The following is a 70,800-nucleotide window of genomic DNA, read 5'->3' as shown; positions in this document are numbered from 1 at the left end:
ACCCTTTCACCGGGGTCGCCTAATTCATCACGGTAGCAACATGACAGTGATGAAGTAGCAATGAAAATAATGTTATGGTTGGGGGTCACCACCCCATGAGGAACTGGATGAAAGGGTCGTGGCATGAGGAAGGTGGAGAACCACTGCCCTGGAGGACAGGGCAGAACTGCCCTGTGGGTCCCCGAGACTTGTCACGTTTCATGGGAGCACAAAACCTTGCCATTCTCCCTCGAAGAGGCTGGTGGTTTCGAACTGCCGACCTTTCGGCTTGCAGCCCAATTCGTCACCCACGACACCACCTCGACATCCTCATCAGGACTTTTCTGGATCCTGTGTCACGTGACCCCAAAAATTTCCTCAACCCCATTTCATGTTCCTTCTACTCATTGTCCTTTCCCTCTCACCCCCACCTCCCACCCACCCCCTCCCACCCCTCACCCAGCCATGGTCCCACCCCTGCGCCTGCAAAGTTCTTTCTGGGATCCAATGCCTTCCAAGTTGTTGTTGTTAATCTGTACCTCACTTGGAGATATTTATTTTATATCACGATTCAGCACACTCAGGTAGGTACATGTGAATCTGCTGCACAAGACGGTGCGGCTGGCCGGAGGGAGGGTTTTGCCAGTCGCTGCACATGCATGCGAAAGTCGGGCACTGAATAAGGAAGACCAATGAAGAGTCGATCCATTGGGATGACGGTGCAGGCGCCGAGAATGGAGAACCACGGACTGCACAAAGAATCCCCCCCTTTGGGAAGAAGTAAGGCCAGAATGCTCCACCTTCCTCACGCCGCGACCCTTTCATGCAGTTCCTCATGGGGTGACCCCAACGATAAAATGATTTTCGTGGCTACTTCATCGCTGTCATTTTGCTACTGTGATGAATTGTCATGTAACTACCTGATAGGATGTATTTAAAAAATTTTTTAGGATGTATTTTCATGGTTACAAATGAACATTCTTAAAGCATCGTGATGAATCACAAAACAATGTCATGATCGATTGTGAAAGATTTCTTTCTAATGACAGATCAATGACATTGTATCTTGAAGCACAGTGTAGCATGGGTCAGTCTTCAAGCTGGGGGACTCATAGGTGGGCGTATCTGCATGGGGGCGGATCCGCCTGGAGACAGCTGGAGGAGCAGTGTCCTGGTTCCTAAGACCATTGGAAAGATTTGTTTTCTGACGGTCTTAGGCTCAAAGGGGTCGAGACCCACTGGTTGAGAACTGCTGCCTTAGAGGCAAGGACAGTGAGACTTCATCTCGATCCTTTGGAACCGTTGTCAGGAGAGACCAGTCCCTGTGGCAGTGACACCACCTTCTTGGGAAAGTACAGGGGCAGCCAGAAAGCGCAAGGCCCTTGATAAGATGGACGGACGCTGTCTGCAACCATGGCCTCAGAGGTAACCCTTGTGAGGATGGGCCGGGCTGGGTGGTGTTTCGTTCTGCTGTGCAGAGATGGGGCCGCTATGACTCCCAACGCACAGGGCAGCCGCAATGTGCATGCATGTGCTCGGCCGCTTGCCCCGCAGTTGGCAGGCAGTTCAAGCCCATCCAGGGGCAGCTGGGAAGATGGGTCCTTGTCTGAAACCCAAGCGGGAGCTGGTTCTAGCCTGCACACTCTCTATTCCTCCCGGCTCCCCAAACGGAAACAAAAGATTCACAACATGATAACGGTAGCAACAATGTTGTTCAACTCGGTGCCGGGGAGTCTCCAACGGTTTGGCAACTTTTTGTAAAGGATTGAATGAAATGTTACCTGATCCTGTTACAGCCGGCTGTCTTCCCACCCCTGTTTACAACCTTCACCTGCCTCTCTCTCCCTCTCCCATTCCAGGCCCACCTGTAATCCCGGGGAAGGGTGTGCCTGGGGTGGGGGTAGGGACCTGGGGTGGGCTCTCATCAGCTAGGCTGGCAGCAGGTAATCTAGGAAAGATTGAACATTTTTGTGGCTTTGTGTGAAGATCCTGTTCCGTTTCTCAACCTTTCATACAGTTCCTCCTGTCGTAGTGACCCCCAACCATCAATTTATCTTCGTTGTAAAAAATCATATCATTGTGAATGAGGGTGGAGTAGGGAGCCAAAGCCCATCTGTAGGCCACTGGGCGCCCCCTTACAGAAGGGTCTCAGGGAGGAGATGAGCCCGTCAGGGTGCAGTGGAGCAACCATGAAACATACAACTTTCCTCTAGTTCCTAAATGCTTCCTCCTCCCCACTATCATGATCCCGGTTCTACCTGACAAATCTGGCTAGACCAGAGGAGGTACACTGGTACAGATAGGAACTGGAAACACAGGGAATCCAGGACAGATGACCCCCTCCCTGGAGGGGGGGATGGACAACAGAAAAGTGAGTCGGACAGGGTAAGATATGACAAAATAATAATAATCTATAAATTATCAAGGGTTTGTGAGGAAGGGAGGGAGGGGGCTAAATGAGGAGCTGATACCAAGGGCCCAAGTGGAAAGCAAATGTTTTGAGAAGGATGATGGCAACCAATGTACAACTGTGCTTGGCACAATGGATGGATGGATTGTGGAGTCATACGAGGCCCCAATAAAAATGATTTAAAAATATCATTGCTGCTACTTCCTCACTGTCCTTTTGCCACTGTGATGAATCGGGTGACCCCTCTGAAAGGGTCCTTCTACCCCCAAGGGGATCGCGACCCCCAAGTTGAGCACCGCTGCTATAAAACCTCACACTGGCCAAGCTTCTTGTTCCAGGGGAATGGCTGTTCTCCCTGGGGATGCAGACCTTCTCCTGCGAGGGCTGCTGGGTGGGCGGGGGGGGGGGGGGGGGGGGGAGTGCAGGGGGAGGGGAAGACAGACTAACAGATACAAGAAAAGAGAAGACACTCGAGTGTCAGCCGGAAGCAGACAATTTGTCAATTGCTGTGGCCGCGTGTCGTGTCTAGCTCGAACTGTGTGTGGCTGGGGAAATGAATTTAGCTGCTGTTAAATGCTAGGGAAACACTAAGACAGGGATACAGGTTGAAAGGGACCCCGGGGTGGGGTGGAAGTTAGGGTTCTTTTTTTTAAACAGACTATTCAGGGAAGACCCCTATCATGAGGGGCGTCTTGAGTCAGAGAGAAGGGCCTGGTGGGGTAGCAGGTCTTGTGCTGCGCTGCTAACAACAAGATCGGCAGTTCGAATCCACCAGGCCACCCAGCTCTCTGCTCCTGGAAATAGTGACCGTGTCGGAAGCCCACAGGGGCCTTTCTGCCCCATCCTGTGGGTCCCTGCGAGCCAGCATCATCCCAGTGGCCGTGGAGTTTGCTTTTCTCAGTGAAGGAGCCCGTCTGGTGGGGTGGGTTAGGAGGCTGTCAGCTCCCATTAAGACTCACCGCCTCAGAAGTTCCACTCTGTCCTACAGGGTCACCGCACATCGGCAGGAACGGCGAGTCTGACTCCACCGAGTTGGAGAGAGGTCGTTCCTGGGTAGCTCACACGTGAGCAGGCTCATCTACTATGAGCTGAGAGGTCGGAGGTTGGAGTCTACCCCGAGGTACCTCAGAAGAAAGGCCTGGTGCTCTCCCGTTGTAAGGAATTTTGGGGCGCGAAACAGAACCAAAGATCCAATCGGCAAAATTTAGAAGCAGGCTTTATTGGGAGGCTTGCGGCCGGATTCAGCAACTCAGGGGATTGAGCCTTTGAAACCGCACTTTGGGAAATTTAGGCTGCGTCTTTATACCCCTGCTGGCAGGCACAGCTGGGTAGGGTCCGGGAGGATCTGTGCACACAGGTGCTTCAGAAGGGAGAAGGTCTTTGACCTTATCTATATGCCAAGGACGGGTAGAGTGTACTTATCTTCAGAAAACATTCTGGCTCCAGGACTAGCCGGTTTCAGGACTTTGAAGGTTGAGCAGGGGAGGGGGAGATCAGTGAGAGGGAGGTCAGTGAAAGGGAGGTCTATAAGAGGTGAATTTTGAGAGGTGAGTCCCTTTTGCCAAGACCAGGCATACCCAACTCTGCCTTATAGTGAAAAGGGGCGGAGTCAGTCTCTTCTGTAACTTCTTCCCGCGGACACACGGAAGAGGAACTCATACCAGGGAGGGGATTTTAGGCAGAGTACTGGAATGCCTGGCCTGGCATAGGGTGGAGAGGCTGGTATTGCTGCAGCATCATCTGGTGGACTGCTATATGGGTGATCTCGCGGAGCCGGTTTTGCAGGAGCTGGATGAGACAAGGGGTAATTAAGAGCAAAATTATAACTAAAATTATGGGTCCTAGTATGGGGGCTAGGAAGGAGTACAGAGAAGAGTTCCACCAGGAAGAGGATCTGTCTGTTCTGAATCTGGTGTTTAGCTTACAGTTTAGCTTGTTGAGGGTCTGGACTCTAGTTTCCACACCCGTTGGAAAACCAGCCACGGCAGTCTCCTGTGGAACACAGCTTCCATCCGCTCGGGGTCACCAGGAGCCAGAATTGACTGGGAGCCGACGACTGAGGAAGAAGAGGAAGAGCAAATGTGGGGGCTTCTCAGAGGCAGGGCGAGACTGGGGGTGATGAGGAGCTAAGGCAGGGGTCCTCAACCTTCCTCACACCACGACCCTTTCATACAGCTCCTCATGTGGTGGTGACCCCCAACCATCACATGATTTTTGTTGCTGCTTCATCACTGTCATTCTGCTACTGTGATGAATCGGGCGACCCCTGTGAAAGGGTCTTTCGACCCCCCAAAGGGGTCGCGACCCACAGGTTGAGAACCACTGAACTAGAGGGATGGAGGGCTGGGCAGTGGTGTGTGGGGGAGAGAATGAGGCCGGGCCTGGGTTCTGGTGAAGTCAGCTGGAGTCTACTCTCTTGCGGGGAGAGAGGCCTTGTCCATCATGGTGGCGAGTGAAGATTTTATATGGAAGTTACAGGGGGTGGAGCTTAGAAGCAGGGAGTGACGAAGCCCACTGGGAAGCGTTGAGCTGACAACTCCAAAGGCAGCAGTTCAAAGCCACCGGCAGCTCCACAGGAGAGAGATGAGGTTTGCTACATCCTGAAAGATTTTACAGCTTCTCAACAAAGCCCACACAGAAGAAGCACAGTTGATGGGATCAGGTATCAGGCAGGAACGAAACAGAACCAAAAATTATATCCATGTGACTGAGGGAGGAGGGTGGAGTGGAGACCCAAAGCCCATATGTAGACAATTGGACATCCCCTTACAGAAGGGTCACAAGGAAGAGACGAGTCAGTCAGGGTGCAGTATAGCACCGATAAAACATACAATTTTCCTCTAGTTCTTTATTGCCCCCCCATGACCCCAATTCTACCTTACAAATACTGCTAGACCAGAACATGTACACAGGTACAGATAAGAGCTCACAACACAGGGAACCCAGGACAGATCAACCCCTCAGGACCAATAATGAGAGTAGTGATACCAGGAGGGGAAGGGGAAGGTGGGGGGAGAAAGGGGGAACCGATCATAATGATTACATATAACCCCCTCCCTGGGGGTGGGTTCAGAGAGACAGCCGGTCAGTATAAGACATAAAAAAAACCCTATAAGTTATCAAGGATTCATGAGGGAGGGGGAAATAAACTGATCCCAAGGGCTCAAGTAGAAAGCAAATGTTTAAATGATGATATACAACAAATGTACAAAGGTGCTTGACACAATGGATGGATGGATGGATTGTGATAAGAGCTGTAAGAGCCCCCAATAAAATGATCTTAAAATTTGTTTTAACATAATAATATATGAATGATGAAGGGTTCACGATGTAGGGGGGAGTGGGGAGGGAGGGGGAAAATGAGCAGCAGATATCAAGGGCTCAAGTAGAAAGCAAATGTTTTGAGAATGATGATGGCAACAAATGTACAAATGTGCTTGACACAATGGATGTATGTATGGATTGTGATAAGAATTGTACGAGCCCCCCCCCCAAATGATTAAAAATTTTTGTTTTACAGCTTCAGAAGCCTTGTGGAACAATGCCGGCCTGTCCTACAGGGGCTTGTGAGTCAGCATCCGCTCCATAGCAGGTTTTGTTTTATAGGCTTTGCTTTTGTTTGTCCCCCAGTAGCGATCTATAGCTCTCTCTTGCTCTCTTGCTCTCTCTCCACTTCACCTCTGTGCAGATGCGTCCTGTTAACACACACAGTGTGTGTGCTATTTCAAAGCGTTCACCAGACACATTTCAGACTGGCTGGTGCAGACAGGTAAACTGAGACTCTCATCAGAACCCACAGGGGAGGGGCTGCAGTGGCCCCAAATAAAAAACTCACTGCCATTGATTCTGACTCATACACAGTGGCTCTTTGGGACAGGATAGAACTGCCCCTGTGGGTTTTCAAGACAGTAACTTTAAAAAAAATCATTTTATTGGGAGCTTGTACATCTCTTCTCACAACCCATACATACAGCAATTGTATCAAGCACGTTTGTACATTTGTTGTCATCATCCTTCTCAAAACATTTTCTTTCTACTTGAGCCCTTAGTATCAGCTCATTTCCCCCCTCCCTCACTGCCCCCCTCCTCATGAACCCTTGATAATTTATAAATTATTATTCTATTTTTCAAGTCTTACACTGACTGATGTCTCCCTTCACCCACTTTTCTGTTATCCACCCTCCTGGGAGGGGTTATATGTAGATCCTTGTGATCGGTGGCCCCTCTCTACTCCCACCTTACCCCTTCCCCTCCTGGTATGGCGACTCTCCAAATGGAAGATGGTAACTCTTTACGGAAGTAGAAAGCCTTGTCTTTCTCCCGAGGAGCGGCTGGTGGTTTTGAACTGCTGACCTTGGATTGAGCAGGAGCAACCACATCGGGGCTCCTTTCTGTGTGTCGCTGGGCTGTTGGACACGTGTCAAGCAAGTTTCTAGACTAAGACCTGGCTGTCTATTGCTGAAAATCAGCCAACCCACCGAAAGCTCTACGGGATTCCAGAGGAGGGAGGCTGAGAGAACTGGGCAAAGAGTCTCAGCATGGGGCCAGGCATTGTGAGAGATGGCATATGCCAGGTGTCAGCCTCCTGATAAATCAAACCTAACCTAAAAACCCAAGCCTGTTGCCTCTGAGTGACCTCTAAGAAGACAGAGTCCAACTGCCTGCCCCACAGGTAGGTTCAAACCACCGACTTTCTGGTTAGCAGCCTGGCACGTAACCACCGCAGCCTGTCACCCGGGCTCCCCAGGTCCAGGTCTGCCGGCAATGAAGTTGGTTTTTTTCATCCCCCAATTGGGGAGGGACCCAGGTTCAAACCCACCAGTCACTGGGCTGTTGACTTCCATAAAGGCTCCCCCCAACCCCAATCCGAACCCACTGTCCCGGAATCGAATTTTGACTCGCAGCGATCTGTCCTGTAGGACAGAGCAGAATTGCCCCTGTGGGCTTCCCAGATTGTAACTGTTTACAGGACTAGAGAGCCTCGTGTGGCTGCCGTGGTCAGGTTAGGTTTTTCGGGGTGGAAATACCTCGCTCCTCGGCAAGTTCACAAGGAAGCCTGGCCTGTGATCCAAGTGAGTTTTTATAAAGGATAGAAGGAGTTTCAGGGTTTCCACAGGCCCCTTCAGGACACTCCACATCCACACGTGGAAACCTGAGGTCAGAGAAAACGCAGCACAGTGGGTGGGTGGAGGGAAGCTTGAAAGAGAGCGTTGGAAAAAGAGGGCGGTGGGCTCCAGAATCAGGCTTTTCAGAGCCCTCCACTGAGAGGCGTGGTCGAAGGTACTGGTTGTCCCCATTGGCTGAATTAAGCTCACCTGGACCAGATTGTGGCCCACCCAGGTGCACTGGCTTCCTGTCTCAAAGACCTTATGAATGTGAACATGCCCTCTTGCCTTAAGTAGCTTCCAGCTTCTTGTAAGGTGGGGGGGGGGTGAAGTGGGGGGAGGCCTTGGCATATAGAGAGACAGCCCCTCATTCTGCCTCTAGCTCCCTAACAGAGAGACTGGTGGTTTTGAACTGTCGACCTTCCAGTGAGTAACCCAACTCAGAACCTACTGAGCCACCAGTTGGTCGCTTCCTCCTCTGTATCTCCACACATCAGAATCCCCATCAAGGTCCAGCCCTGTCACTTGCTGTGGCGGTTACACAATCTCCTGTCAACTTGTGAAGCGGTGGACAGGTGTCCATCAGGCCGCAGCATGATGACCTCCTTTGGAGGCACAGAGGAGATGAATAGCTCACTGGAGGCCAGGCACACCCTCTCTGCCGCTCTCTGTCCCTGCGAGACACTCCTGTTGACAAACCACATGGAGCTACACTGATGGAGCCAGAGTCTGGAGCTGCAGGAGCCACGTGGAGACCCCTGCCAGCACTGAGATGCTTCCACTGCCACTGGATCCACAAGACTTCCCACCCACTGGCCTGTGATCTTCCTGCATTCGGCATCATTGCATGTGCTGCATGAGTCTGAAGAGGAATTTACAGACTGGTATGGGACCTATGGGCTAATATCGGACTTAGACTTGATCTGGACTGGGCTGGGATGTTTTCTTAATGTACAGTTGATCTTTGATATACGGCTCTTTCTTATACCCATATGAGGGTCTATGAATTTGTTTCTCTAGTCCACCCAGACTAACATACTTGTCCACCAAGTCTAGTGACCTCTTCCGCTCTGCACCCTGTCCCTTCAGCACGCAGGCCTCGTGCAGTCACTAGAGCGAGGTGTCCTTCCTGGAAACTTGGCTTAGGAGGGGGGAGGGGGGTTCTCACAGTTCTGAGATAGAGATAACTCCAATATACATTCTCCAGACTGAAATCATCCCCACCATAGTCCCCCAGCCCCCTTAAAGGCGCTACTATTTAAAAAAAATGCCCCTTGTTTGTGTCTGGCTGCTCACTGTGAGCCTGGAGGCAATCTGTCTTTTAAAAGTCATCAGGTTCTGTTGTCCTGTCCGTCCCACCCAAGGTGCGGCCAACTCCCTTCTGATACTGATCCTGGATTGTTACCCTAAAGAGCACTCAGGGGCGTCCAAGGTTAAGTCAAGGACTTAACTCTCATACCTGCCCACCCTGTTACAGCTGTGGCTGCTGGAGGCTTTCGAGCTTCCCACGACTATATAAACCTGCTGGAAAATCACCTTCGCTCTCTTGATCCTGATCCTGGAGAAAAGGGGAGCCCTTGCTCTTTCTGTCTCTATTTCCTATGTTAGTACCACCGGTCCTTTGGACCCATTCAGTTGTGGGGCCGGACCCCACAGTTTTTGACACCCCTCCAGGATCTATTTTTGGTTCTTTTTTTCTGTTCAGTCCAGGAAACCTGTGGCGGAGTGGGTTGGGTTACTAACCACAAGGTCAGCGGTTCAAAACCACCAGCCTATCCTCGGGAGGAAGAGGGGGTGTTCTACTCCCTTATCCTGTAGGGTCACTAGGAGAATAGGAATGGAGTTGATTGCTTTGAGTTTCTCTGTCCCCACACTCTGGGTCCCGGTAGGCCTCTGTCTGAGTCTTGGTCCTCTTTTTATGAATGGACTCTATTTCTAGTGCTTTAATATGTGTTGGTTGGGTTGCTACCTGTAAGGTCCTCAGTTTGAAACAAAGAAAAACTGAACTTTCTGCTGCTGGAAAGAGGGACAGTTTTGGAAACCTGCAGGGGGGCAGTTCTACCCTGTCCTCTGGGGTCACTATGAGTCAGAACCAAAGGTAATGATTTTGGGTTTTAGTGGTAATGTGTTGAGCTGCTAACCTCAACGTCAGCAGTTCAACCTCATAAGCTGCTCCTAGAGAGGGAAATGAGGTTTTATGCATCGGTACAGACCCACAGCTTCTGAAACAGAAAGAGACAGCTCTACTCTTAAGATGACCAGACGTCCTGCTTTTGGTGGGGCAGTCCCGATTTGTAGCAATTTTTCCGTGTCCCATGGGCGCTTTAAAAAAAAGTGCTGATTGTTGGAAAGCATGCACGACGAGCTAGGGCATATAGTTTTCGGCTGCCATGTGGCTATTTCGCCAGGATATGAGTTTTATCAATGGTGTCCCGCTTTAGCAATGTGAAAATCTGGCCACCGTACTCTACTCTGACCTTTAGAGTCACCTAGGAATCAGAATCTCTTGGCTGTTGGGTCTCTGCGCACCACCACCCCCTTCCTGCCCTCAAACTCTCTTGGTGTGTTTGCCTGAATCTCTGTGGGGCTCTGGCTCCTCTGTCCCATTCCCTCTGGGGGGTTTTGTCTTCCCTCTTCTTGGTTCTTCTTCGGTCCCTGCGTCTGGTCCTCCTGGTCTCTGTCCCTCTCTCCCTGTATCTCTATTCCTCCTCCCTCTGGGTCACTGTCTCCTTCTTTCACGAGCTCTCTGTCCCTCGGCTCTCTGAGCCAGCCTGTCTCCCTGAGTTTTCCTTTCCTGTCTTCTTCTCTGAGTGCCCCGCCCCCTGATTTTTTCTGGGCTCCAGTCATCTCTCTCCCATTCAGGGTTTCCCTGCTCTCAATGGCCTCGCCGGACTTCGGGCCACGCCCCATCCCCAGCCCTCCAATCCCAGGCCAAATGGCCTCAAGGCCACACCCCTCTCCTGCCGCCAATCACTCCTTCCTCCCGCCCACCTCTGAATCACAGTCCCGGGCGTCCTGAATGGAAGCCTGCCAAGCATCGTGGTTACATGTTAAATCGCAATCCGAAAGGTCTGCAGTTTGAAACCAGGAAGACTTTCTGATTTCCTAAGGCGTTCCAGTCCCGGAAACTCCCTGCTCGAGAGGGTCACGATTTGTGGGCATCGACTGGATGGCAGGGAGTTTTTTTGGTTTGGTGGCGGGGTTCGGGGGGTGGGTGGGATTTTGCACACTGAGCTGAGCAGTGCCAGGTCCTGCGGGGGAAGGCAGTTAGAACAGAGTCCCCTGGGAAGCCTGCAGCTAGCTCCCGTTGGACAGGGGCTGCATGAGCGCCTGTGGGATTGATTTCAGGACTGGTTTGTTACTGCCACGAATGTTACCTGACACCATCCCAAGCTACATTTCCACCCAGAAAAGCTGGTCATCCCCCCCTAACGGCCTAACCCCGTGTCCCTCTTCAAGCTGCATGGTGGTGATTGCTGGGTGCTGCGGAGGTGGTGCTGGATCGGAGCGACCCCAGGTGAGGGAGTAGAACTGCCCCACGGATATTTCTCCCTCAAAGCGTCTGGGTGGGTTCGAACTGCCAACGTTTCCGTTAGCACCAGAGTGCTTAACTTCTGCGCCACCAGGACTCCTTTTCACCCCTCGTTACCCAAACAGCAAACTCACTGCCTTCGAGCAGGTTATGACTCATAGCGACCCTAGAGGGCAGGGAAGACGTGCTTCCGCAAGAGTTTATGAGGTTGTGAATCTTCGCGGAGAGGAGTTGTCTGGTGGGTTTGAACTGCTGACCTTGCAGTTCATCAACCTACTCGGCCACCAAGGCTCCTTCACGGACCCTCTAGTATCTACTGAGCACCGTCATCGGCTTTATTTTATTATTTTTAAACTAGCGTGTGCATTACAGAATTTAAGTCACGGAGGTGGTGGGTGGTGGGGTCAAGGGGCGTTGATGTCCAGGAGTTCAGGAAGGAAGAAAATGTTTTGAAAGTGACTGTAGTAGCAGTTGTATACAGTTGCTTGTTGTGATTGAACTATGGAAAGGTGTAGCTATAACAGTTTCCCTAAAACATGTTTTTGGTTTTTTTTTAAATCGAAGTCTGTTTCCGTTTTAATTTTCCTCTTTCTATAACCACTCAGACCAGTGTTTAGAGCTGATGGATAAGGAATGTGAGGGCTCTAATCGATAAATCGATAGTGTTTTTTTTGGGGGGGGATGTCTGTTTCCTGCAGTAGAGTATAAGGTCCCCAAGATAGAAACACTTGTCTCGTTTGCTCTTTTTGCATCTCCAGGGTGTCTAGAGCAGTCCCTGGCTATGGATGGGGGGCCTGGCCAGACTGCCTCCTCCGGTGCCACGCCCACGGTGGGTTACAGGCTGGACTTTGGGGTGATCCTGAGGGGTTTCATTGGCTGATCTTCAGAAGCAGAAGATCTCCAGGCCTTGCTGCCGACTCCACCGCCATCTGGAAGCTCCATCGAAACTTGCTCAGAATCAGAGCAGCACCCGAGCCTGCACGGAGAACGGGTGGTGGCTGCGGGAGAAGTGGATGGCCCAGGAATCGAACTCGGGTCTCCGGCATGAAAGGAGAGGATGCTCCTACTGAGCCACCCCTGCTCCCACTGATGTAATTGTGTGCTGTCGAGTGGATTGTGACTCAGAGCGAGCCCTACAGGACAGACACGGAGCACCCCATGGGGTTTCCCCGGACTGCAATCCTGACAGAAGCCACCGTTCTCCGAGGAGTGGGGGGTGGGTTCCAACAGCCAACCGTTCAGTTAACAGCCGAGTGCTTTAGCCTTCGCACGACCAGTGAACCCATCATATCGAGTTGATTCCGACTCTGATTCGATATAGGGCTTCGGAGGCTTTAAGGGGCTTGAACTTCCAGCCTCGCGGTTTGCAGCTTAGTACCTCACCTACAGCGCCACCAGGGTTGGCAGATGCTTTGTTGGGTGACCATATGGTCCCTGATGAGTATGTGCTGAGAGGGACAGACCTGCAGTCTTAAGATCACTGGATAGCAGGTAGAAAACTTCAGGGGGGTGGGGGTGGGGGTGGGGGAGGTAGCTGCAACTTCCAGGTGGGAGGAACCAGTTACATCAGGCTGATTGATGACCCCATCCACAGATAATAAAATTCATCCCTGTAGATATTCCAGCTTATTGGCTCAGCCGAGGGACTCCTAGCCTCTGGGGGTTCCTGTCCTGCTTTCCGGGCGGGATTCCCTCTAAAAGTTGTCAGCCGCTTAGAAGCACGCATACACGGGCCTTCTCTGTGTTGAATGAGCAGCCGGAAGTGCCCTAGCGCCTTGTCGCTCCTCTGTCCTCTCCCTGAGGACTGTGGGTCTCCGGTGGAGCTAAAATGGGGTGGGGTACCATAAGGAGACCCTCCTCAGTGCTGGAGCTGGGGCCGGGGGTGCGGACGAGGTACGGAGTCTGTGGGAATTGGCACTGGTGCATTGGTGACGAAGAAGAGAGGGCCACGGAAATGCAAAAGCTGAGACACAGCCGTAAGAGTGAAAAAGAGGCAGAAAACTCCCAAATCTCGGTGCTGTCGAGTCGATTCCGACTCCTGGCAGCCCTGTGGGCTGCTGGGCGCGGTAAGGTTTCCTGGGCTGTGATCTCCACGGAAGCAGACCGCCAAGCCTTTCTTCCGCAGCGCCCGCCTCCGGTGGATTGGACCTGTTAGCCTCTGGGTGACTAGTTGAGCACAAATTGCACCGCCCAGGGACTCACCAAAGAGAGGGAAAAGAGAAAGGCGAGGACTAGGAATGAATGAATGTAGAGTGATTCAGGGGCAGATGGTGGGAAAAGACTACATTTCCCAGAATGCCCCGTGGGCCGGCTCTGTCTGGAGATCCGCCAATCCGATGCCGCCACGGTTTCACCAATTAGGTGCCTATGCGGCAAGCTTGAAATTCTCACCTAGGCAAGCCCAGGAGAGAGGCAGTGTCGCCAGATCTCCGCTTTGCAGGTGTCAGTTCCAGGGAGGTGGGGTGGTCTTGGGGGCCGGTGGCCAGCTATCTGACCGCACGAGGGGAGCCCTGTTCCTGAGCGGCCCTTTCTGGAGATGTCCACGAGAAGGTCCTTCCACCCAACCTCCCTCTGCCTTTCCTTTATATCTGAGTTAGGGTTCCAGATGGTGGACGCAGATGACCTCTTTGACCACCCTGGCTTTAGCCCTTCCGTTAAGACTTCTCTCGATGCCCCCCTCCTGGGGTCGCCAGGTAAAATACAGGGCACCCAGTTCCACAGGGACTTCCAATAAACGACAAATATTCGTTAGCATCCTCGGAGCCCCGATACTGCACAGGGACACTGAGTCCAAAGCAAACTCACTGCCATCCAACCGCTCACTCCCCACTCAGAGCGACCCCCTAGGGAAGGATAGGTCGGCCCCTGTGGGGTTCGGAGATGGTAACTCTACAGGAGTGGAAAGCTCCGTCTTCCTCCCACACCCCCGCTCCAGGGGGTACACATGTACTGAAAAGACATCAGCGGGTGTGCTCCTCTGTCAATGTCAGTGGGCAGGGGACTCCACCTGACAACCTACCTCCATCTCAACTGTTCCTGCCTCCTTTTCCTTTTCCATCCACCTTCTGCTCTCTTGCCTCAAGGATCCACCCAAGCCTTCCTCCCCCTTAGCTCCCCTCCCATCTCAGCCCTGTTTCTAGACCATCCTCTCTCTTCAGCTCTCTTCTCATTGAGACACCCCTCCCCATCGCCCCCGCTCCAGAAACTCTCCCCTTCCCCAGGGGAGAAGGTTTGGGCAATTGTTCGGAGAGAATTAGGAGTTCCACATTATTGACCTCATCCCCGACCTCATCTCAGGGGCCAGGGAAGTCAGCCGCCTTTCCCCAAGTTACACAGCCAATCAGAGACCAAATTCCACCCTCTCCCAGTTCTCACATCTCTGCTGGAATTCGATTTTACTCCTCTTGCCAAAGGACCTGGCTTGGCGATGTTTGGGGATGGTGGACAAGCTTCAGGCTCAGAAGTGTCTGCAACTCCAGGGATGGTAGCGTGTTGAAGACCTACTACGTGCTGAGTTGGAGGTAAGACTTGTGGGTTGTACACCTGAGGAGAGAGACTTAGCACACTCCTCATGGCATCCCCAGGTTGGAGGACATCATCAACCAAACTCAACCCCACTGCTGTGGGGTCACTTCCTTCTCATGACATCCACCACCCCTGCCCCACCCCAGGGCTTTCTTGGCTGGTGGTGCAGTGGGCTTCAAACAGCCAGCTTGGTGGTCTAAACCCACCAGCTGCTCCCTGGGAGAGGAAGAAGCTGTCTGCTAACTTAAAGATGCCGTTCTCAGAAACCCTTGGACCAGTTCTACTCCATCAGAAAGGGTTGCTGTGGGCTGCTCTGAGTCTTTATGGGAGTGGGCTGCCAGGCTTTTTGGTGGCACTTCTGGGTGGGTTCAAACTCAAGCTAGCAGCTTAGTGCCAGCTGTCTGTACCACCCAGAGGCCTTCTAGACAGAACAGGGGGTCAATGGATGTCTGTGGAGTGAGTGAATGAATGAGTACATGAATGAATGGACACATCCCATCAGTTGAGGATGCTTTCCCACACCTGCTCTTTATCTCTTCGACCCCATTGCTATCTTTCTTTCCCTGTCCAAACCTCAGCTCCATTTGCCCTCCGTCCGCCCTTCTCTAAGGACCACATTATTGGGATTTTCCAGCCGAAGGGGTCTCTCCAAGCACTCTCATGACCACTGTAGGTTGGGCGCTTCCTCTGTGTCAGTGATCTGCTTGTGGGATGCTTCCGGAAGGTTCCAGAAGGCAAGTAAGTAGTGGAAGGTTCCAGGAGGGAAGTACGGCTTGGATGGGTGTTTTCCAAAAGTGGAGATGGAGCGGTGATGTGGCGAGAGGTGGTGAGGTGTCTTGGGCCCCACCAGAACCAGTGTCTCTCCCTCCTCTGTCCGCCCTCCCCACCTGCCCTGTGCTTCAGCTCACCTTTGTCTCTGCATCTCTGAGCTCATCTTCCCTCCAGTTAGAAGCACCGACACCTGCCCAGGTGCACCTGTGAGTGACTCCCCTGCATGTGAAGGATCCTAGTAGCCAGTGCTTCCTTGGGGGTGCCAGTTGCAAACCCTACTGCATCCAGGGGTCAGTGGAGACGGGAGCTGTGCAGATGTCCGCCCTATGTGATGGCCCTTAGTGACAGGTGACAATGGCACCTAGGGATGTTGGAGTGCTTAAAAGGGGCTTGGAAACCGCCATTATCAGGAAAAATCTAATGTTACACACACACGCACGCACGCACAGTTGTCATGTAGTCGCTTCTGATCCACAGCGCCCCCATCCGTGTCAGAGTGGAACTGCACTCTATGGGGTTTTTCCAGGTGGGGTTCTTTGGAAAGATATTACCTGGAAAGAAGAGTGCCTCTGGGTGGTTTTAAAGCACCGACCTTTTAACAAGGGACCGCTTAAACGTTTGCGCCACTCCGGGACTCCAAACGGCTGCCATGGAGTCGGTCCCCAGTCACGGTGACCTTGTGCTCATCAGAGTAGAATGGCTTTGGCGCCACAGGTCTTAGAAGGCTGGGTGACTTTCCAGGAGCAGATCGCCAGGGCTTCCTTCTGAGGCGCCTCGGGGTGCTCTGGAAGTGCTTAGACGTTTGCACCACTCAAGGGCTCCCGTGTGAAAATGCTTGGCATCACATTCGTACTATATGCTGTCTGCCCGCGGACCCGCGGTTTCCAACCCTGTGCTAAGAACGAACTTCTACATGCCGCCGGAATGTCTGTTCGCTCCATGAAGACAGGGAGAAGTGGGTCCGGTTTTCTGTGCGGGGCTTCTCCAGTGCGTGACCCTTGTTGGCTCGTGGGTTATGGCTGAGACCTTGGCCACTGCACTGTCCGGCCTCCTAGGAAGATAGGTGCTTAATCATAAAATTTAAATGTGCATGGTGCTGTTGTCTCATGAGTCATTTAAAAAAACAAACAAAACAAACCCCATTTTACAGTGTGGTCCTTCAGTTCACCTGACCTGTTCATCTGCTGGTGAATGACTGATTGGTGGTGGCCCTACGCGTGCCAGGTGGATGGCTGCTTTGTCCTGAAGACCCCAGCCTTTTCTTCCTAGACCCTGGGTAGATTTGAACCTCTGGCCTTGCAGTTCATGGCTCAACCATCCCGACACCTGGGGAGCCCTTCCAGGCTGTACCCGTGGGCTATCTCGGCCCTTGTGAGGGTCGTGGATTTGCAGCACGGCGTGTGTGTGGGGGTCGTTTGTGGGATTGTGGTTTCCACGTAGCTGTGCAGTAATGGTGGTGGTGGGGGGAGGGGAGGGAGTCCCAATTCTCTTATTTGGATGATTGGGGTCATCGGAGCTAGACTGGGAATGCGTGCGCCCCCCTGATACGCTTCTTGCTATGGAGATTCACCCAGGACAAGGAGAAAGATCCCCCCCTTCCCCCTTCCCCACCCCACCTCCCCTAAGTGGCCCCAGCCCAGGATGAGGGTGAAGGTTCCAGGAGGAGGGGGGAGAGGGGAGGGGAGGGGTTAAGGAGTGTGATGTCAAGCAAAAAAGACAACATTAGACACAGATGCTGAGATGGCGTTTATCGTGGCAAAAAAAGGTGAAGTCGCCGAGGGTGGGGGGAGGGGTGTGGTGGGGGGCCGGGGAGGGGCCATGGAAGCTAATACATGGTGCACTAGGTCACAGACGGACACTGGGGGTGGGAGGGTGGGGTGGGCGTGGCCCAGGCATGGCAATGGGTGGAGGGAGGGAGGAGAGGGCAGTAGGCCCCAGCCAGGAGCTGCAGGTGGTGGCAGGGAGGTGGGCGGGCGGCGTCCCTGGTCGCAGAGGATGGAAGGAATCCATTAGAGGTGGTTGAATGGCGGTCCTGGAGACATGGCCACATGGCGGGGAGTCTGGGCCCAGGAAGGCAATGGGCACGGGCGCCCGCTTGGGGCTTCACCTTCTTAACCTAAGGGCTGAGGCGCCCCAAGGGACCTTTGAGGAACCTCCTCCCCCCTGGCACTGGAGTCAGCCCATTCTGACTGACTCCTAGCGCCCTCAAGGCCAGAGTAGAACTGTGCCATTGGGTGTCCGAGACCGACCTGGACAGTCACCTGTTTCTCTTGTGACCCCTGCTGGCCTCTCAGCGAGCAGGTGAGGGCACCGCTGGGCCTTCTAGGAAGGTCGAGGTAAACCTGGGAGGACGCCAGCTCAAGGTCCTATCAAGGATTTGGCTTTGCACGCCCTCTGCACTGGTCCCTTGGCTCCCTACCTAGTCAGGGCCACCTCCCGGACTCCGCCCTGGTCTAACGGGGGTCTCCCAAGGGAACGTGGGGACGGAGCCCATTCCGCAGATGGGGGAAACAAAGTCATCCTCCCAGACTAAGCCTTTCCACGCCTCCCCACCAGGGGGAGATCTACGCTAATACTGAGCTCCTGAAGTCCTTCACATTGGAGAGCAGGTGGTGGCGAGCCCACCTTGAGATTCTCTCAAATCAAACCAGGATGTGGGCCATGCCTCCAGGGCTCGGGGATGCCAATGCCAACACAAAGAAATAAAACATGACTCCCGACGTGCCCTGGCTCAAACCCTGTACAAAAAGTGACTATTTACAATGAAGGGGTGAGGGGAGTGAGGAGGGCCAGCAGGGAAGTGTGGGGAGACACCCCCTCCATCCCCTCCCCAGTGACCACACCACTTGAGAGGCCACGCCCCTGGCCCCGCCTTTTAAAGGGACAAAGCCAAACAGCAGAGATCCTTAGAGAGGACCTGGATTCCCCGGCTCCCAGAAGGGGGAGGGCGAACCCTAAGGGCGGAGGAGTGGGGCATGGGATGGGGTGCGGCTGGGGAGGCATGGGCGGTGGGAGGAGATGGAGGAAAGGTAGCCACAGCCCCTCGCCTCCCCCCTCCCCCCGCTGGACACACAGTTTTCCGTGGGATGAACACAGAAAGGGTTAATCAAAAGTTCGATGAGCGAGTCTGACGGTCGAGTGGGGCGGGCTGGAGCAATGAGGCCGAAGGTCCCGGTGGCCGGTGGTGATGGAGTCACTCAGAAGATGAGAGGTTGGTGGTTTTTGGCGGGTGGGGTGGGGGGGGAGGAAGGAGGAGGTGGGGGAGGGGGGCTAGGCAGTTCCCCCCAATTATCTCTGGGAGACAAGAATGTCCTGGACTGGCTTAGGTGGCGCTACAAACCAGCGGCCTTCCTCTCCCACCCCACCTCCTCAGAGACTTCTCCCATCTCCCTCTCTGCCACCAACACTCTCTGGGGACAACCGCAGCGACGCCAAGGACTGGAAACCCTCTCCAGACCTGGGTCAGACAGCGGACTGCAGTGGAGAAGGGATCGCGGTGGCAGGGCGGCGTGTCGCGACTTCAAGCAGAGCGTACAACCCCACGCCAGTCCCAGAACCACCGCGGTGAAACTCGGCGATCCCCTTCTCCCTCTGGATGTCCAGTTCAGGTTTTTGCAGCAGCCTGCCCACGCAGGTGCAGCGCCTGCCCAGGCTGTCGCAATAGTGCGTGCTCATCAGCACCCAGACTGGCTCAGTCCAACACCACCTCAAATCTCAGGCTGGGAATCAGCAAAACATCTGTGCAGGAGTGGGGGAGACTTCCTCACATTTGCAAAGTTAGCCACCATGCAGAAACAAAATCGAGGAGGAGTAGGCAGGAGAAATAAAACATGAGGGATACTGAGAGGTTTTTGGGGGGGTGGTGGAGAGGGTGTCAAGAAGGAAATCAGTACCACTCAAGAGAAGAGTGGTACCGTATTGTTCCGAGGATAAGTTCCCGACTAGCTGTCAGTCGATTCTTATCAAGGGCCGCGCGAGATACCCATAGTTCCCACCGCCAAGTCCAGGCCATAGAAAGATGGCACAATTGTCACCGGATCCCCGCCTCCTACTAATTATTGCAAGGAAGCTTCTTTGCCCGTGGAGAGGTGGCTGGGAGAGGGCGGAAGAAGGTGGTTGGGGCAGGTTGGCTCAGAGCCCCCTAAGGTGGGGGATGAAGGTGAATTTGGCACATTGAACCCCTTCTTCTCATAAGTGCTTTGAGAGCCTTCTGTCAGTCCAGCTGGCACTGGCCCCTAGAGCCAGCAGAGGCGGGGTCTGATATGATATCTCCCCACGCCCACAATTTCTACAGATTTGCCCCCGAGGAGGCAAATGGGGTTCTCCCCGGCTGGTGGAATTTGGGGGATCCAAGAGGAAGGTAGAAGGGTTAGTTGAAGAGGGAGAAAATTTTTTTTCTGTCGTTTTTTTTTTTTCTTACAAAGAGTCTAAGAAAAACTCGGGGTGGGAGGGATGAGGAAGGGGGGGAGACCCAGTCTAGCTAAGTGTTCACAGACTTTTTTTTTTTAATGCCTCTTGAGAGCCTTCTGCAAGAGAGATGGCGGATTGCCTTTCCTCTCTCTGAGGTCCTCTCCCTCCAGAGCGGCTCAGTTCCTAGCAAGTTTGGCACTTTCTTTCTTGTTTAAATCAATGGGGAAATGAGGTGGGGGAGGGGAAGGGTGCGCAGTGGTAGGGGGTGAGTTGAGGCAGGGAGGAAGACAGAGAGACAGGACAGACAATGGGAGACAGACACGGAGCCGAAATAGAAAGTTCATATAGGAAGCCAGAGAAAGGAAGTGGGCGATGCTGGGGTGAGATGTGAGGGGCTGAAGGACCAATGGACAGGGACAGGGAAACAGTTCAATGCAGCAAACACTTATTAAGCACCTACTGGGTGCTGAGGAGGAGGGTGCAGGGAGGCCATTAGGCTCTTGTCATCCTCATCCCTGACGCCATGTCAGTGTCCCTTCTGGACAAACCGCAGCACAAAAGTTTGAGGTCACATGGCAGAAGGGCTCTCATGGGATGGGGAAGACCGCAGAGCACGTTCCCAGGGTGAAATGGGGGGAGGGGGGAAGGTGTGTGGCTCCTCACTCATGTACATGGTGAGGGAAATAACTCACGGAGCTACCTGGCTACCTGTGATAGCTGTGGTTGGAGGGGAGAGGGTCCCCGAGAAATGAGAATGAGGAAGTGGTCCCACAGACATCCCGGGGAAACACTGTTCAGGAGGCCCAGCCTCCAGAGAGAGAGAGAGAGAGAGAGAGAGAGAGAAAGAAAGAGAGCGAGCAAGCCAGCAGTGTGAGGGAGGAGAGAACCTGATTGACTGACTGGGATCCTGCCTCCCCTGAATGGGTCTACAGGAAGCAGCATTGGTCAAGTCCAGGGTAGCTGAGGATGCAAATGAGATGCAAATGAGCGTTCAGATTCCCCACCCCAACTCCACTCCCCGGCACTCAACTTTCTCTCTCCTTGGTTCCTTCCCCTACTCATGAGGATTTTTCTTGGGGGGGGGGGGGAGGGTGGGCGGGGAACTGTGAGAGGTTATCTTAAGCTAGGTACTCCACCCAAGCGTGGGTGGAGACAGTGGGAAATACTCTTAAGGTCTTTTTGAGGAGTGGAGGGGAACGGTGGCCCACAGAGCCACCCTGCCTCCGAGAGCCCCCCTCCCCTGCCCCAACTGCAGAAGATATGTACATCAAGTTACATCAAGAATTGTTTTGGCACAAAGATCTCCATTCTGGGTCAGTCTGGAGATTAGGGGGTGGGAGGGGGAGGGTGGGGAGGGGGAGAGTGGGGGTGGGGGGAAATGGGGCCTAGCCCTCCGCCACGGAGATGCACAGAAAAGAATCACCTCTGTGTCCCAGGAACAGCCTCCCCCAGGCTGGAAGGGCTGGGCGGAGAGTCAGTGCAAGGTACCCCAAGGGCTATTGCTTTCTAGGGATTTTCACATTTTGATTTCAGGATGGTCCTCTGGCGAGGAGAAAGAGGGTGTGTCTGTATCTCTCTCCTGGCTTTGGGGGGTGGTGGGGATGGTCTCTGTGGCTTTTCTTCCCTCCTTTATTTATTGGAGAGAGAAAGAAGGATGAGGAGGCCTGGCCCCCAAAGCCATAGAGAAGAGAAGGGTATGGTATGGAAGACCTGGGGTGGGGGTGGAGGGCAAATAGAGGAGAACGTGGGCATGGGGTGCCCCTCCCCCAGAAATGCTGATGATGAAACTAGGGCTCCAGAGGCCCTGCTTTGGGTTGGTGAAGGGAACAAGGGGACGTCGATGGGGGTGAAGGTGGGTCTCAGCTATCCTAAACCCTAAAATTCCAGCACAGCAATAGGTACCCAGGGCAGAGCCCAGACACTCTTGCCCTCCCTCTCAGGGCTGCCTGGCCTGTTGGATGTCTGCTCAACATCCCAGCTCCTCAGAGCCCACGGTGAGCCATACCCAAACGTCCTGACCCTTCAGACACCAGCTCACCAGAAAGCCACCAGAAAGCTCCCCCACCGGATCCCACAAAGCATCCCGGACCAGAGCTCTACCCAAGCTCACCGGACCCTACGACTGAGCCACGGGGCCCTGACAGAGTCGCCACACACACCGGGCTCATCAGACTCCATGGAACAAAGCCACGCAGACACAAGCATGCATACAAAAGGTAGGGATGGGGAAGGGGGGAGGGTCTTGAACAGTTTTCCACTAATCTCCATCTTCCACCCACCCTGCTAGGGTGAGTTCAGAGATTTGGGGCGTTTGAATGGAGACGCCGGACCCTAACGGGATTATTGGGTCTTTAGAGTCTTCCAGATGGGATTCGAGTCATCCTTATACTCTTCCTGGGAAGACCTCCCAGGCCATCAATTATGCCACCAAAGCGGGGTATGGATGGATAAAGAGTCAGCGATCTGCCATGGGCCCATCTGGGAGGTGAATGCTTCATCCCAGTGACATCACAGGAAGTGATGCAACAGGAAGTACGTGCCTCCATGATCTCCCCGAAATGACCTTTGGGAAAGGGCTCAGTTGGTTACAACACCACGGGGGACACCTGCCCCTCTTTCCAGCACAGCAAGTCGCCTTTGGTGAACTGCCTCCTGTGACGTCATCATCAAGTGCCAGCAGCACTGGGCGGTTAGGCTCTTAGTGACATCACAAGCAAGGAGCCTCGGTCCCATTGCTTAAAAAAAAAAAAGCCAGAAGTCGATGCCACCTGAAGTTGCTCCAGCCTCTCACAAGAGTCTTGCCCACAGGGCTGGCCCCCCCAAAGCTGGCTCGGTCCCAGCAGCCACCCACACCCCCGCAACAAAGAAAATGCCCACCTAGAAGGGGCGACTCTGGAGAGGGTGGGTAGGGGGAGAGTAGCTGGGACAACTCCACTACCTCTCCTCCCTTCACCTGTCATTTCCCTCGGGAAAAGAAGGCAGGAGAGGCCGGTGGCGTGTGGGCTTTGGGGACGGCCCCTCCATTCAAGCGGACCCAGAGGTTCCCTCCCCTCCTCCCACGCGGAAACCAAACCAAACAAAGAAACCCTAAAAAAACCGTGGGAGGTGGTGGTGGGGGCAGAGGGGGAGAGGAGAACCAAAACCAAACAAAAAGAAAATCCTCACTGAGAGCAAAGAAGGGGGGAGAGAGGGGCAAAGGGGAAAAAATAAAGGAGGGAAAGAAAGAGAAAATAACGCTTTGTTTTCTATTAAAATCAACAAAATGCAATATATACAGATATCACACAGACCTGGGCCCTGGGAGGGGAGGGTCAGGCCCAGCCAAGCACAAGGGGGGGAGGGAGAGAAGGAGGGTGGGTGGGGGGGGGTCAGTTCACGGCTGGGGAGGGGGCTTCTGGGCCCCGGCTCCCGCCAGTACTCAATCCTGCCTACTTCTACCAGAAAGGGGGGGGCTGTGGTCAGGCCTACCCCGGCCCCATCCCGCGCCCCCGCGGGCCGACACCAAGCTGAGGTCAGGAGCGGGTGGGGGAGGAGCGGGTGGGGGGAGGGGAGGAGGAGGGGCGGACGCACATCCCCCCGAGGCGGCCTCATCCCACTTTCTGGGGGTTTGAGGCCCTCACCCCCTGCTCGTAGGTGACCCGCTGGCTGATGAGGTATTGGGCGGCTTGCGTGGCCGCGGGGCTGCCCGTGATGGTGACCCGCCGGTTCCGCGTGCCGGGCAGGAACTCCCCTTTCTTGGAGATCTGGATGCGGGCGCCCGTGAGCTCCTGGTACTCCACCAACGTCTTGCCCCCCTTGCCCAGGATGGCTCCCACCAGGTTCTCGGGCACCGCGATCTCCACCAGCTCCTTGGCGCTCTCGGCCGCCAGCTTCTCGGCCGTCAGGAAGCCCCCGGCCGCGCCCGCCGCCGCCGCCGCCGCCACCAGCGGGCCCCCTCCGCCGCCCGCGCCGCCGCCCGCGCCCGCGCCCAGGTAGCCGTTGGCGGCCGCGGCCAAGGCGAAGGACCCCAGGGCGCCCGGCGGCGGCGGCGGCGGCGGCGCGGCCCCGCCGGCCGGCCCGGCGCCGGCCTCGCCCGCGTAGGAGGCCAGCAGGTTGGCGGCGGCGGCGGCGGCGGGGTTGGCGCCCGCGGCCACGGCGGCCAGGACGCCCGAGGCCGCGGCCGAGTTGAGGCCCAGGCCGAGCGAGTTGGTGTTGTAGCCGTAGCTGGCCAGCGTGTTGAGCGCCGTGCTGATGGCCAGCAGGTCGGTGCCGGAGAAGGCGGGCAGGGCGGCGGGGAAGGCCCCCACGCCCGCCAGGCCGGCGGGGCCCAGCAGGCCCGAGGCGGCGGCGGCCGAGGCGGCGGCGGCGGCGGGGAGCACGTCGGCGGGGCTGGCGTACGGGGAGCCCGTGGGGTTGGAGTTGGCCACGGGGCCGGCCACGTTGGCGTAGCTGATGTTGAGGCAGCTGCTGCTCTGCGGGTCCTCCTGGACCTTCTGCACGATGGCGCTCACGGCCTTGTGCACCTGCTCGGGCTCGCCGCTGACCGTCACCACGCGCTCCTGCAGGTTGATGCCCTCGGGCTTCTGGGACAGCTGCACCCAGGCCCCCGACTGCTCCATCACCGCTTTGACGGTCGCGCCCCCTTTGCCGATGATCAGGCCGGCCGTGCTGTTGGGGACGATCAGCTTGGCCTGTGTGGGGAGCAAGGGGGTGGGGGGAACCTTTTTAGTTGATCACTGGGGAACCGACCTACAACCCGGGCTCCGAGACGCTGCTTCCCCAGGCACTCGGGGCCCACGAAGCCAAACTGGAATGCACTCCCAAGTTGCGCCTGGTGGGTGAACCCGGGGCAGACACCCTAAGGAGTAAAATGACATGCTGACGCTCGGAAAGAGACTCCTGCCCCCCTGGTAGAAAACAGTGGTCATGCGTCTGGCTGTTCATGGTTCGCAACCCTCAGCCCTTCCCAGAGAGGAAGATGAAGCTTTCCACTCCCGAAAGGGGTTCTCGATTTGGAATCTCACAGGGGTAGTTCTGGGAACAGAGTCAGAGCCACCTTGTATACGGTTTCTGAGGCTGTAAATCTTGATGGCAGCAGACCACCTCCCCAGCTGTCTTCCGTGGAGGGGCTGGTGGGTTTGAGCCCCTGACCTAGCGGGTAGCACCAACACTTACCTGACAGGGCCATCAAGACATGGAACATGAGCTGTCTACCACCAACACCTTGTAAGATGGCCCAAAAAGACAAGCCCCCAAACCAAACCCATTGCCTTTGGATTGATTGACTCGTGGCAGTCCTGCAGGACAGGGCATAATGATTTCCATACAGTTCCCCAGGCTGCAAAGCCCTGTGGGAATAGATTGCCACTTCTTTATCCCACAGAGCAACTGGTAGGTTCGAACCCCTGGCGTTTTGGTTAGCAGCCGAGCGGTTAACCATCATCCCTTCAACATGCCATTTGTTGTTGACATACCGCCAGGTTGGCCAATATAGGAAAAGCTACTATGGTGAATTCCTCAGTATCCTCTTGGTCACTCATTCCATGTTCCCGAAGCCCATAGTTCTCTTCCTGGTCATCCAGCTCCCAACGGCTTGATGCCTGGTCTACTGGGGGCTTCCAGAATCCCGCACCAGGCATGCATTGGTGGCCCCGCCTCCTTCTGCATTGTTAAAAATTTTGATGCCCAGTTTGGGATTAAGGCATCGTTAGAACTCACTGCCCTGGGGTCAATTCCAGCTCGTGGCCAGCCTCCAGGGTGGGGTAGAGCTGCCCCTGTGGGCTTCCGGGGCTGTAAATCTTTACAGGAACAGAAAGCCTCATCGTTCTCCCTGGGAGTGGCTGCTGGTCCGAAACTGCTGGTTTTGCAGTTAGCAGCCCACTGTGTAACTACCACATCACCAGGGCATCTTAAGGCCTCGTTAGTCTCACTTCAGAGATGAGGCATTTGAGGTACAATGGATAAAGAGGCGTGTCCCAAAGCCACCCAGGTATGGATGGACTGAAATACAGTCTCTTGGATTCAGGGTTCTGGTGGTTACATAATCTGGTGTCAGTTTGGAACTTGAGAGGATTAAGAGTGAAGGGGTGAAGTCTAGTCTATCAATCGGGTCACAGCCAGTGAGACCTCTGTGTGGGCACGGCCTCCCCTGGAGGATTCCGGGAATTCTTATATTTCCTTTTTGGAGGTGGGAGACAGATCCTCTCTGCTCACTCCCTGAGATGTTCTACTGACAAGACACATGGCACTATGCAGATAGACCCTGTGCCCTGTGAACTGGAGGAGCCCCGTCAGTGCTGATATGCTTCTATTGCCACTGGATCCACAAGTTTGCACCCACTGGCTGTGATTTTCCTGCATTCAGCATCATTGCATGTGTTTCTGAGTCTGAAGAGGGCATTATAGATCGGACATATTGGCTAATATTGGACTTGATCTGGACTAGGCTGGGATGTTTTCTCAATATTCAATTGCTCTTGTATATAAAATTCTATCTTATACACATACGAGTGTTCATGAATTTGTTTCTCTGGTCTACCCGGACTAACACAATGGTCCATTGGACTTCCCTCCCTATGACGTGGCCTTTTCACCTAAGTCCTTTGTTGTCTTATCAGTAAAACACAGGTTATATAAAACCTTGGGTCTGAGAAGGTCACTCAAAGATCCTCTTAACTACTCAAAACTCAAAACAAACAAGTAAATACACGACAAACCTGGTGGTGTAGTGGCTATGCGTTGGGCTACGATCCTTCAGGCCAGCAGTTTGAGACCATCAGCTGGTCCTTGAGAGAAAGACAGGGCTTTCTACTCCCATTAACAGTTACAGTCTAGGGAATTTTTAAGTCCTAAGCACGGGGCCACTTAAAGATGGTGACTCCACCATCTCAGACACAGAGCAACAGCCCGTCCTTCAACCACAAACGGGGTCAATCTGGTTCGAGTGCAGATTTCAGAACTAGCACCGCGGAGAGCGTTTCTGTCCAGCAATTCCTGGATCCTCTCAGACCTGTGAATCCTTTCCCTTCATTCCTAAATACACCCTGGGGCATCTGGGTGTGCGGACAGCGCCGCCATGTATGGGCGGGGCCAGGGATGCCTGCCCTGCACCAGTGGAAAGCCAGACCCTTGCCCTGAAGAACTGTCCAGGGTCCTGCAGAACCTTGTCAGCCTCACAACAGGGCTTTCATCCAACTCCAAACCAAACTCCCTCCCTTCCAGCCACCCTGTGTAGGGCAGGGTAGAAACTACCCCTGTGAGTTTCTGAGAACCCAGGTCTCCTGCATGGAAAGTGAGAATTGTACTACTGAATAATCACCGCCCTAGACAACGTAATAACAGGACGACCTAGGAGACCGTCCTTGTTTTTAGGAGATAAGTGCCAGTGTATTGGATGGTGAAGGGTCATGAGGTCTAAACCTTATTTTTGTGGATCTGCCAATGAGTGCCAAGGTGTATAGGTGTAAAAAACCCAAGCCAACTCACTGCCATCGAGTCGATTCCAACTCATAGTGACCCTCTAGGACAGACTCTGTGGTAGTCCTCCAATGTGGTGTCAATTTAAAGATTAAGAGTGTAGGGGTGGAGTCTAGGCTGTCAATCTGGAGATAGCCAATGAGACATCTGTGAGGGCCTGGCCTTCTCCTGAGGATTCTGGGAAACCTGGGACCTCCTCCTTGAGGTGGAAGACACTTCTCTCTGCCACTCCCTGGGAGACATTGCAGAAGACAAGCCACATGGATGCAACCAGACCTCGGAAGCCGGAGAAGCCACAGAGAGACCTCTGCCAGTGCTGAGATGCTTACAACACCACTGGACCCAAAGACTTTCTACCCACTGGCTTGTGATCGTCCTGCATTTGGCTTCATGGCATGTGTTTTGTGAGTCTGAAGAGGGCTTTATAGATTGGTATCAGACATATGGGCTAATATCAGACTTTGGACTGGACTGGGTTGGGATGTTTTCTCAATGTTCAATTCCTCTTGAATGTAAATTTCTTTCTTATACACATGTGTGTCCATGGACTTGTATCTCTAGTCTACGCAGACTGACACAGAGTCAAACTGCTCCTTGTGGGTTTCCGGGACTCAATCGGTACAGGGCTAGATGCCTCATCTTTATCCTATGGTGAGGTGAGTAATTTCACACTTCAGACCTTGTGGTAGTGGTCCATGCAACGCTCGATGCCACAGGGGCCCTTGTGGATATGTAAATGAAGATGTTAAAAACTGGCAAATCTAAGTGCAGTGAAGAGACGCGCTGTGGTGGGTTACACATTGGACTGCTTAATGCAATGACAGCAGTTCGAAGCCACCACCTGCTCCTGGGCAGAAAGACGAGGCTTCCTGCTCTCAAGAAGAGTTAGTCTCAGAAACCCAAGGGGGCAGTTCTGTTCTGTTCTGTCCTGTAGGGTGGACATGTCTTTGAATTGGCTTGATGGCAGTCGGGTTTTTATATTTAATTTTTTTTAGTTTAATTGAAATGGGCAGTGATTTCACTGTACTATTTTAAAACACTCTCAAAATAAGAAAGTTATAAAAACCTACACGCATGTTCCAACTCTGCCTTTCCCTTTCCTTTTATATATGGTTTATTTCCCGTTTCCCCTGGAGAGCACTTAACACCCACAAGGGTGGGGATGTCTGTCTGTTTTGTTACCTACGAGGGTCCTTAGGGTGTGGCGCTGTGTTCATCACGAAGAACGGGCACATTTGAATGACGGGGCTTGGCCAAGATGATGGGAGGCACTACGGACTGCCCAAGGCACAAACGCATCTGTCTTGCAAGAAGTCCGGCCAGCATATTCCTTGGAAGCAAAGCGAGGTGAGACTTTGTCTCACACACTTTGGATGTGTTGTGAAGAGAGACCCGTGGCCGCAGAGGGCCCTCATGCTGAGTCAAGTCAAGGGGCATAGAAGAGGTGGGAGCTCTCCATGAGATCAACCTGTGTTTATGGGTTCATACCCTTGTGAGGGGGGCCCAGGTAGGGACAGTGTTTTCTTCTGCTGTGCCTGGGTCGCTATGAGTTGGGACCGACTCGGTGGCACCTAAAGGTGCTCAGCAAAGCCCGTCTGGGGGAGTGAAGGGATGGAAGAATGAGTGATGACAAAGGGAGGGAGGCAGAAGCCAAATGAAGTAGATGTGAAAAAGACAATAAATCAGCGGTTCTCAACCTTCCAAAGGCTTAGACCCTTTCCTACAGTTCCTCATGGGGTGGTGATCCCCCCAATTATAAAGTTATTTTCGTTGCTACTTCAGTCATTTTGCGACTGTGATGAATCAGGCGACCCCTGTGAAAGGGTTGCTTGACCCCCAAAGGGGTCTCGACCCACAATTTGAGAAGCGCTATAATAAAACAAGAGCATGGTAGATGACGTAACTACAGGATCAAGCTACAGCAGGATTGGTGGCGCAGCTGCGTGGAACCCGCCTGGTGGTCGTGGTGTGTGTGGGTATGGGTGCTGTACCTTTGGACTGCCAATCTCGGCTCAGGATGGTCAGTTCTGCTCACTCTAGATCAGTGGCTCTCAAGCTACCTAATGCCGTGACCCTTTCCTACAGTGCCTCATGTGGTGTTGAACGCCCCCCCCCCCCAGCCATAAAATTATTTTCATTGCTACTTCATCACTGTCATTTTGCTACTGTGACGAATCGTCATGTAAATACCCGATGGGCAGGATGTATGTTCATCGTTACCAATGGAACGTCATGAAAGCATCGTGCTGCATCACAAAACAGTATGTCATTATAAACTGTGAAAGATTTATTTCTAATGACAAATCAGTGAAATGGTCTTGAAGCCTGGTGTAGCACAGGTATGCATAGGTGGGCGTATCTGCACGTGGGCGGACCCGCCTGCAGATGGCTAGAGGAGCGGTGTCTTGGTTCCTAAGACCATGGGAAAGATGTGTTTTCCAACGGTCTTAGGCGACCCCTGTGAAAGGGTCGTTTCACCCCCTAAAGGGGCCGCAAACCCACAGGTTGAGAACTGCGGATCTAGATGCAGCTGGGGACACTCTGATTTATAAAATGTCAATCCCGGGTTTTAATCTCGAATTTCCGGAACCACGGTGTGAACAATCTAATGTGCTGGCCAGGCCCCAACCCCAGTTTGCAGTCTGTGCCTGTAGATCCCAGCAAAGCAGACTCAGACACTCCCATCCCCGGATCAGGTTCAAACCCTTGGCTCGCTCTACCACTGATGCCAGGCAAGGGACAGAGCCTTCTTGGGGCCCAGTTTTCTCGTCTGTGAAATGGGCGTGGGGACAACTTCTTTAGGGTTTGTTTAAATGAAAATCTCCCTGAGGTCATCTGATAAGCTGTGTGTTACGTGTCAACCTTGTGGTCAGCAGTTCGAACCACCAAGGGAGAAAGCCGGGGCTCTCTGGTCCCCATAGAGAGTTACAGTCTTGGAAACCCACAGGGGCAGTTCTACTCTGTCTTACATGGTTAAGAGGAGCGGGAACAGTCTCGATTGGCTGCGAGTTTTAGTTTCAGAAGTTGGATTGGAATCATGGCCGTAATTAGCCAGAAGGGGGCGGAGCTGTCCTTCAGCTACCCCGCAGCCCCCACCACTGCCAGGTGAGTCCCATCTGCTGCTTCTAAGTCGTGTGTGTCATTAGCTTGGCCCCTGTGGGCACTTCATCATTCGTTCACCCAATCGTCTACCGGTCACCAAGCACAGGGTGTCCCGGGAGGAAGCTAGTCAATGTGTCTGGTGTAGCCGCTCAACACATGGTTTGCAGTCATGGGCAGACCTGCATTTGACGTCCCACACCTGTGGTTCAGGCACTTTGTGGGAATCAATTTGGCAGTTCCTAAATAAATAAATAAATAAAAAGCTAACTCTAGAGCTACCAGGTTGGGGTGGCTGTTCACCGTTGAGTCAATTCTGACTCATAGCAACCCCGTGTGAAAGGATCAAAGTTCAGAGTTTCCATAAAATTAAAAAAGAAACAAACACACCCAACACTCTGCCTCTTGGACATTGAAGAGGGACGACGCAAGAAGAATGGGTGCTTTTGAATTATGGTGCCGACAATGGGTATTGGACGTCCCATGGGCTGCCAAAAGAACAAGTCGATCCTAAAGTATAGCCAGAGTGCTCCCGAGCCACAAACCAAACTCACTGCCATCAAGTCGATGCCGACTCACAGAGAGCCTAGAGGACAGGGCAGGACGTCACCTTTGGGCTTGAGACTGTAATTCTTTACGGGAGTAGCAAGCCCAGCGGAGCAGGTGGTGGTTTGCAACTGCCGACCTTGCAGTGAGCAGACCGAGGCGTAGCCTCTGTACCACCAGGGCTCCGTAGGGTAAAGAACAGTAAGAGTCCCGTGGACTGACCGAAAAACAAACAAGACTATCTTAGAAGCGTGGCCGGGGTGCTCCTTTGAAGCGAGGATGGTGAGACTCCCAGCTCACATCCTTTTAGACATGTCCTCAAAGACAGAGACTGACACACAGGTGCCAACAATGAGCTTAAACATACATTATTGAGAAGATGGTGCACGACGGGGCAGTATTTCCTTGTGTGGCACCCGGGCCGCCACAAGTTGAAGTAGAAGACACCTAACAACGGTTACAACTGCCGCTGAGTCGACTGCAATTCACAGCAAGCACCTGCAGGCTTTCTAAGACTGCGGGGATATATGGAAGCAGACAGCCTCACCTTTCTCCCATACCGTGGCGGCTGGGTTTGAACTACTGACCTTGCGGTCAGCAGCCCAAAGCCTGACCCATAAGGCCACCGGGGCTCCTTGAGTGTCCATATCCCCTAAAATTCGATGCAAAGTAACTGAAAACTGACTACACACCCAAAACAAAAAACGCACGGCCATTGAGGTGGTGCCGACTCACGGCAGCCCTATAGGGCTGAGGCGAATTGCCACCATGAGTTTCTGGGGCCGTAACTCTTTTTGGGAGTAGAAAGCCCCGTCTTTTTTCCTAAAACAAATGGGCACATGGATGTTGGTAGCAGCCCGCAAAGCACAAGCAAGTCAAAGGCCCATCAACCAATCCGTGGATCGCCATCAGGTGTTCGATCCAAACAATGGATGATGAGCTCACCGCAGATGTGACAACGGAGTGGATCTTTAAAATCCCGTGCTGAGAGGCACCAGGCACCAAGGTCTGTGTGTTCATTTAAATGACATGCCCAGAACCGGGGCTCGCCCACTCTCTGGCTGCCACCGAGTTGGTTCTGACCCGGAGCAACCCCAGACACGGGGCAGAACTGCCCCTGGGGCAGTTTCAGAGACTGTCACTCGTTACCTGATGTGGTGGTTGCATTTCGTGGCACCTTGATAAATAGAGTGTGGGGGTAGAGTCTAGCCTGTCAATCAGGTCACAGCTTGATGGTGCCTCCTGGTGGGCGTGGCCTTCTCATAAGGAAGATCCTGGGAACCTTCTCTCTCTCTCTGCCCTCACCTTCCTGTTACCACGTGGAGACCTGTGTGAGCCCTGGAGAGGCTGCTACCACTGCCACTGGATCCACAAGACTTTGCACCCGCCAGCCGGTGATCTCTATCATCGTATGTGGCTGCGTGAGTCTGAAGAGGGATTTATGGACTAGTATCGGACCGATGGACTTCAGTTGGACTGGGCTGGGATGTTTTCCTGATATACAATTACTTCTTGATATACAGTGGTCTCTTAAACATATATGAGTGTCTTTGGATTTTTCTCTCTAGTCAAGTGGGTCCAGCGCACCGGAGTAGAAAGCCTCTTCTTTCTCTATTGGAGCTGCTGGTGGTGTAGCCCTGCTCACCTAGCGGTTTGCAGCCCAAGGCGTAACCACTACCAAATGCAGATGAGTGAGTGTTTGCCAGGGGCTGGTGGGATTGAGGAGTGGCTACTGAATGGTATGGGCTTTATTTGCGGGGGGGGGGGGGGGGAGTGATGAGAATGTTCTCAAACTAGATCATGGTGAACCCTGCGCAACTTTGTGAAAACACTGAACAAAAATGAAACAGAATTGTATACTTAACGATGGTGAGCTACATAGTGTGTGAATGATGTCTCAACAAACTCACTGCCACCCAGTCAATTCCAACTTCTAATGACCCTACAGGGCAGCAGTTCTCAACCTTCCTCAGGCCGCGACCCTTTCATACAGTTCCTCATGTGGTGGTGACCCCCAACCATACAATTATTTTCGTTGCTACTTCATCACTGTCATTTTGCTACTGTGATGAACCAGGCAACCCCTGTGAAAGGGTCATTCAGCCTCCAAAGGGGTCGTGACCCACAGGTTGAGAACTGCTGACTTCAAGTGAAGACCCTTAGACTCCTGGGAGACCCGGGGTGGCAGAAGAGTTGGATCTGCGCATCATCTATGCCTGCTGCTATTGCTGCAGAGTGCTGGCGACTTGGTCAGCAGTTCAAACCCACCGGCTCCTCTGCAGGAGCAAGATGAGGCCTTCTGATCTTTCGTGAGTGCCGGTCTCAGGAACCCACGGGGGCAGTTCTACTCTGTCCTGTCGGGCCGCTGTGAGTCGGGATGGACTCAGTGGCAGGGAGTTAGGTTTGGGCTATTGTCAGTTGCCGGGGAGCTGGCTCCCACTTGTGGCAACCCCGTGTGTACCACGTGGAACAGCCCAGAAGGTTTTCAAAAGCAGGCTGCCAGGCCTTTCTTCCGAGGTGCCTCCGGGTGGGTTTGAACCCCCAACCTTTTCACCAAGTGAAGTCCAGCAGCGCTTCTCTGTTTTCTCCGTCCAGGGACTCTCCACACGCAGGTCTCCCCGGCCTTTCGAAAGGAGAAAGCTCCTCTCAAACCTCTCTCAAGCCCAAGTGGCCCAGGCAGTCGCCAGTGGTTGTTTATATTATATGGGGAATTTTGAGTGTTTCCAGACTCAAGAAGCACCTACAGAGCCACGGCAAGCAGCACAGGAGACCCAGCACAACACTAACACAGAGTCTCCCAGGCACATCTCACAAGGGTGGGAGCTCGAGGCCAGGACATGGCGTGCAATTCCGGGGGGAGGGGAACAGCATCTCTACTCTCACTGCCTGCGGTGCATGAGCAGCCTCTATTTTGCTTCTTTTTTTTTTTTTTAAAATAGAAGCAAAATAGGGTTTCTTTTGACTGTTTTTTTTGTCCTCCCCACAAAAGCCCAGATCCTCCCTGGCTTTCTCTCAGTGTGCAAAAGCAGGTCTGAATGCAGGCCTTTTATAAGTGCCACTGTGGCAGAGGGCACACGTTGGAAAAGCCGAGACCGGCTGTACGCCAGAGCCACAGGTGTTGCAGAGGCCGGGAAACCACTGATGCTCTAGAGCAGGCCTGTGGAGATGCTCGGCGTTCACAGCAGCCGCCGCCTTCACATCTAACACTGCCCTCATCCCTCGCCGCTGGGCATGTTCCAAAACACTGCCGTGTAGTAACTTATTTCATCTCTACACCGAGTCGGTAAGGTATGGGGTCCTGGAGGCTTGGTGGTTACAAGGTGGGCGGCTTACCACCAGGGCAGCAGTTCAAACCCACCAGCGTCTCTGAGGGAGAAAGGGCTTTCTACTCCCCTAAATATTTATGGTCTTACAAAGCCACAGGGGGCGTTCTACCCTGCCCCAGAGGGTCGCTGTGAGTTGGCATCGACACAGTGGCAGTGAGAGTTATGGTCATGGTTTACAGTTTGGGAAATGGAGGCTCCGAGAGGCAAAGCAACTTGCTCAAAGGCAACCGAGGACTGAGGATGTGCTCCCGGGGTGTGGGGGCGGGGAGTCCAGATGCAGGACCCCAGCCTTTATCCTCAGAAATCCTGATTTCTGGGCTCTGGGCTGAGGTCCTACTCCACAGAATGGCGGTACCCCAGTGGGGTAGTGCTTATGGGTTTGGCTGCTAACCACAACGTCAGCAGTTCTAAACCACCAGCCGTTCTTCAGAAGTAACACAGAGCTTTCTGTCCCCCGTGGAAACCCACAGGGGCAGATCAACCCTGCTCTACAGGGTCACTGTGAGTAGGAATCAACTTGATGGTAGTGAATCTGTGTGTCTTCTCTTTTTCTTTTTTTTTTTGGGGGGGGAGGTTTGAGAGCCAGGAAGCAGTGTTTTACACCCTGCCCATGACTCACATGAACATGTCCTCAGGGCAGACCCATCCCTGGGAGAAGAACATCATGCTGGAGAGGTAGCAGGTCAGCGACAAAGAGGAAGACTCTCAAAAGTATGGGTCAACACAGTGGCTGCCACAGTGGGCTCCCACCTGACCACTGTGATGGTGTAGGCCCGGCTGGTATCTCATCATTCTGTGGTCCATGAGCTGCTGCCAGTGGGAACCGGCCTGAGGTCCTCTAACAACCACAAATGACCCACAGCAGCCAGAGCTAAGAACCAATAGTCTACCCCAGGGGTGACCAACCCGTGCACCCTCTGGCCACAGCGACAGCTGGCCAACAGCCAAGGTTTCTTTGGCTCACGCGTAAAACTCTGTGCCAATGAGTTGACTGTGATTCACAGCAACCCCATAGAGCAGTGGGCTATCCCTTGTTGACCTGTCAGGGCTATAAAGTTGGACGGGGAACAGACAGCCTCATCAGTCTCCCTCGGAGCAGCTGGTGGGATCCAACTGCTGGCCTCGTGGTTAGCAGCCCAGCATGTGACCCACTATGCACCCGGGCCTTCTCTTGGGCCACTCACAGCCACCGAGTCGATTCTGACTCATAGCGACCTGGCAGGACAGGGTAGAACTGCCCTTGTGAGTTTCCACGACTGTTGTACCTCTTTATGGGAATAGAAAGCTCCCGCTAGTTCCTGTCGGACCAGAGTGTTATAAAAACTCATCCTAAAAAAAAAAACACCAAAAATCCACTCATCCTTGCCTTTAAAAATTGGTTTCTTTTTTCAAAGTGCCAGGTTTATTTTGAAGAATTCTACAAGAGAGGCAGTTGTCCATTTTAGGGACTGACTGTTCCCTGGAGGATGTTGGTCTCCAGCCTGTATGTTCCCTCCCTGGATCCTGCAGGCATTCCCCTGTATATTCCCTGGGTTGCCTCAGTGGACACACCCTAAGGGAAAAGTGAGGCCCAGAGAAGAGAAAGAGGCCCAGAGCGACACAGACTCTAAAGCGTAGAAGTATCTCCTGACCTCCGAATCCGATCATCAACAATGACAGCAGCTAACATGTTTTGGGGAACTTTCTCTGCACCAGACAAGGCTTCGAAGTACTTTTCAAGCACCCAAGAGCAATTAACCATCCTCAAGTAGAGATCTGAATGAATCACATTTAGCAGGGGAGAAGCACAGGGCAGTGAGAAGTCAAGTGGCTTGTCTTAGTTCATAGAGGTCAAAAAACTCACTGCAATGGAGTCAATTCCGAGTCCAGGCAACCCTACAGGGCAGAGTAGAACTGCCCAGTGGGTTTCTGAGACTACCTCTTTCCTGGGGTGGAAAGCCCAATCTTTCCCCTGAGGAGCTGTGGGTAGTTTTGAACTGCTGACTTTTCGGTTAGCAGCCCAATGCATAACCACTAAGGCACCAGGCTCCTCGGTTATATAGGCAACTCACTGCCCTCGAGTTGATTCTGACTCATAGTGACGCTATAGGACTGAATAGAACGGCCCCGGTGGGTTTCTGAGACTGTAACTTTACGGGAACACAAAGTCTCTCTTTTTTCTCACGTGCTGAGCCATTGGTGGGTTTCAACTGCTGACCTTGAGGTTAGCAGCCCAGCGTGCAACCCACTACGCCACCAGGGCTCCTCATTCTGTGGATTAGGGGTGGGGTGGGAGGCTAAGGCACACAGATAGTGCTGACCCCGTTTTCCCTGCCACATCCACAGAATCCCTTGTGGCCGCAAACAAAGCTTGGGGGGAAGAGGCGATGCCCAGTTTCCTCTAAGCTGTGAGTAGTAAATCGGAGGCCCGGCGGCTGCGTGCAACGGAGCCGCTTCAGCACCAAGGACAGCAGCTGCGCTCCCAGCCCCAAACCCCGCAATGTTTCCATCACTATTCCTGGGCTAACCTTCCACCGCTTCGCCCAGAGCTTCAGGGGAACGCAGCTCACGGTCCGCCCCGCCGCAGGGCAAAGACTAGATTTAAGAATTCCAGAAAACAGTCTCCCTGTGTTTCCCTCTAGGATTCCTCCTTGCAAATGGCTGACAAGTCAGTCGCTTGGCGACGAGCGCACACCGGCCTGGGAGCCGGGAGCAGCAAGCAACCTGGAGCGCGCGCGGCCAGCCCCGCGCCCCTCCCGCCCCCCCCCCCCACACTTTCATCTTCCACGCAATCCGGACCCCACCACCAGGGGGCCTTGCTGTGAGCGCACCTGCCTCCACCCCAGCCCCCGCCGCACCGTCGTCATAGCAACCGCAGAGGCCTGGGAAGCGATTGGCCGGCTCGCTGCCCCGCCCCCTAGGCCACTGCTTCCTGGTAACTGAGGCAACGGAGAGGCGTGGCCCTCCTCCTCCCTCCGCTACCGGCCCTTTCTCCCAAAGGGTGACTGCCCTGTTCCAGGGATTCACTAATGGGAAGGAGGAAGGCGGGTGCGACCATTTCTAAAGGTGTCCAGCATGGGGCTGGGGCGCAGGTGACGTCACTTCCGGTGACAACAGGAAGTGGGAGGCAGGTTGCACAGAGAGACAATGGGATGCAGTGGAGGAGGGGAGAAGGGAGAATTGATGGAAAAGAGGGATACACGGGGGCTTGGGGGAAAATTTTCCCAGTCTTTCACGCCCCCGCCGAACTGGACCAGCGCCAGGAGACCTGGTGGCGTCTTTCTGATTAAGGCTGATTTGCTAATCGTCACCATTATTGTGGGTTTTATCCCCACTCTTGGCCAAACCCTAGAGGATTAGTGTTCTATGAGGTTTCCAAGACTGTAGCCCTAGAAGTACACTACTAGCGGGTTCCAACCTCCGGCTTTTTTGCAGTTAGCAGCAGAGTCCCCCGAGTCCCTATGAATAATAACTACCAAATATTGAGGAGGCTTGACGGCGTCTTGGGTTACGCCTTGGGCTGCTGACCATAGTCAGTCGTCCGCTGGAGGAAGTTCAGGAAGTTCTGCTCCCATAAAGAGTTAACAGTCTTGGCAACCCACAGGGACAGGCTCAACTGTGACTCCTAGGGTCGCAGGGAGCCGGAAGTGACTCGAGTTTTCAGTTGGACTGCAATATTTTTATAGGCATCCTCCAGCCGCACCCCACCCCCACCCCTCATCATCCAGCGACGCAGGAGGGACGTCTCACCCCCCACGTCGCCAGCTTTACAGTCTCACCCAGGCTGCCCCAGCTGACCTGCTTGGCTCTGTCAGGATTCATCGTGGTTTGGGGTTGCAGGATGTTGACCACTTCGGGCTTGGTCATTGCTTGTGGGATTTCTCGGACCTTCTCCGCAATAAAGCTGTGCACGGCATTCAAGGCCTCCGCTGTGCCCTGCACCAGGCACACCCGCTCTGTGGTTCCTGTTGCCCCCCCGGGGGAAGAGAGAGGGCAGGCATGTTAGGCAGCGATGGTGATATTCCTGAGCGGACAAGTCACCCACGAGATGTCCATCCGGCCCCACCCCATGCGTGTCATGGCAACACCAGCATGTGCCAAGTGTGACCGTGGCCCACAGGCTTGCCAATGGCTGCTTTGGCCCCAGACATAGATGGCCAGGACTTTCTGCTGAGACTAACCCGAAAACCAAACTCACTGCCATCGAGTCCATGGGGACTCATAGCGACAGGCCTCATCTCATGGACTAGGGTAACTGAAGGCCACAGAGTGGGCCTGACCCGCCCGCGGGTACAGGGGGTACACATCCTCTGGACAAGCCAGCATGGGCACCCAGGCCACCACGTTGGGCAGCTGGGAGAATGAGTTGAATCCCTGCTTTGTACTTTGCACCCCCTAAACCATTTCCAGGAGCTGGGAGAAAGAGGCTTAAGTGCTCTGTGATGCCCGCAGCAGCCCTGGGCAGGCGGAAGGAAAAGGGTTCAGCTGCCCTTCTCAGTCTGTGCTGGCTCCTGGTTGCCTTGGTAACCATTCACTCACTGCCCCCCTCCCCTTCTAGGAGCGGAGAGCTCAGGCCTGCAACGGTTGCCACAGTAACTGGAACCCCTCTAATCGGTCTGCCTGGCCGGGTCCTCAGCCCACCCCCAGGGGGATGAGGGACGAGGCCCCGTTGCCATGGCAACCCCTGAAAGCCTGCAGCGAAGGCCTCTGGGCTTTTGGAGAAGGATGGGGAAGGGCTAGGGGTGAGGGGGGGGGATGGAAGAGAGGCCTGGGTGGCTGTGGGGGCCCACCAGATGGAAGGCCTTGTCTGAGGGGTAGGGGAGAGCAGGGGTGTGGGCAGGCCAGAGCAGGGTGGGTCAAAGGCAGGGAGTTGGGGAACGAAGGGTGGAGTGGCCTTTGGGTGCTGGAAGGGGGGGACTTAGGGTAGCAGCTGCTGTCCTGACCTGGGCCTGTGTGTGTGTGTGTGTGTGTGTGTGTGTGTGTGTGTGTGACAGAAAGGGGGGGTGGGGAGACAAGAGAGAGAAGTGGCAGGGCAGGAAGGAAGCTAACTGCAGGTGGTGTTGGGATGAAGACTCTGTGACCACTGTCCAAGAGGCTGACTGGACAACTGCACAAACACACACACACACACACCTGTCACACTAGAGGGGGACTGACAAGCTTGTCTGTGTGGGTGTGTAGATGAGAACGAGCTGACATAGACATGCAATGTGACATGATGAGTCCAGGGATGAGGTGTGTGCCCCCATTACATGTGGGTCAGACGCTGGGTGTCCCAGGCGCCCTGTGTGGGGCGTGGCTGATAGGGCGGGAGAGTCTGAGAGAAACAGAGTCCCACTAAGCGGTGCCGGCACCGTTAGGCGCTCGCTCACCACGCAAGCTGACTGTGAGACAATGTCGCACACGTGTGTTTGTGAAAGAGTGGCGGTGTTCCATTCCTCCCCCCAGGTGTTCATAGGACCACAGACGGTCTGTGGTGTGTTTGTGTGTGATAATGTACATAGAGGAAGCAGGCAAGACTATGACAGTGTGTGTGTGAGTGAATGTGTATGTATCTAAGAGATGGCAGGAGTATATGATTGTGTGTGTGTGTGAGATGAGAATGTGTGTCGAGTGTATGTGTCTGTGTGTAAGAGGGCAGGCATGTGTGTGTTAAGTGTGTATATGTGTGTGTGAGAGAGAGACAGGTATGTAGAGAGACAGATCAGGAGTATGGGAACATGTGTCTGAGTGTGCGTCAGGGAAGGTATGTGTGTGTTGTGAGTGTGTGTGAAAGAGAGAGAGATAGGTCAGGAGTAGGTGTGTTGTATGTGTCTGTGTGTGAAGGACAGGGTAGGTGTGTGTGTATTGTGAGTGTGTATGAAAGAGAGAGGGATATAGAGAGAAAGATCAGGAGCCTGTGAGGATGTGTCTGAGTGTGAGAGGGCAGGAGTGTGTAAAGACAGACTCCGGTTGGCGGGTGAGTCTGTTCGGGCAGAGGCATGTTTGTGCAAGCGTGTACTCGAGGATCCGTGTAACAGAGAGACACACATGCTTCTCCAGTGCCGGAGCAGCAGCACGTGAGGGCCTGGGGAGCCTGCAGGGGTGTGGCCTGAGCGTGCCCGGTTCCCTGGGAAGGGCCCAGTTGGCCAGAGTCCCGAGCCTCCCAGAGTGTCTGGGACACTTGGAGGTGAGCGTCTGGTGTCCTGAGAGCATCCCCCAATTGCACCGCCTCAGCCTGTCCCGGGCATGCCAGGCCTATCACGTGTCACTGGGAATCACCGTTTGTGGGTCACTTGGGCCACCTTCCGTCCTGCGTGCCCCCCACCCCCCCCACCCCTGAACAATGGCCCCGTCTGAGCCAAGGGTGAGTCAGCGTGCAGGCTGCCGCCATCTGGGGAGTAAATAGGAAAGGGTGTGGGGCACGGTGGGAACTGGGTGGGGGGCGGGGCGGGGGAAGGGGAGAGCCCTCTTCTCAGCCTGTGCTCACCACCACCCCCTTTGTAATCCTTAACCTGGGGGGGGGGGACAGGGCTTTGTGGGGGGTGGGGTGCGGGACTGGGCTGAGCCTTGAAAGAGTGTCCAATCATCACAGCTGGCACTGAGAGAACACCATATGCCAGGCCCCTGGAGTACTTCACAGCCAGGCGCTCACTTACGAGGGGAGGCTCCACGCGTCCTCAAGTTACTGCTAAGGTCACTGAGGCACCAAGAGGGCAGGGGGTGGACGCAGCCCGGGCTGGGGGGCTGGGGTATGTGTGCAAGACCATACACCTCAGTCCGGTTGCCCACTTTCCATGATTCGGACTCCCCTGTGTCACAGAGGAGGCCCCTCCAGAGAACCTCCCTGACCTGCCCACTCTTCATGGGAGCAGATTACCAGGACTTTCTTCCGCATTCCCCTCGCCCCAAGCAGGGTCTAACTGCCCACCTCTCAGGCTTGCAGCCCAGCCCAAACCCAAGCCACAAGACAGGGCCTGGTGGGGAGGCCTGTCCTAACAACACTTCAGGTTTGACGCTTTTTTTTGACACGAACACAAGAAATCTGCGGATTCTTGGAGCAGCCGCCGCACTGAGGTTTCCCGCCTGGGTGGGCGCCTATCACAAATCAATACGGCTTTTGAGAAGAGTGGGTTCTGTCTGTGCTTGTCTTGGGGGCAGGGGGTGGGGAGATCTGGTCCATATTGGATCACTGGAGGGGTGGTGACTTTGGGCCCCTGATCCAAGCCACAGTATATATTTTTTCTTTTTTGGCCATGGTATTTTCAATGGCCCCCTAGGCATGGGAACGCCTCAGAAGGGGAGTTGATGCCTTCGGAGGGTGGCGAAGTTTCCTAAACATGCTGCAGACGCCAGAAGCCCAAGCCTGCCCGTGTTGGGAGAAGGACAGCCAGAATGCTCCTTCGAACAGAGGATGGCGAGACTCTGTCTCTTATACTTCGGACGCATGACCAGGAGGGACCCTGGAGAAGGACATCATGCTTGGGGAAGTCGAAGGAGCAGCAAAGAGAAGGCGGACCCTTCATGCAATGGACGGACACAGAGGCCGCACCAATGGGCTCAAGCAAAGCCGGGACTGGGGGTGGGCAGTGTCTCATCCTGCTGTATGGAGGAGAAGGGTCTCGCAGGGGCACCAAACCACCACCACCAGTGGGGCTGAAGTCCCTGAAACTGGCCCCAAGGTTGGCGGCTTACACTTGCCCAGCGGCAACACGAAGGAAGACCTGGCAGCCGGCTTCCATCAGGATGACAGCCAGGGACACCTCTGATACACGGGGCTGTCGGAGTCGGAGTGAACCCGGCTGCGGGCTTGGTTTGGGGTCTCTGTGTTAGATTCTGGAAAGATAGAACCTGTGTGGGGTGTGGGGGTTCACATGCCAGGGAGGGGTCTGTAATTCTCAGTCCCTTGCTTGGGGCTAAGGGCCGGCAAGGGCTGTGTGTGTGTGAGTGTGTAAGAGTATGCAAGTGTGTGTGTGTACAAGTGTGTGAGAGCATGTGTGTGTGTGTGTCTATCTACCAGGTAGAAAACCTACTGCCATCAAGTTGCTTCCCATGGACAGCGACCCTGTAGTATCCTAGATAGAGTAGGTTTACCCTGGGGGTCTCTAAGACTATCAGTCTTGACCCACGGGAGCAGACAGCCTCATCTTTCTCCCATGGAGTGGCTGGCGGCTTCAAACTGATGAACTTGCGCTTAGCAGCTCAATGTATGACCCACTATACCACCAGGGCATGGTGGACCCTTTGAACTTCCTTCCCCACCCTCACTTCTCATTGAGCTGCCAGCCTTTGCACATATGATCACACCCTTACACCCACCAGGGGCACCCTTTTATCCTTCTGGGCTGTGCCTTCAGAAGCCCTGCCCTGGGTGTCCCCAGCCTGAGTCAGCTGCTGTACCCACGCTCCCAGCCTAGTCAGCTCATGTCAGCCCTGGCTTCCGTCTCCCCCTGGGCCGTGAGACACACAAGGGCCGGGCTGGGACTGTCTCTGTCACTCTGGTGTCCCCAGCACAGGGCTGGTTCCAGGAGATGCTCAGAGGAATGAATGAATGGAGAGAGTCAGCCTGGAGGTGGGGGAAGCACCCTCTTTGTCTTTTGTAGGGGATCCCCATTTCCTGTGCTCCTCGGAGGTCTCAGGGGTGGGACTAGGACATAGGAGGCAGCAGGGTAGAGTACAGAGATCTGGAAGTTCTCTGTCCATTGGTGGTGGCGGTGGTGGGAGGGGGTGAAGGGGGCGGGGCGGGGAGGAATGCATGCTCATAGAGGGCATCTGGGAGAACCAGTAAGGATTCTACTCCGGGGTGCACTGGGAGATGACCAGGACTCATGCCACCGACTGATCTGTAAGCAGAGAGCCCCTGAGCCTGAGGATGGATCCCCGAAGCAGAGGCCTGGTCTGAAGCTTGTGGGCTGAGGGGTGCAGGAGAAACTGGGCCAGGGCAGCCACAGAGGGAAAGGGGGCACCTGCCCTTTGGACGTTTCTCTAAACCTCTTGCGAAAGCTGCTTATTGAGATGAGATGAGAGGCTTGGGGGGTGGGGGGGAGAGTACGCTGGGGAAGGTAGGAGTTGGGGGGAGAAGGGAGAGGGGATGAGAGAGAGGAAGAGGAAGGAGAGGTGGAGAGAGGGAGAGGAAGAGAGAGGAGAGGGAAAGAGAGGGAGAGGGAGAGGAGAGGAAGGGAGAGAGAGAGAAAGGGAGAGAGTGGAGGAGGGAAGTAGGGGGGAGAGAGAGAGAGAGAGAGAGAGAGAGAGAGAGAGAGAGAGAGAGAGAGAGAGAGAGAGAGAGACAGACCTGACTTTGGACTCCAGTTCTGCTGTTTGACCTACAAAGCCTCCTGAGGGATTCAGGATGAGCAGCACCAGCGCTGGACCACATGAGGCCCAGGTGCTGGACTCTGGTCTCGGGAGGGCTTCAAAAAAATCTGAGGACACAATCCCCTTTTTTTGCATTCTCCTCCTGAGGGGTAGGGGGGAGGCTAGGGAGAGTGGACGGGCCTGGAACCCTCTGTGGGCAGAGTGGCGAGTGATTCCCCCCGGGCGGTGGCAAATAACTGGTCCAGCTGCAAACCAAAAGGCTGGAGGTACAAGTGCATGCAGAGGTGCTGAGGGAGAAAGGCCTGGTTATCTGCTTCCAGAAAATCGGCCTCCGAAAACGCTCTAGAGCCCATACACATAGGCAACCGAGAGAGAAGGATGGAGCCAGGGGAGAGGCATGGAGTGGGTAGCATGGAGGGGGGAGGGAGGAAAGGGGCTTGGAGACTTCTGAAGAGGAGGGTGCTGAGACACAGGGGAAAGACTCTCTAAGGGAGGGCGCAGGAAGAAAGGGGGGGCAACCCCTCCAGAAAGGACTGCCTTGTGGGTGATGAATGGGCAGATGCGAGGGAGAGAGAGCAAGGAGAGGAGACACACACATTCAGAGAGAGACAGACATACACACACACACACACACACACACACAGAAAGGAGGGGTGAGTGGGAGTGGTGGAGGGAATTGGAGAGAGAAGGGAAAGCAGGCAGGGAGGGAGATGAATGAGCCGAGACTGGCAGATAGGGTTGGAAACTAAGACACAAACCGAAGCAGAGAGCTGGAGAGTCACACACAGACACACACACACATACACTCAGAGAGACAGAGAGGCGACACACACACAGAGACACAGACACACACTCAGGGAGAGAGAGAAGAGGAGACACATATTCAGAGAGACAGAGACACACAGAGGAGAGACACACACATGCACTCTGGGGTGTGTGTGTGGGGGAGAGAGACAGACAGACTCACAGACAGAAGCAGAGGGAGAGGGAGAGGCAGGGGGACACTGATGGGGGCCGGCAGAGATTAAAGGAACAAAACATGAAAAGTCCGAATGAAGCAGGAGACGCAAGAAGAACTAAGACGGAGGACTGTGTAGGACTGACACTGGCCAAGGGACACCAAAGCAGACAGGAGGACAGGAACCCCAAGGGCGGCCCAGAAACCTCCGGGGTTGGGGGAGGGGCGAAGGACGGGATGGGTGCACAAAACGCCGATGGCTGTCTGCCCCTCGGCCCCAGGGGCACCCCGACACCTGCCCTCCCGGCTCCCCAGCCCCCTTCCCCACCTCCAGCTCTTCCAACTGACCAGAGGGGGAAGGTGTGTGGGAAGGGGCACATCTGCCAGGGCGTCATGCAAATGAACTCATGAATATGCAGCAGGTCTATTGTCTGGCCCTGCCCCCACCCCCATCTGCTCCTGGCCGGCCCCTCAGGCTGGGGGGCAGCAAGGTCCCCTTAGAGGGGAGGGCCACCCCCACACCCCCCTCACTGCCCCTAGGAGAGCCCTTCCCCGCATCCAGGGCCCAGGTGGGCGGCCTCAGGGCGGAGCCTCGGGGGCAGAGGCGGAGGCGGGCGCAGGGTGGGGGGGGCTGGCTCACCCGGGTAGAAGTCTTTGGACTTGGACAGCTTGATGGTGGCGCCCGTCTCTTTCTGCAGCTGGACGATGGTCTGGCCGCCCTTGCCGATGATGGAGCCCGCGGCGTAGCTGGGGATCAGCACCTTCAGGAAGTATTCGCCTTCCTCTGGGGGGCGGGGGGGGGCGCAGGGAAGGAGGGGACAGAGTCAGGTGGGCGGGATTTTCACGTGCAGCAGGTGCAGCAGGTGTGGAGAGAGCAGACGTCCCTCCCCCAGAACACAAAGACCAGACCCCCCACTTGGCGGCGGTGGCGGAGGGGCAGCCAAGGAGCTTTAAACCCAACTCTTTTTTTTTGAAAAAAAAAAATCATTTTCTGTAGGGCCAGTACAACTCTCACCACCATCCATCCATCCACGGTGTCAAGCACATTTGTACATTTGTTGCCATCATCATTCTCAAAACGTTTTCTTTCTACTTGGGCCCTTGAGAACACCTTCTCATTTCCCCCCTCCCTTGTGAACCTTTGATCATTTATAAATTATTATTGGTTTTTTCCTGTCTTATATCGACCGATGTCTCCCTTCACCCACTTTTCAGTTGTCCATCGCCCTGGGAGGGGGTTATGGATAGATCATTGTGATCCGTTCCCCCTTTCTCCCTGCACCTTCCCCTTCCTCTCCTGGTATGGCTACTCTCAATATTGGTCCTGGGGGGTTTATCTGTCCCGGATTCCCTGTGTTGCATTGTGAGCTCTTATCTGTAGCTCTGGTCTAGCCTGATTTGTGAGGTAGAATTGGGGTCATGATAGTGGGGGTGTGGGTAGGCAGCACTGAAGAGCTAGAGGAAAGTTGTATGTTTCATCGATGCCACCCTGCACCCTGACTGGCTCCTTTCCTTCCCGCCACCCTTCTGTGAACCTCAACTCTTCAAGCCCCCGTCAGTGGATTCAGACGCAGTGACCCTGGAGCGCAGAGCACAACCGCACTGAGGGTGTCTGAGGCTGTAACCCTTCTGCCTGCAGTGTTATGAGGTGTCTCGGTGGCATAGCAGGTGACCCGTTGGACTGCTAACCACAAGGTCAGCGGTTTGAAACCACCAGATGCTCCTCGGGAGAAAGAGGAGGCTTGCTATTTCCCTGAAGAGTTACAGCCTCAGAAACCCGCGGGGGCGGTTCTACCCTGTCCTATCGGGTCGACATGAATCGGCATGGAGTTTGGAGTTCCTGAGCTTCATACTCTTTCAAGAAGCTGTATGAAGGGGTCGAGGCATGAGGAAGGTTGAGAACCGCTTCTCTGCAGGATCAAACTGACCACTAAGCTCAACCTCACCCCCACGGTGTGGATGCCGACTCATCAACCCTTTAAGACAGGGTCGGGCGGCCTCTTATAAAGCATCACAGACCCAGACAGCCTCATCTTTCTGCAGTGGATTGAACTGCTGGCCTTGTGATTGGTGGCCCATGGCATCATCCACCACGCTGCCACCAGGGTTCCATCAGATGGGTGGCAGCACCTGGAAAGGTTAGAGCAGAACATTTGTGGCCCGGCACGGGGGAGGGGCAGCACAAAAAAGGCAGGTGAGGCTTGCTGGGTGGTCCCCAGGTCAGTGAATTTCCCCTGCAGAAAGGGGTGACCCGCCATCTGCCCTGCTGTGGACCTGCTCAGCAATGACAAACAGCACAGTAAATATTAAAACTAAAAAGATCTATCCGTTTTTTTTATCTACGTTCATTCAACAAGCAGGTACTAAGTAAGCCCTTGCCACGTGCCTGGTACCTTCTTGGGAAAGGGCTAGGACAGAAGCAGACGAAGCTCTTTGCTGGGCCGAGCGAGTGAGGGAAAGGCGGCCAGAGAAGTGTCTGTAATTCAGCAGCTAGATCCTTCAGATCTGGGCCTGCAAACTTTTGAGACAAAAGAGCCAATCCTGCCCCTCACAACGATTTAAACATTATTCGAGAGCCATACATATGTTTTTACAAACAAAACCGCTGTCCTCTGTATAAATAGCCTTTAAGGGAAACTATGATAGTTTTCTTTTCATTTTCCAATTGTACTTCAGAGCCCATGTACTTATGAAAGAGCTGCATACAGCTCACGAGCCAGTATGGCAATCCCTGTTCTAGGACCACACACACTGATACACACACACTCACACACACACATACATCTCATCAAGACACACACTCACACGCACACTCTCACAAACACTCATACATATATAACTCATAAACACATGCATGCACACATACATACACACATTCATACACACACATACACAACTCAAATACACACACATACTCATACACACTAATACATATATATCTGATAAATACACACTCAAACACACGCACCCACACGCACTCTCAGACACGCATACGCACACGCATACACGCTCATAAATATATAGCTCATAAACACACATGCATGCACACATACACACACAACTGAAACCTACACACATTCATATATATACACACATACATACACTACTCATAAACGCACACACGCACACACACACTCATACACTCACATGCACACACACATACACACTCATACACATACTCACATACATTCATACACACACTCATACATACACAGCTCACACACACACACACATAGATGACAATCAATTTCCTCTCGGGTGTTGGAAAGTACAGAGAGACCAGAACAAGGCATGAAAAGGGGGAGCAGAGTGTGGAGAAGGAGACTGCTGGGTACCAACACTCCCCACACCCATCCATCCTGTCTCACGGGTTTCCAGGGCTGTAACTCCTTATGGCAGTAGACAGCCTCCTCTCCCTCCCTCATCTTGGCAGTTAGCAGCCCAGCACCTAACCCACAACGACACCAGGGCACCTGTGGGTGGAGTCCTGCCACCAGGAGAGCCCCCCACCCTGCCCCCAAGATCATGGCATGGCTCACAAAACATCCTTTCAGCCCCTGCAAGCTGGGTTACTCAGGGAGCCCCCACCCCCAGTGGCTCCGGTCTCACAGGGCTAAACAAGAAAGGGGGCTCAGCGGGGCCCACAGGCTTCAGCGGATGCATGTGTATGACTCCCCCACCTTCCACACTCATCTCCCTCAGCCCCCTCCCCACCGCGCCCATGGAGCTCCAGTCTCCCCAGCCGTCTCACCCTCCACCACCATGAAGCAGGGGATGGAACCCTATGGCCATGTGGAGGGCGCGTAAGCCCAGGGCTGTCCCAGGTGGTGGGAGGGGGTTTCTGGGGTGGAGCCAGACTCCCTGACATCGATCTTGATTGAAAGTATGTGCAGAAGGCCCCTTAGAAGCAGGATGGTAAGATGTCCTCTTACTTTAGCCCCATTATCATGAGGGACGGAACTCACTCGCTGCCATTGGGTTAATTCTGACTCATAGCGACCCTACAAGACAGGGTAGAACTGCCCCTGTGTTTTGTAAATCACTGCCCCTGTGTTTTGTAAATATTGGGGGCTGGTACACCTCTTATCATAATCGATCCATCCGTTGTGTCGAGCACATCTGTACATTTGTTGCCATCCTCATTCTCCAAACGTTTTCCTTCTACTGAAGCCCTTGCTTGTCTCTCCTCACGGGGGTAGAAAGTCTCAGCTTTCTCCCTCGAAGCCGCTGGGGGTTTTGAACTGCTGATCTTGTGGTTAGCAGCCCAACACGCAGCCATTATGCCACCAGGGCTCCTCGATCCTACCACAGACCCCACCAAACTCACTGCCCTCGAGCTGGTTCCACCCATACTGACCCTAAAGGGCAGGGTGGAACTGCTCCCATGGGTTTCCGAGATGGTCACTCTTCACGGGAGTAGAGAGCCCGGTCTTCCTCCCACAGAGGCGCTGGTGGTTTTGAACTGCTGACTTTGTGGTTAGCAGCCCAGTGTGTAAGCACTATGCCCCGGGGACCCCAGTTGGGAGGGAGCAGGCCCTGGAGAAGGACCCCATGCTGCTAGAGAGCGAGTGATGGAGGGAGATCCTACAGGAGATGCAATGACACCGGGGCGGCCACAGCAGGCTCACCCAGGCCCACTACCGGGAGGATGGTGCAGGAGCAGGCACGCAGGGCACAGGGTGGCTGATCAGTAGGAACCAATCCCATGGCACCAAGCTGCCACCGCCACCGCCGACTGCACCTAGCCCGCCCCTGGCTGTCCTTTACCAATACCAACTCCTGTTACCCTCCCTACAACCAACACCAAACTCACTGCTACCAAGCGGTTCCAACCCACAGCCACACTATCGAGCTGCCCCTAGGGGCTTCCCGGACGATAGCTCTTTCAGGGAGTTGAAAGCCTCGTCGTTATGCCAAGAAGCGGATGGTGGTTTCGAACGATTGACCTTGGGGTTAGAAATGCAAATGCGTAACCGCTATGACACGAGTTCCAGCCCCTTCCCCCAACCCCTATCCCCACCACCTTCTTGCTGGCTGCCCAACATGCAACCTCGATACCACCAGGGCTCCTTGATCCTACACACACAGACAGACAGACACACACACACGACTCAAACCGACTGCCCTCTGGTTGATTTTGACTCCTCGCTGGGGAAGAATACTGAACGGACAAGCACTGCTAAAAGGACACATCTGTCTGTCTTGGAAGAAGTACAGACAGTGCGCTCCTCAGAGGCAAGCATGGCCAGACTTCGTCTTACACACTTCAGACATGTCATTCGGAGAGACCAGTCCCTGGAGCAGGACGTCATGCTTGGCCAAGCAGAGGGGCAGCACAGAGGAGGCAGGCCCTCAAAGAGACGGATGGGCATCATCTGCAACAGTGGGCTCAGGCAATAGGTAGGACAGTTGTGGGGCTGGCACAACAGAACAAAACACCTCCCGGTCCTGTGCCAGCCTAGACTCGATGGCACCTAATGACTGCAACTAAGCAAGCCCATAGGGCAGGGTAGGACTGCCCCTGTGAGTTTCTGAGACTCGCTCCCTACAGGAGCAGAGGAAAGCCTCGTCTTTCTCGAATGGAGCGGCTGATGGTTTCACATGGCTGACCGTGCAGTTAGCAGCCAACCCACTGTACAGATCAGCAAACCGAGGTGAGGGAACTGCCAGGGTCACGTTGGTAGAAAGGAGCCAACGGGAGTCCTTGGGCGGTGCAACACGGCAAACACGTTCGCCTGCTGACTGAATGGTCGGAGGTTCAGGTGTAGCCAGGGGTGCCTGACCTTCCACTCTTGGAAACCCTCTGGGGGCACAGTCCTACAAGAACAGGTGGGATGGCCGAGAGCTGGAGCAGGGCTACTGGTTTTCAGGTCAGGGAGTCTCTTAGCCATCTGGAGACGCCATCCCTGGGCTAAGCAGGAGGGAGGGGAAGGGCAGCTTGTGGCTCGGGAGAGGATCAGCAAGTGCAAAGGCCCTGGGATAGAGCTGCAGGTCGGAACACCGGGAAAATGGGGAAGGAACAACAACAACAAAAAAAAAAAAACACAAGCGAACTTGGGGCCAGAGAGTGGACTCCAATTCCTAGTGACCCTATAGGACAGGGTCCTACTGTCCCTGTGAGTTCCTGAAACTGTGACTCTTTACTGGCGTAGAAAGCGTAGTCTTTCTCCCAAAGAGCGGCTAGTGGTTTCGAACTGCTAGCCTTGTACAACACTGGCGCTCCCGCCCCTCACCCATCAGCCCCAGACCCAAAGTCGGTGCAGAAGACCTAGAAGTGGGACCAAGCTGGGGCTCGTACGGCTCTGGCCACTCTTTGTGATGGATCAATGCCATTTTCTCGGTCACGTGGCCAACACCCTCCTGCTGCCTGTGAGTCAATTTCAGCTAATCCTACTGGACAGAGTAGAACAGAGCAGAACTGCCCCTGGGTGGGTTTCTGAGACTAACTCTTTATGGGAACAAACAGCCTCTTCTTTCTCCCTTGGGGCAGCTGGTGGTTTTGAACCATTGACCTTGCGGTTAGCAGCTTAGTGCTTTAGTCCATATACCATCAGGGGGCTCCTTAGCCATGTGTCCAGTACTCTGAGAACTCAGTTCGACCAAGTCCTAACCTCCTTCTACCTTCTCACCAAACTATGGTCTTTACCTCTCACCAAGGCGAAGATTCTGCAACCTTTGTAGCCTGGTTCCGTTTACGGTTGTCACCTGCTCGTTGTTCCCTGTCCCCATCTTCCCCGGGCCCCCTGCACATCCCTTTGCCTTGAACTCCTCTCTGCCTGTTCCAACAGTGGCCTCTCCAAACCTTCCCTGGACCCGGGTCAGGGACCAGCCCTCTCGTTTCATGCTCTCAGCAGCTGGCCACAGAAGTCTGCTCGCTCCTGCCCCAGGGAATTCCAGAGCACTCAGCACACTGTCCCCCAACAGACAAAGGAAAATAAGAAAAAGATAGGAGCCAGGTCCTTCTGCCTCTCAGGTTAAGCTGCCTTCTTCCCGCCAACCCCAATGAAAGCTTAATTTTTCAAGGATCCCGTTGCTCTAAGGGATCCACGGTGACTCGGGTGACCCCACGCGTGTCCGGGTTCTCAATGGCTGGTTTCTCTGCATGGAGAGCCTGCAGGTCTTTCTTCCCTGGCGCACCTGGGGACTGAGGGTCTTGGACTTCCCACTTTGGGGTCAGTGGCTGAGAGCGGGACCCATTTCATACCGCCCCGGGACTCCCCACTTTTTCAGTGTCTCTGGGGACACAGAGAAGAACAAAAGGCTTCTCCAGTTAAAGGGGTTGAGATGGGGCCCGGAGGCTCTGCTCCCCTAAGAGTCTGGGTCTGGGTTTCTCAGGCTAATAGCCTGGGAACTGGGCCTGAGGAGCTAGATGTTGTATGGGGAGGTGGGGCGGGGGTCTAGAATTAAGGGGTTTCCTAAGCCTAAGCCAATCTTCTTAAACTTGCCTAATCAGACCATTAAGCCTATTAGGCAATTAACCCTCCAGGGTACCCTCCCATCCATCATCGACTCCTCCAGAATTCACCTGCCTTGGGGATTCCCCCTCCCACCCTACTCTGGTCTCTAAACCAAGGACCCAGGCGGGGGTGGGGTCCATATCTCAGCCAGGTCCTGGAAGATTGAGGGTTTTTTTTGTTTTGGTTTTGTTTTGGTTAACCCTCACATCCATCTTCCCTGGGGGAAAATGCCTGTGGGTCCCCACTGTATGCAACCCCTCCTCTCTGACCCAGTTCCCCCCACCCCCCGTTTTTTTTTGTCTGAGAACCTAAGAGTCAAAGGGCAGAAACGGGGCCGGAGGCCTCAGGCAAATCCCATCACTTCTCTGGGCCTCAGCTTCCTCATCTGTGAAATGGGAACCATGATGGACAATTCCCCGCCCCCCCCACCCCACGGCCAAAAACAAAGAAGCTTACCAGACCCGTTTGCCATCGGACTCCTGGCCCCACCTCTGTAGTAACAGATCGGAACTGCTTTACAGCCAGAGGTGGTTTTGTTTTTAAACAAGAACAGTATTGTGGTTCAAGTGCAAGTTCACAGAGCAAGTACCTTTTCCATTCGCTGACAGATACACCTGTTTTGACTCTCGACCTTGATTCAGTCCATACACGTTAACAGCACTCTTCCCACTTCCTCCCTCTGCTCCCTATTTCCATCCAGCCTCCTTTCCGGGTGATGGGCTGGGCTGCTAACTGCCAAGTCAGCAGTTCAAAACCACCAGCCGCTTAGAGGGCGAAAATTGAGGCTTTCTGTAGAGATTGACAGTCTGGGAGACCCACAGGGGCAGTGCCACTCTGTCCGATAGGGTGGTCGCCACGAGTCCGAATTGGCTCGACGGCACTGCGTTTCAGTTGGCTAAGACCCCGTGGGCACAAAACGCTTACCACTGTCTGGCGAATGCTACACACAATACCATCCAGTGGACTCCAACTCACAGAGACCCTACGGGACAGAGAATGGCCCTGAAGATATCTGGGGCTATCAGTCTTTACAGAAATCTCATCTTTCTCCCTGGTGGTGGCTGGTGGGTTTGAACCACTGACCTTGTGGATAGCAGCCCAATGCTTACCCGCTCCTTGTAAGCAGGCTCCTTGGGAGAGGCCAACTGCTCTGCAAAGGGACACCAAGCGTCTAAGGTTCGAGGGTTTGGTTGGAAGAGGAGGAGAGTCCTGAGGAGGGGAGATCCACTTTCTGGTCACTCGGCCCTCGAAGGGGCTGAGAGGAGGGGGGATGGCCCCTCTCTGATAGAAGTGGCTACCCTGTTGCCCCTTCCCCTGCAACAGACACCTCATGCCCATCTTTCATCGTGGCACCGTGGGTTAAGTGTGGGACTTCAAACTGCAAGATCAGCGGTTCGAATCCACCAGCCCCTCTGAGGGCCTTGGAAACCACACGGAAGCAATACTTCCCCATCCTATAGGGTCACTAAGGGGCCCCGCTGGCACAGTGGGGAAGGTGCTAGGCTGCCGCTACGAGGGGGGAAGAGGTGAGCACCTGAGTCTATCAAGATGACCGTCTGGGAAGTCCCGGGGGGCAGCGATGGGTTGGAATCGACACCATCAACCCCAAGAGTGGGTTTTGGTTTGGGGCTCATCTCCCTGCACGTTTATTCCCTTCCTTCCCTCCCTGGTGGCGTAGCAGTTCCCCTTGGGCTGCTAACGGCAAGGTCCACAGTTCGAAACCACCGGCCGCTCCACGGGCGAAAGACCGGGGCTCGCTACTCCTGTGAAGAGTGACCGTCTTGGAAACCCACAGGGGCAGTTTTACTCTGTCCTAGAGGGCCGTTAGGGGTTGGAATCGACGCGATGGCAGTGAGTGAGTGGACACTGGTGGTCCTTGAATCAGACTAGGGGGACAGGCTGGCTTTCTGAGGCCTCCTGCTCAGGCGATTCCCCCCTCCCCCCACCCTTTCACCCCCTGGTAGGCAGACGGTCAGAACACCACAGACAGACAGGAGTTTGCCTCAAGGACCTCTGTCTACCATATTCCCACTCGAATCTCCTCCCCTCCTCCCCTGTCTAGGGCCATTTCCCTCCTATGACTCTTCAACGCCCCCAGGAAGAAGCCAGAACCATAAGTCCGCACCACTTTCTTATAGCAAAGATCAGACCATGTGACCTTGGATGACACCCCCCCCGCAGCCCCCTAGACATCACCTGCTCTCCCACCTTGATTGAAAGGACCCCCAAGCCCCTGCCGGTGAGAAGGGGCTTCCTTCCACTCAAACTGAACACAGAGGCCCACTCGCCCTTCCGCCTCCCTTAGTCTCCGCGTCGGAAGACAGCCAGTTCACCTCTCACCAACCTGCTTCCCTTTTGCTGCCGTTTCAAGCAGTTCCACCTTGGGGGAAGAGGCCCTCTTTCCTTCGCAGTCACTAGAGGGGTGTCTAAGAAGCCCTTGGGCACCGCAGTGCTTATCGCAAAGGCAGCAGTTCAAATCCACCAGCCGCTCCGAGGGAGAAAGAGGAGGCTTTCTGGTCCCCTAAAAGAGCTGTAGCCTCAGAAACCCATGGGGCCAGTTCGACTCTGTCCTGCGAGCGTCGCTGTGAGTCAGAACGGACTTGATGGCTGTGAAAGGCCACTGAGTAGGTCCCAGCCCATAGCGGTCCTGGGTACCACGGAACGCCACTAGGCCCGGTCCTGCACCATCCTCACTATCTTTCCTGTGCCTGCGCCCCTGGAAACAGCCACGGCGTCCAGCCATCTGGTGGAGGGAGGGCTGCCCTCTTTCTCACTGCCCCTCTACTTGGTGGCAGTGACGGTGTTTTGTTTTGGGATGAGTCACCCCTTCTCCCTTGCCCGGCTCCCAGGAATACCTCTGGAGATTCCCAAACGGCTCCCCACTCCCCGATATTTGGATAGGGTGGTGGTGCGATGAGGGGGAGCAATTTTATTGTCAGGGACAGCCCGGTAAGGCGGCCTTTGTCCTGGAGGTGAGAGGACAAGAACGTCAAAAAGCAGAGTTCAAAGTATTTCAGCGACTAGTGGGAATCGAGTCGATGGCAGCTGGCTTGCTTGGTTTTGAGACTGTTTCCTGTCATGGTGTCAGCTGTCAAGGTATGTGACAGGAGTGGCATCGTCCTTGTGTGTGACCCTGTCTGTGTGTGAGAGGGGGTTGGGGCTGGTTAGGGTGACTTCCCTGGGGGTGATTCATCATTGCGTGGGAAACCTCACCGCCATGGGAGTCAATTGCAACTCCTAGCGACGCTATAGTACAGGCTAGAGCTGCCTCGGTGGGTTTCCGAGACTCACAACTGTTTACGGCAGAGCCCTTTCTCCCGAAGAGCACCTGGTGGTTTTGAACAGCTGACCTTGCAGATCGCAGCCGAACGTGTAGCCACTCTGCCACCGGGGCTCCTCCAGGAAGAGGCTATCGTATGACCCAACCCACTGCTGGAGTCAATTCCAACTCAGAGGGGCTACCGATGAGTTTGGAGGCTGTAAATCTGGACGGGGAGCAGACAGTTTTAACTTTCGCCCGAGGAGTGGCTGATGGGATTGAACCACCTAGTCTGGTCTAACGATTACCCAACCCGATAGCGCCACCAGGGCTCGGGTGGCCATGAAGATGATGATGATGAAGGCTATGGAGATGGCCCTCGCCTCTCGGCGACCCATTCATTATACAATAGAACCAAATGTTGTCTGGCCCTGGGCCACCTCTCCATGAATCAAACCACTATGGTCTACAGCAGCAGTTCTCAACCTGTGGGTCGAGACCCTTTTGGGGGGGCGAGTGACCCTTTCACAGGGGTCACCTAAGACCCTCGGAAAACACATCTTTCCCATGGTCTTAGGAACCGAGACACCGCTCCTGTCTCTGTCTCTAGGCGGGTCCGCCCACATGCAGATAGGCCCACCTAGTAGTACCCGGCACGAAGACTGTTACCCATGCTACACCATGCTTCAAGACAACATTTCATCGATTTGTCATAAGAACTAAATATTTCACAATAGATAAAGACATTGTTTTTGTGATTCACCACGATGTTTTCATGATGTCCCATCTGTAACCATGCAAATACATCCTGCCCAAAATGACAGTGATGAAGTAGCAACGAAAATAATTTTATGGTTGGGGGGTCACTACATGAGGAACTGTTTTAAAGGGTCACGGCATGAAGGAGGTTGAGAACCACTGATCTACAAGGACTGCATTGGCCGAATTTTGGAAATCAATCACCATGCCTTTCTAGCTGGTCTTAGTCTGGAAGCTCTGCTGAAAGTTGTTCGATGTCATCAAGATGCACTGCCACCGAGTCGATGCCGACTCGCTCGACTCTGTAGCAAGGAGAACCGTCCCTGTGGGCTTCTGAGGCTGTGATGTTTGGCTGGAGCCGAAAGTCACATCTTTCTGTGAACCGAGGACCTACCTCGTGGGCCTAGCCCAATGCATAACCACCAGAGGTCCTTGTTCAGTATCATCACAATGCATACCCATTGACCGCTAAGATAGGTGAATGGCTGAGTCTGAGGTGCTGGGATTCCAACTTGGGTGTGTGTGTCTGTCTGTCTCAATGCCGTTTAGTCGATTCAGGCTCATAATGAGATGTCCCTGTGGGTTTCCAAGTCTGTAACTCTTCAGCGGAGCAGAAAGCCTTTCTCCAGTGGAGTGGCTGGTGGTTTGCAACTGCCGACCTTGTGGCTGGCGGCCCAACGCGTAACCACTATGCCATCGTGGCTGCCCTGGTTTCTTTGAGTGGACGGCTAGAAAATCTATTGCTGAACCAGAATCATTCGACCATGGAGCTGATAGAAAGGAAGCCCAAGCCCCACTGCTGCCGAGTCCAGTCTGACAGCGATGGCTTTCTGAGTAGTGACTACTCACCAGGTGTTCAGTGTGCTATCCCCAATGAGCTCTACCCGACACCCCATCCCAGAGAGCTGCATCTTCTCAAACTTACTGCCATCGGCGTGATACTGACCCATCGCGGCGTCCCGGGACCTCTGTGGGTCTCCAAGACTGGAGCCCTTTATCAGGGCAGACAGCCTCATCTTTCTCCTGGGGATCGGCCGATGGTTTCGAACTGTTAATCTTGCGGTTAGTAGCCCAACTTGCTACCCACAACGCAATGAGGCTCTGCCTCTTCTTGGCTGGTGGACCTTGGGCAAGTTACTTAACCTCTTTGTGCCTCGGTTTTTCATGGGTCACGGCAGCCTAATCGCTGTGGTTGTCTTTCATGCGCTGTCTGGAACCTCTGCGCACCATAAATTCGAGCTACCACCATCCTCATTATCACAACGATGATCATTACAGTGCTGGTGGCAGAGCAGGCTAGGCTGTGGACTGCTCACCGGATGGTTGGTGGGTCGAGCCCACCCACTAGCCACTCGAGGGAGTCACCCAGGAATCTGCATGGGCTTTGTTATCATTCGTCACTCCATCACTCCAACAAACAAACAAGCCAAACTCATTGGCATCAAGTCCATGCTGACTCACAGAGACCCCCTTGTGGGTTTCTGAGACTGTTTACGGAAATAGAAAGCCCAATTTTGTTCCCTCAGAGCTGCGGGGAGGGGGCGCGGGGGTGGGGTTTGAACTGCCGACCATGAGGATCACAGGCCAACACGTAACCACTATACCACCGGGGCTCCTTCACAGAACGTTGACAGAACTAAATGAAATGTTGCCTGTGCAGCATTCACAACACCGGGAACTATTACTACAGGTAAGGAGCTCTGGTGGCACTGAGAGTTGAGCGTTGGGCCGCTCACCACAAGGTCGGAGGTTCAACCCCACCAGCTGCTCCCCGGGGGCCAGTTGAGGCTGTCTGCTCCTGGAATAGTCTTGGGAAGTCCAAGGAGCCATGCTGCGCTGTCCTGTGGAGTGGCTACGAGTCTGACTTGTCTTGGCGGGACCTGTATTACTCGTTGATGGTCATCTCCCCATTTGGCAGATAAGCAAGCTGAGGGCTCAGACGAGAAAAGGCTGGAGGAGGCTCAGGGTCTCACAGCCATCACGGTTTTTTGTAAATCATTTTATTGGGGGCTCGTACAACTCTTATCAGAGTCTATATAGCCACCCATTGTGTGCAGCACATTTGTACATGTGTTGCCATCATCATTTTCAAAACATTTTCTTTCTACTTGAGCCCCTGGTATCAGCTCCTCATTTGCCCCTCCCTCCCCCACCTTCCCTCCTACACAAATCCTTGGTAATTTATAATTATTATTTTTTCATGTCTTACACTGTCCTATGTCTCCCTTCACCCACTTTTCTGTTGGCCATTCCCCAGGGAGGGGGTTATATGCAGATCATTGGGATGGGTTCCCCCTTTCTTCCCCCACCTCCTCCTTCCCCTCCTGGTATAGCTAGTCTCATGATTGGTCCTGAGGGGTTTATCTGTCCTGGATTCCCTGTGTTTCCAGCTCTGATCTGCACCTGTGTACATACTCTGGTCTAGTCGGATTTGTAAAATAGACTTGGATTTGTAAGGTAGACTTGGGATCATGATAGTGGGGGTGGGAGGAGGAAGCATTAAAGAACTAGGGGAAAGTGGTATGTTTCATGGGTGCTATACTGCACCCTGACTGGCTCATCTCCTCCCACAGTGTCTTCTTAAAAAGAGCCCTCCCCAGCGTTGAGATCAAGGTCCTGTCCCTTAGACTCCTCCCCCCTTGCATCTCTGGGGGTCTCCCCACAGGGAGTTGGGAAGGGGTGGGAGGAAAAGGCTGGGAGGAGTTGGACCCCGAGGGCTTGTCTTGGTCTCTCCCTACTGCCACCTCACCCACTACGGTGCTATGGAGGGAGGCAGGATAACATGGTGGTGAAGTCCCTAAGTCTGGGACCCGGCAGGGCAGTGAGGGTTGGAAACATTCCAAGCTTCACCATTCCTGAACTGTGCGACCTTGGGCAAGTATTTCCATTTGCCTTGTGTCTCAGTTGTCCTTACCGGTCCAGGGGGAGCCCCAGCCCCTCTCCCCTGGGGTGGCGGTGAGAAATTAACCCATAGCTCAAAGCCTGACTCAGAGGAATGCTGAGGGAGTGGATATCATCATCATCTTCATCTCATCCTCTCTGCAGCTACACTGAACGGCTCAATGCGAGCAATCGGATGGTGAGCATTTGTCCCTTTAAGGGAAGCATGACGTCTCTGGGTGGCACCGAGCTCTCAGCCGCTAAGCTAAAGGTCCCGAGCCCCCAAGGAAGTAAGACCTGGTGTGGACTTCTAATAAAAACAGCCATGGAGAACCCTAAAGGGCCCAGGCAAATGGGCCTCTGACGTGCAGGCCCCCCCACCCCTCGGAGTCGGAACTGGGCAGCTGGGTTGTTCTTGGCTCTCTGGACTAGGATAGGCAGCCTGGTTGAACTCAGGGTCCTCCTGGGGTCCCCAGGTCCTGGCCTGGCCCCAGACTGGGGCAGGAAGGGGAAAGGAAGTGGCCTGGGGCTGGGACACAGTCTCTGGGGGTGTGCTGGGTGGGGGTAGGGAAGCAGGAAGACGGGCAGGAAACTCCCTCCCACCCCTCCCCCAACTTCCCTTTCCTCCAATTTCTGCTGGACACCCTCATAAGCAGGAGGACCCAGGGGGTCCCCCCACCTGCATGGGGGTTGGGCTAGGAGGAAGCTACTGGGCTGGCTGTCCTCAGGCAAAGGGAAGGGAGAGGGCTCCCTGGCACATCCCTCTACTCGGTGGCCTGTGGGATGGGAGGGGCCGGCTCATTCCAGGCCACCTCTCTATCCGGAGGAAAAAGCCCGGAAAGCCAAAGGAGGTGGGGATTTTAGCCAAGGTGACCGGTGTCGGGAGGGGCCGTCCGCTCAGGGGTCTCCCTTCAAGCCCTGACAGGTCACTGTCTCTCTGAGTCCCCCACCCCTCAACCGGAGCTTGTCTTTCATTCTCACACACGAGCGCGTGCACACAGGTGCGCGCGCGCACACACACACACACACACACACACACACACACACACACACACACACCCTCCTGGGTCTCTCCCACAGCTCCAGCCACATACTTTTCGTGGGATCCAAGGTGCACGGCGCTTGAGTACACGCACGCACGCACACACATGCACACACCTGCATACCTCCATCTTCTCTCCTCACAGTCATGTCACACACACCCCTCATTATGCATAGATGCACTCTTGGGGGATCACACATCATCGTCCCTCTGTATTCTCTGGTGACCCAAACACCCATTGCTCTCTCTCTCTCTCTCACACACACACACCTCCCCTTGTTACACTCTCTTGGGGGATGCACACACCCCTGCGCACACACCCTTTTTACACCCCTTGGGTGACACACACACATACACACGCGCACACATACTCCACAGCCCAGTCACACAAACGCCCACCACTCCCTGGCCTGCTTACACAGCCTCCCTCGTGCACCTCACCCCTGCACCTCAGCCTTTCCCTGGCGTGGCATACACCCACCTTCCCTGGGTGCACACACCCCCCTCTGATGTCATCTTGCACACCTCCATGTGTCACACCCAGCCACAGCCTCTCTGGAGTCACACCCACCCACACCCTTCTCTTGTCACACCCCCTCCCCTGCTCCTCCTGGCCTCTGGGGCCCAGACTGGGCCTGGGTGTCACACACACAAGTCCTCCTGCCCCTGCCCCACATGGGCCCTCCTGCTCACACATACACACACAGACCTGAGCCTTTCTGTGGGCCCTTTCCCACCCCCCACACTCCCCCATGCATGTCACACCCCCCCTCTCGCTCATGTGTCACAGTCCTCGCTAGCGTGACATGCACACACCTACTCCTCTAGGGTCTCCAGCACGGAGCCCAGTCCCTCTTTCTTTTACACACACACGCACACGCACACACACACGCACACACACACACACCCTCTTCATCGTCAGAGCCCTGATCTGTAATGTCACAATATCACAACCCAGGACTCACACCTGTGCGTGTGAGAGCTCACACACACATGTCTCAGCCACATATTCTCCCACTTAGCTTTCCACACCCACTCTCTCCTCCAAGTCACCCAACACACCCACCCGGCCGGCCCCACGCACGGTCCCGCCAAGGGCCCCCACCTGCCTCTCCAGCCCGCAGAGAGGCCTCCTCAAGCCCCGTCCCTCTCCTCCTCCACCGAGCACAAATTTGGGATCCTCTGGGATCCTCTGCAGAAGCCAGCCAGGGGAACACCCCTGCCCCGAAAGGGTCACATCACACACCCCTCAAGGACACAGAAACACTCGCCCTGAAGGACCCACGCCCGCATCCTCCGTACCCCCCAAGGGCACCGACCACCCCCGGCCCTCCCCCAAGTCTTCTCCCGGCAGACAAAGCTCGCCGCTCCCGGCTGCGGCGAGAGGGGGTGAGGGCCGGCCCCCCCCCAAGCCCCTCCTCGGTCCTTCGCCTCTGAGAGGGGCGCCCAGCCGCTCCTCAGACCCCCTGCACCTGCCACTTGGCGTGGGGAGGTGGTGGTGGTGGTGAAGAAAGGCGAGGCCCCTCTGCCCCCCCCTCCCACCCCGTCCCCCCAAGCCGCAGCCCCTCCTCACCTCCCGTGTTGCTGCGTTTGGTGCAAACCACCTCGGGGGGCGTTTCGAGGGGCCTCTTGCGGGAATCCAGGGCCTCGGGCTCCATGGGGGGGGCCTGGGGCGGCGGCTGCTGCTGCTGCGGCTGCGGCTGCGGCGGCGGCGGCGGCGGCTGCTGTGGCGGCGGCGACGGCTGCTGGGGAGGCTGGGGCTGCGGCGGCGGCGGCGGCGGGGGCGGCGGCGGCTGCGGGGCCGCGGAGGCCGTGAAGAGGCCGTGCACCGCGCCGGCAGCCATCATCCTCATGGTGGGGGGGCGGGGGGCGGGGGAGGGGAGCAGGGGGCGGGGGAGGGGGCGGCGGCGGGTGGGGGAGGGGGAGCCCCGGAGAGCGAGGGAGGGAGGGAGGGAGGGAGTGGGGGAGAGGAAGGAGGGAGGGAGGGAGGGGGCAGCTGGTGCTGGGGGGGGCCGGCTGAGCTTGGAGAGCGGATGTGAGCAGGGGGAGGGGGGGGAAGGACGAGGGGGTCCCCGAGGGAGCCCGGGAAGAACTGAGGGGTGGGGTCTCTCTCAAGATCACGGAGACCCGGGACTGGCCGCGTCACTGAGGGAACCGGATTCCCCCTCCTTTTTGGCGCCCCCCCCGGGCGTTAGGCCGAGCCCCCCAGGCCCTGTTCGGGCGGGGGGCCGGAGGAGCGGGGCCGGAGGTGGGGAGCGGAGGCGGCCGCTAGTGGGGACCCGGAGGGCGGCGGGCGCGGGCAGCAGCGGCGACAGGGCTGGTGGTGGCTGCTCGCCCGAGCATCTTCTTCCCGGAGGCTCCCCCAGCGCCCGGCCCCGCCCACCGGCTCGAGGCCCCGCCCATGTCACAGAGGGCCACGCCCTTCGGCGTCCCCATTGGTCATTTCTAGAAGCTTGGAACCTATCCCCGCCCTGGCCACACCCCTTCCCCTCCTGGCCCCACCCCTCCTCACTCCCCCCTCCCCCACCCGCAGCTGCCAGAGGGACCCTGCTCTCCCAGGCTAACTACAATGGGCACTGGGTGCATCCACGCCCCGGCCACACCTCACCTTTAAGGGACATTTAGTGAGCACTTACTACCTGCAAGGTCCAGGGCTGAGGAAGCGCTTCCCAGACCCCATCTCTTTCACTGCTCAGAGCCACCCCCTCTGGACCGTGCTCTGTTCACCCCTATTTTACAGGTGAGGGCTTAGTGGTTATGCATTGGGCTGCTAATGGCAAGGTCAGTGGTTCAAATCCACCAGTCAAGAAAGATGGGGACTTTCTGAGAGCCTCAGGAGACTCACAAGGGGGCAGTTCTACCCCATTCTGTGGGGTTGCTATGAATCAGCATCGACTCAATGGCGGTCAGTTTGGTTTTTGAGTCCCAAACCCCAAGGAGTCCTGGTGGCGCTGTGGGTGAGGTATTGAACGGCTAATTGCCAGGGCTGAAGTTCAAATCCACCAAGGTAGAAGGATGAGGCTTTCTGCTCCTTAGAAACCCACACGGGCAATAGGATCCCTGTGAATTGGAATCGATTCGATGACAGTGAGTTTGTTTGTTCCCCAACTCTGGGACTCAGCAGAGAACTAAACAGGGCGCTCTCTGTGATCTGGAAACCTTGTTGTTCAGAAGGAACCTTGGTGACAGGGTGCTTGTGTGTGTGTGTTGGGCTGGCGGTGGAGAAAGATGGGACTGTCTACTTCAGGAAACAGTTATAGTCTCAGAGACCCCCGCAAAGGCAGTTCTTCCCTGTCCTATATGGTCACCAGGAGTCCGCATTGACTCCGTGGCCGTGAGTCTGAGGCTTGTTTGTGGGTGGGTGTTCAGTCGGGGGCCCAGGAACGTGGTGGAGCGGTTTCTCCCAGGACACACAGCTAAATAGAGGGAGAGCGGGCATTTGAATGCAAGAGAAGCCTATTTCAGGAGGCTGAGGTGGTTGGAAGTAGGAGTCCAGCCTTCCTCGGAACGGATTCCCGTGGATGGTCCCTGCTTCTGGGCTCCTTAGAGGTACTTTTCCCTGGATGCCTGGTCCCCAAGGAGTCTTGCCTTCTGAGGTTGGCGGGCGGGCTGAAGGCAAGATGAAGCTCACAGAAGCTGAATGGGGACAATTGTGGCAGCTGGGGGACCCCTCCCTATGCTCCATCCCACTCCCTGCTCTTCTCTTGCCATGCCCAGCTTCCCGGTCCCCAGAATGGAGAGAGGGGGTGTTAGCAGATGGCCTGGGGTGGGTGGGGTGGCTGCCCATCTGTCCCCTCCCCCCCTTATTGTCCCCAGAGCCAAGAGGGGATGGGAGGGGGCTATGGTCCACTGCAGTCTGGATCCTCCCCCTCCATCTTCCTGGTAGGAGCAGAGGAGCTGGTTGCCATGGAGACAGGAAAGAGGCACTGAGGGATGCAGGGAGGCACTGGGGTCAGGCCAAGAGCCCCATCTTCGACCCTCTGAGTCACACACCCTCAACGCGCACAGGTACACGCTCTCATGTCCACGGGTTGGTGTGAAGTCCTCCCTCCCCCAGGAATTATATACAGTCACAGAGCCCCCTCTGCTGACACCCAGATGTGCAGACCTGCAAAGTCACTCTCGGGGCTACAGACTTACCTGGTCACACCCAGGTGCACAGACCCACACAGGTGCCTAGATTTATACATTCACACTCCGGTACACAGACTTATACAGTCACACCCAGGTACACAGACTCACATCGTCACACTCAGGCCCATAGCCCCACACAGTTACACATCCAGGTGCACAGACTCACACAGTTACACATCCAGGTCCACAGACTCACACAGTTCACGCAGGTGCACAGTCACACAATCACACCCAGGCATGCTGATGGACAAAGGCGTCTCCATCACACACACCCAGCTGTGTGGGCCCAAAGCCTCTCCACAGGCTGCCACCCACCGGTGGGATCCAGGCGACCTCATCCTGTATCCAGGTCAGTCCCAGGTGGACACAGCCAGGTGGACACAGCAGTGGCACAACTTGGCCACACCTCCCCTCCCAAAGAAGTTAGAGGCCTCAGTATCGCCACAGACGGTGCCTGGCCCGTGTCACAAAGAACAGACATGAAGGTGACATGTGACATAGACACTCTGCCACATAGGCTCCATCCACAGGCTCAGTCATTCCTGGCACACGTAGTGAGTTATCACACACCTTGAGATCCACGGCCACACGTAACCGTGCACGCACAGTGCGCTTAGACCTCACGGGCCAATCGTGGTGACACACGCGACCCCCAGGGAGGGTCACTGAGCTGCTCAGCCCCGCCATGCCTGCGGGCCCCAGCTCCACCCCATGCGAGCCCTCCCATTTGGACACACACCTCACGACCGCCCAGTCGGTCACGCACTCACACTCACACACAAACACAAACCTCCTCCTAGATATTTTTAAACCCGGGCTAGTTCTGCTGCCATGGCAACCGCCCCAAACCCATCGCCATAGCAACCCAACGTCAGCTTCCCAAGCACCAAATCCTGGGGGATTGCAGGGCCCCCAGCAGAGGCTGGAGGAGAGGGGATTGCTGTTGTAGATTCTGCCTTCATCCTTGCCTCCCCCCCAACCCCCCGGATCCCAGGCCCCCTACCCCAGAACTTAGGAGAGATGGACTGCCTGGACTGGGCAGAGCCGGGGTCACCAGGAATCCAGATCAATCTGGAACAAGAAGAGGAGGGCTGCTTATCTGTTCTTCCCCCACCCCTACCTCCGCTGCCCATCATTGCTCTATGCATGGCCTCATGGACATGAAGGACACACTCACACACACGCATACACACACAGACACGCACATACACGCCTGGGTTTGAATTCGGGCTCTGACGTCTCCCCGTGCTGTGTGATGTGGGCATGGCCTCTCCCTCTCTGAGCGCCACTTCCCTGATGCTAAGACGCTGCTGCTATGAATAGCCCAGAGGATCATGGGTAAAAGCCTGGTCCTAGCTGCAAGCACAGCCTGACCCCTTCTTTCCAGCTGTGTGGGCGCTCGCCCAGCGGCCTTGCCCTCTCTGTGCAGAAGTTGGGGGTGGAAGCAGACCATCGTCCAAACTCACAGGGCTGGTGGGGAGATTCTCCACTCAAAGGCTATGCTCACTGTTCTAAGCACTTCTGCCTATCTCCTAACTTGTTTAAAATCTTAAACAAACAGCCTGATAGGTTTAAAAAACCAAACCAAACCCAGAACGTACACCACTCAAAGCAACCAAACCCGCTTCCAACCAGCAAGTCAATTCTGACTCATAGCAACCCTACAGGACGGAGTAGAACTGTTTCTGTGGGTTTCTGAGGTTGTCAGTCTTTCTCCTGTGGAGCGACTGGTGGGCTTGAGCCCCTGACCCTGCGGCGAGCAGCCCGGTTACGTAACCCAGAGTGCTACCAGGGCTTCGTAGTCTCACCTGCTTCCATCTGCAACAGCAGTCTTAAGGATGCATCCGATCTCACTCTTTTGCCTGTGTCGCTGCTGAGGCCACACGCAATTACAGAGCCCTGGCTCTGACCCACAGCGACCCCGTGCACAACAGAACGAAACACTGCGCCGTCCTGACGATTGTTCTTAAGTCCAAGCCCGTCATTGCAGTCGTTGTGCCAATCCGTCTTGTCTGGGGCCTTCCTCTCTTTCTGCGGCCTCTCCGATGTCCTTCTCCGGGGCTCTGACCCACAAAGGAACGAAACACGGAAGGGTCCGGCGCCGTCCTCCCGATTGTTCCTCTGCCTGAGCCCACAGAGGCGGCCACAGTCCTTGTCACTCACTTAGCGTTTTACCAAACGTGAAGTTATAGATACAGAAAGGTACGCACCGAAATTGGGGATAGGTGCCTGTTGCCTTGGCTGCATTCGCAAATTAGGTGAGCACACCATCCTCACCCTCTTTGCCCAAATTGCCCCTCCCTGTAGGTCCTCCAGAGCCCTGGTGGGGTCGTAGCTTCTCAGTGGGGCTGCTAATCGCAGGGTCGGCAGTTCGAAATGACCAGTCGCTCCTTGGGAGAAAGATGAGGCTTTCTGTAAAGGGTGCCACTCTCGGAAACCCACAGGGGAAGTTGTGCCCTGCCCTATCGGGTTGCTATGAGTTGAAATTTATTCCATGGTAGTGAGTTATTATTATTATTTGTTTGTTGCCCGTGGCCACAGAGCTACAGGCATTTGACACATGGTGTCATGGGTCAAGCTGCGTCCCCTCTGAAGGAGGGCCCTCGAGGAGATGGATTGGCCCTGTGGCGGCAATGATGGGCTCAGGCACAGGGACAATGGTGAGCATGTCTCTCTCTGTTGTGGACAGAGGCAGTAGGAGCCGGAACCAACTTGATGGCACCCAACAGCTACCGATGACCTGTGGTTCTCCTTGTCCCTGGCACCTGTGAGCATGACCTTGTTTGAGAATGAAGTCGTTGAAGACCTCCAGAGTAGAACTCACTGCCATCGAGTGGACTCTGACTCACAGCGACCCTGTAGGACAGGGCAGAATTGTGTCAGTCTGGGTCAACTAGAGAAACAAGTCCATGGGCCCACCTATGTGTATAAGGAAGAGGTTTATATATAAGAGCAATTGGACACTAAGAAAACATCCCAACCCGGTCCAGTCCAAGGCCATAAGTCTGATATTAGCCCATATGTCCGATACCAGTCTATAAAGTCCTCTTCAGACTCATGAAACCAAGCAAGATGATCATAGGCCAGTGGGTAGAAAGTCTTTGGGTCCAGTGGCGTGGTAAGCATCTCAGTGCTGGCAGGAGTCTCTCTGTGGCTTCTCCGGCTTCCGAGGTCTGGTTGCGTCCATGTGGCTTCTCCAACTCAGGGCAGGAGGGTGGGTCCATGTGTCTTGTCAGCTGCAGTGTCTCCCAGGGAGTGCAGTAGTGAGAGAGTCTCTCCTGCCTCCAAGGAGGAAATACAGGAGTTCCCAGAATTCTCAGGAGAAGGCCACGCCCACACAGAGGCCTCATTGGCTATGATCTGATTGAGAGGCTAGACTCCACCCCTACATTCTTAATCCTCAACCTGACAAATGGTTATATAACTACCACAAATTGCCTCCTGGGAGTTTCTGAGACGGACAATCTTTCCGGGAACGGACAGACTCATCTTTCCCCCACAAAGCTGCTGATAGGTACAGGCAAGAGATAAAGCTCACGAGGAACAGGAAGGGGAAGTGTGTGGAGAGGGGAGGAAGGGGCTACCAACCACAATGAATGGCACCCAACTGCACACCCCCCCTCCAGGGGGAAGAACAACAGAAACCAGAGGGGAGGGAGACACTGGTTGGTGAGAGATAAGAAAACAATAACAATCTATAACCTATCAAGGGGCCACGAGGATGGGGGGGGGGGCGGAGAGGAGGGAGGGGAAGAAAGAGGAACCGATCCCAAGGGCTCAATAGAAAGTAAATGTCTAGAAAAGACTGACAGTAATAGATGTCTGATACAATCGATGTATGGATGTAGCTAGAGTTGTAAGAGCCCCACCCAATAAAATGATCCTAAAAAAAGAGATGCCCTTAGCCATCTCTTTCATCTGCCTCTCAGCAAAGGCGATGGGGAGAAGGCTGTTAGGGCCATGGATTCTGGGGAGCACGTTCTGCCTTTTGTTTCCTGACAGGGAAGGCCTCAGTTTCCCAGCCTCACAATGGGTGGGCGGTGGGGGTGGCATGCATGAGGGGGCTTTCACCCATGGGGCCTGGGGGATGGCTGAGTGCTCCAGGCACAGGGGGTGGGGGTGGGGGGCAGGTGGGAAGAAGGTGGGGATGGATGGTCTTAACTGCGGGGCTCAAGGGACTGCATTGAGGCCCTGTCCCCCCTCCCTGCCTCTTCAGCCCTCAGTGGGAGCCTTGGTGGCCCCATCTGTGATGTGGGAATCCCGTGGGGCTTGGTTACAGCAAGACGCCCCTGAATCCAAACAGGCCACACCATCTGAACGCTAGCAGAGAGAGAGATTCCCCGCTTGTCCCTGCAGCCAACACACGGAAAGGCAGAATCGGGCCAGGAAGGGTTTTGCAAGTTGGTTTTTCATTTTCTTTCCAACCACCATTAAGGAATATGTTTAACCCAAAGAAGGAAGACTCGGTATATACTAAACAGAAACCCAACTTCTCCTTTGTCTTAGTTACAAACGGCCCCCCCCCCCACCAAACCAAATGCTCTGAGTTGGTTCTGACTCATAAAAATCAGAACTGCGCCGTAGGGTACCAAGGGGAGGTGTTCTCTCTCTAAGCGTGTCATCGTGAGGCAGGTGAGGGTGGACCGAGCAGATCACAGTGGGATGTTCAATACCTTGGACACAGCCCCTCTCCAGACCATCGCCTGTGTTTCCCACCTCTGTCCTTCCTTCCTTCCTAAGGCTCTCAAGGGGTTGCTTCTTCTGACATGGGGTGGGGGGTCAGTTCCAAGTCTGAAGGGGAAGTGCTATTGTTCTGGGGGGGGATGGGGTGGTCCCACGCTTCTCTGTCAGACCCTTCAGTCTAGCCTCCTTGATTTCGAGTTTTGTTCCACTTTTTCCTCCCCCTGGATGCTGGAGCTTCTACTGCAGCGGTTCTCAACCTTCCTCATGCCAAGACCCTTTCACGCACCTCCTGTGGTGGTGACCCCCCAGCCATCACATTATTTTCGTGTCTACTTCATCACGGTCATTTTGCTACTGTGGTGAAGCGTCATGTAAATAGCTGATAGACAGGATGCATTTTCATGGTTACAAATGGAACATCATGAAAGCATCGTGATTCATCACAAAAACATGTCAGTATAGATTGTGAAAGATTTCTTTCTAATGACAGATCAATGAAATGTTGTCTTGAAGCATAGTGTAGCATGGGTAACAGTCTTCACGCTGGGTACTCATATGTGGGTGCATCTGCATGGGGGTGGACCCGCCTGGAGATGGATAGAGAAGCTGTGTCTTGGTTCCTAAGACCAGTGGAAATAGGTGTTTTCCGATGGTCTTAGGTAACCCCTGTGAAAGGGTCGTTCAACCCCAAAAGGGGTCGTGACCCACAGGTTGAGAACCGTGACCTCGTTTTCTGGTCTTGGGGTCACGGAGACTGACGTTTGCCTGGTCCATCAGTCCACTGGACTAATTATTTCCATGTGTCTTTTGATCTTGACTGCCTCACAGAGGCTGACCACTAGACCTTTCTGCTGTGGCACTCTGGGGTGGACTCCAGCAGCCAACTTTCTTTTTAAGTGAGTAACTGAGGGCAAACCTTTTTCAATTTAATTTAATGTAATTTAAATTTTATTTTCTGTAAATCGTTTTATTGGGGCTCTTACAGGTCTTATCACAATCCATAGATCAATGGTCTCCAGCACATTTGTACAGATGTCGCCGCTATCATTTTCAAAACATTTTCTTTCTACTTGAGTCCCTGGTATCAACTCCTCCTTTTTCCCTTTCCTTCCCCACCCTCCCACCCTCATGAACCCTTGATAAATTATTATCTTCATGTCTTACACTGTCAACATTCTCTCTTAAACTACATTTCTGTTGTTTGTCCTCCTTGGGAGGGGGTGTTATAGGTTGATCATTGTGATCGGTTCCCTCTTTCTTCTCCTTCTGTCCCCACCTTCCCCTCCCCTCATGGTTTCGCTACGCCCATTATTGTTCCTGAGGGGTTTATCTGTGCTGGATTCAGAGTGTGGAGAGCTCTTACCTGTACCAGCGTACATGCTCTGGTCTAGCCGGATTTGTAAGGTAGAACTGGGATCATGATAGTGGGAGGCAGGAAGCATTAAAGAAGTAGAGGAATGTGTGTTTTGTGGGTGCTATACTGAACCCTGGCTGGCTCTTCCCTTCCTTGTGACCCTTCTGTGAGGGGATGGCCAATTATCTACAGGTGGGCTTTGGGGCTCCACTCTGACCCCCCTTGTTCACATCGATATGATTGTTTTGGGTCTTCTGATGCCTGATACCTGATCCCATCAACACTTCATGATCACACAGGCTGGTGTGCTGCTTCCATGCGGGCTTTGTTGCATTCCTGCTAGGTGGCTGCTTGTTTAACTTCAAGCCTTTAATACCCCAGAGTCTATATCTTCTAATGGCTGGGCACCATCAGCTTTCTTCACCACATTTGCTTATGTACCCATTTTGACTTCAGTAATCATCTGGGAAAGGTGAGCATCACAGAATGTCAGGTTATTAGAACAAAATATTCTTGCATTGAGGGTAGACTTGAGTAGAGACCCAGTGTCCATCTGCTGCCTTGATACTTAACATATAACTATATGTACATAGACCTATAACCCTCTCCTTATATATTAATATATTTACATATACACATGCCTATATTTATACCTCTATAAATGTCTTTTGCCTCCTAGTTCTTTCCTCTATTTCCTTTTACTTTCCTCCTGTACCACTGTCATGTGTGACCTTCATTCAGCTCTCAGTAATTTCCCTTGGCCGATCCAACCCCCCAGGCATTCTTTGCCCTCCTTGCCATCAATTATAGATCCCTTGTTGTTCCCTTGTTCCTGGGTTTGTT

General features: G+C 54.6%; 1 protein-coding gene across 1 annotated transcript; it reads right to left on the bottom strand.

The window, feature by feature from the left end:
- Positions 1–23,319: 23,319 nt before the first annotated feature.
- On the bottom strand, positions 23,320–61,450 carry NOVA2 (NOVA alternative splicing regulator 2). Its single transcript, XM_075537440.1, has 4 exons — positions 61,360–61,450; positions 45,030–45,173; positions 37,936–38,102; positions 23,320–24,402 (listed from the first exon to the last, which is right to left on the bottom strand). Exons 1-4 carry the CDS (start codon positions 61,442–61,444, stop codon positions 23,320–23,322), a joined length of 1,479 nt encoding a protein of 492 aa, XP_075393555.1. The 5' UTR covers positions 61,445–61,450.
- Between the last annotated feature and the right edge of the window lie 9,350 nt (positions 61,451–70,800).

This window comes from Tenrec ecaudatus, chromosome 18 (assembly GCF_050624435.1).
Source record: "Tenrec ecaudatus isolate mTenEca1 chromosome 18, mTenEca1.hap1, whole genome shotgun sequence".
Lineage (NCBI taxonomy): Eukaryota > Metazoa > Chordata > Mammalia > Afrosoricida > Tenrecidae > Tenrec > Tenrec ecaudatus.
Note: the sequence above shows the minus strand (reverse complement) of the source record. Positions and strands in the feature narration are given on the sequence as shown.

What these genes read in the sequence shown, in the direction of transcription:
- NOVA2 (XM_075537440.1), bottom strand. Translation starts at nt 61,444, where the DNA reads ATGGAGCCCGAGGCCCTGGATTCCCGCAAGAGGCCCCTCGAAACGCCC. An exon ending in CAAACGCAGCAACACGGGAG is followed by an intron (nt 45,174 to 61,359) that starts GTGAGGAGGGGC and finishes CCCGCCCCCCAG; the next exon opens with AGGAAGGCGAATACTTCCTG. An exon ending in GTCCAAAGACTTCTACCCGG is followed by an intron (nt 38,103 to 45,029) that starts GTGAGCCAGCCC and finishes GGGGGGCAACAG; the next exon opens with GAACCACAGAGCGGGTGTGC.